Source organism: Lynx rufus, unplaced genomic scaffold (assembly GCF_022079265.1).
Source record: "Lynx rufus isolate CCGP_SWC_20201006 ecotype Redwood Valley unplaced genomic scaffold, mLynRuf1.p SCAF_11, whole genome shotgun sequence".
NCBI lineage: Eukaryota > Metazoa > Chordata > Mammalia > Carnivora > Felidae > Lynx > Lynx rufus.
The window spans coordinates 60,244,870-60,314,767 of NW_025814825.1; the positions used below are offsets into that span (position 1 = coordinate 60,244,870).

A 69,898-nucleotide genomic window follows, 5' to 3' on the forward strand; every position below is an offset into this window, starting at 1 on the left:
TTCTCTTTTTTTTTCTTAATGTTTATTTATTTTTGAAAGAGAGAGACGGGGGGTGGGGGGGGGGGACAGAGGTGAGCAGGGGAGGGGCAGAAAGAGAGGGAGGCACAGAATCCAAAGCAGGCTCCGGGCTCTGAGCTGTCAGCCCGGAGCTCAACGCGGGCTCGAACGCACAAACCGTGAGATCGTGACCTGAGCTGAAGTTAGACACTTACACGAAGGAGCCACCCAGGCTCAGTTTTTAAAAAGGCAAAATACCATGGAATACTTTTGAAAACTGTTCGGCAGTGTCATGTAAACTTAATGTATTAAACATAGCCCTACCGTGTGACCAAGCAAGTCCGCTCCTAAGCATTTACGTAAGAAAAACGAACGCATATGTCCACAAAGACTTGCATAAAAATGTGCATATAGCATCGCTAATTAGGAACAACACAAATGTGCTTCAATAGGTGAATAAGTAAACAGAGAGTGGTACTTTCATACACTAGTATATTAGTCAGCAAGAAACAGGGATGAACTGCTTGTGCCAGCAACAATCGGGATCCAGCCCCAGAACATTCTGCTGAGCCAAAGAAGCCAGACACAAGAGAGTAGGTATCACGTGAGTCCATTTATGTATATGAAATCCTAGAATGGACAAAAATAATCTATATTGACACGAAGCAGGTCAGTGGTTGCCTGAGGCTCCGAAAGGGAGGGTGATTGCAAAGAAATGGCTAGGAACTTTCTGGGGAAATGGAAATGCTCTCTCTCTGGATGGGGTGGTAGGGCCACGGGTGTGTGCATTTGACAAAACTTACTGAACCGTGCGCTTTCGATTGCTACATTTTTATGGCATGCAAATTATACTTCAGTCATGCTTTCAGTTTTTGTATTTATTTTGAGAGAGAGAGAGCATGAGTGGGGAAGAAGCTGAGAGTGAGGGAGAGAGAGAGAATCCCAAACAGCTGCCCGTGTGGAGCTTGACACGGGGCTTGATCTCATGAACCTCGAGATCATGACCTGAGCTGAAATCGAGAGTTGGACGTTTAACTGACTGAGCCACTCAGGCAGCCCTCAATAATGTTTTTATGTATGTATGTATGTATGTATTTATGTTTATTTATTTTGGGGAGAGAGAGAGAAGGAATGTGAGCGGGGGAGGGGCAGAGAGAGAGGGAGACACAATCCGAAGCAGGCTCCAGGCTCCGAGCTGTCAGCAAAGAGCCTGATGCCGGGCTCGAACTCGAGAACCGTGAGATCATGACCTGAGCCGGAGTCGGAAGTTCAACTGACTGAGCCACCCAGGAGCCCCTCAGTAATGTTTTTAACAAGGCGATATGGTATGGCATATTGAAGAGATCATGCCCCCGAGGTGACAGGACCTGACCTCCTCGGCTCCACAATTCTCTGGACCCACCGCGTGGCATAGGAACATGTTGCCTAACCCCTCAGAGCCCCACTTCTGCGTGCCTGCACACAGATGCTAAGGCTGTGCTGGGGAGGGTTAATTTGGGCTGCACCAAATAGAAACCTTAAGCAGGGGTGGCTCAGTCAGTGGCTCAGTTGGTTAAGCATTAGCCTTCAGCTCAGGTCATGATCTCACAGTCTGTGAGTTCGAGCCCCACGTCGGGCTCTGTGCTGACAGCTCAGAGCCTGGAGCCTGCTTCGGATTCTGTGTCTCCCTCTCTCTCTGCCCCTCCCCTGCTCACGCTCTGTCTCTCTCTGTCTCAAAAATAAATAAAAACATTAAAAGAAAAGAAAGAAACCTTAAGCAGATGTCCCAGAGACGTTCACACACTTCTGCTTAGACCTGGTTGCCTAAAATCCACTAGCATGGTCCTCCCTGCTGCAAGGAAGTCCTTCTCTCCAGGCAGCCAAGTGCCCTCCTAAACCAGGAGGAGGGGAGGGAATGCTGGAAGAGGCACCCAGGAGGCACCCAACAGCCTCTGCCCCAAATAGCTTTTCTTCCCAAATGATCTGAGGATCCAAGGACATCCACATACCTGTTCTGTGGAGCTCAGAGCACACGGTTACTGATACTGGTTATTAATGAGATATTACTGATTATTCCTTTTCTGAATGGAACGCGTTCTACGCAAAAGCTGTCACTTTAGAATTTCATCAAATAGCACCCTCGCCTACTGCCTTTGCACAAGACACCTTCAAGAGTCAGAGTTCCTGACGGGATCATCCAATTCCAAGTCTAGGCCTCACATGCAATAATTATTAAAATAATAATAAATATAAAATAATGATAACAACAGACATTAACGAGCTCATGAGCTCATATTGTGTTCCAGGTGCTGTGTGCTAAGTGCTTTATATTCATTTTCTTTTTTTTTTTATTTTAACGTTTATTTACCATTGAGAGACAGAGAGAGGCAGACTGTGAGCAGGGGAGGGGCAGAGAGAGAGAGGGAGACACAGAATCTGAAGCGGGCTCCAGGCTCTGAGCTGTCAGCACAGAGCCAGACGAGGGGCTCGAACCCACAAACCGAGAGACCATGACCTGAGCTGAAGTCAGACACTTAACCGACTGAGAAACCCAGGCACCCCAGCCTTATATTTATTTTCTTACTTAATTCTCTCCACACCACCTTGAACTTGTTCAGTAGAAATTTGCTGTGTTTCCGGCGTCCATCGTGGGAACCCGTACAGGGAATCCCGCCACTGCCTGGCTCTTGGAGGTGAAGGAAGAGACTCACTTCCGCTCTGGAAGCTGCAGAGAAACTTCCCGTCATGTGACCTGGGCTTGACCAATCAGGTGCTCCTGCTGGGACTTCTCGTCTTGGGAGGGAGTGGGGACTGTTGGTGGTTGTTCCCAGCAGAGGCTGGTGGCTGCGTCGGGGGAAACCCGTGCAGGCCGCCTCTACAACAGCAGAGCTCCCACTAGAAAGTGCTTGTGGCCACACTGTGTGCTCACAGCTGTCTAAACTCCTTTGGCTCCTGCTTTTTTCTGAGCCAGGTCTCCAGCCGCCCCCTCTCTTCTCGAATTGTCCCGCATCCTTCCAAAGAATTTCTCTCTGCCACTTCCCCTGGGCCCTGCCGGGAGCCTGTACCCGGCGGTGCTGGATGTCCGCTCTGTAAGCGAGTACAAGACTGGCCTCTGACTCCATACCGGAGCCCGGGCTCTCAAAGTCTGCGTGGAAAAGACTCCTTCGCTTTCTGTTCCCAGCCTCTCTCCCCTTCAGGGCTCCAGTCCAGTTCACCGGGTGGGGAAGAAGGGGACAGACGCCATGGCATTCTTTGCCTCTTTTCTCATTGTTCTTTCAAGTTAAATAAAATGGAAATAAAACCAAATTCTTGCTCTTCCCTCCGCCCCAAACGGAACACAACCAAAACCAAAAAGCACCAACTTCATCCACGTTAATTTACCAAAAAAGAGACCATAAGGTCACCATAAGGTTTAAAAATGAGCCAAATCCCAGGCGCCTGGGTGGCTCAGTCGGTTAAGCATCTGACTCTCAGTTTGGGCTCAGGTCACGATCTCACGGTGCGTGGGTTCAAGCCCCACATTGGGCTCTGTGCTGACAGTGCTTGGGATTCTCTCTCTCTACCTCTCTCTCTGCTCCTCCACCCCGAGTCTCTCTAACTCTCAAAATAGATTTTTAAAAAAACTTAAAGAATAAAAATGAGCGAAATCCCAAATACAGTTGCACGTTTACCAGGAGCCACCATGCCTACCAAAATAAAAATAAATATTCTGCACGCATGTAACTCCCTGCTGATATTGAGATGGAACCTGCACCCCCTATTTGAGTGAGCCGGCTGGTCTCGTCAGGGCCCGGCCAGTTTAGTTTATTCTTTACTGTCGGCTTTGCCACTAAATGAATTCCCTATGTGCTATTATTTGTTCAAATAAGCTTACTTGAATTTCTTTGACAATCATTTTGTCCTCAGATTTCAAAACAAATAGAAATCCACACCAACTCTTTTTTTTTTTTTTTCTGGAAAACTCACACTGATGCCAATTCCCAATAGAGACATAAAAGTATTTCTCTTCATCCTTATCAGCATCAAGCATTATCTTTCCCTTAGTTTTGCTAACTTACCAATAAAAAGGTATTTCGCTGATGTTTTCATTTGCATTTATTTGACTGATGGAGAGTATATCTGTTGTGTCTGTGACTCACCGATTACATTCTTGGCCTAGAGTTCTGTATCTGGTAAATATTTTTGTAACAATGTGTAAATGCTTTTTAAACATTGAGGATATTAATTCTTTATCCTGTTAAGGCCAGAAAGTTTTCTGATTGTTTTTCTATAGTCATAGGCATGTTGTGGTTGAATATTGACCTCATATATCTTTTCAGAAGGACTCAACTTCCAATTTGATAATCAAAAGAAATGCAAAATTCCTGGGCTTGCTATACAGACACTCAGTTTACAGAATCTCTTTCTTTCCTGAAGTAGGTACAGCCTTAATGGGCCATGGTTTCTTCTTCATAAACTTAAGTTCTGAACTAAAGGTGATCTTTTACGAAAGGCACATAACTCAGATATATATCCACGCGGGTTCTCCTTTTTTTCAGAACTTTCCATGTGCTCCCCTGTGGTTCCCATTTCCTCCCTCTCTACTCCCTCCAATGGCCTTTGATCTCACCTAAATTCCTTCCTCTCACCTTTGTCTCCACATTCCAGGAATGTTCTTCTCAGGAGTCTGCTAAGTATCTGCTGGCATTAAAACCAGAGGCGACCCTTGGAGTCAGACTGACCTGGTTCAAATCCTGAATTTGCTGCATATTTGCCTTCTGACCTCAGTTAAGGTGTCTGAGCTTCAGCTTCCTTGTCTGTAAAGCAGGGTTACTGTGAACTTTAGGATCAAGGTCAAGTTCAGCACAGGGCCTGGCACACAGGAACTCAGTAGGCAGCTCCCGTTATGACTGTGGCTTCCCGAGCTTATGTCCATCTCATTTCCTTTTCTTTTCTTTCCTTTATTTAAAAAAAAAAAAATATGTTTACTTATTTTTGAGAGAGAGAAAGAGAGAGTGTGTGAGTGAGCAAGAGACAGAAAGGGGGAGACACAGAATCGGAAGCAGGCTCCAGGCTCCGAGCTGTCAGCACAGAGCCCGACGTGGGGCTCAAACTCATGAACTTCGAGAGATCATGACCTGAGCTGAAGGCGGATGCGCAATGGACTGAGCCACCCAGACACCCCACCGTCTCGTATTTCAAGATTGCCTGTCCCGTTCCTCTGCCCCAGACCTATTACTCATTAGCTGGGTAACTCAGCAGGGCACCTGCTGGTACAATTCTTATACTATGCTATTAAAAGTGAAATTTTCTTGTATTATTTAATAATGATGTGTTTTTTTTGCTATTTTTAAATAATGGAAAAATGTGTGAACTGTGCTTCTCCTTATTGCCAGGTGCTCCATTACTGTAAATTGTAAAATAACATTTTAGTGAGTAATATTCCTTCTTCAGATCATACATCAAATATATGTCATCTTCATTGTTTAATTGACGCTTTATTCCCCCCATTAAGACACAAGCAGAAATAAATTTCACTTCCCCTCCTGTAGATGCAATTTCATTTCGATCACACGTGTCAGTGGGAGCAATAAAACATCAATTAAGCAATGAAATCGTGACAAATACATGGCATTTGATGTATAATTGCCCCCTCCAAGCTCGTTTTCCCCAAGGCCAAGGCTTCCTGGACCATTTATGCTCTGTGTTTCCCCCTCTGAAATCAAGCCTGGGCTTCCTACCCCGTTGCCCGCCCCCAGGATGGGTATCTTCCTTCAAAACATCCCACCCAGAAGGAGCTGAGCTGGTGGGGAATCTTATAATCACAGAGTTGTGGTCTTGTCATTCAGATCAGGAAACTGAGTCTCAGGGAGGCAAAAGCCTTGCAAGTCCTGTCTGGGGTCCCCTCTACCCCCACCTCCCTGGATCAGAGCTGGGGTTGGAACTCAAGCGAGCTCATTTCCGCTGCACTGATTCGTGACTGCAGGGCAGGGTAGGCCCCCAGGCAGAGGGAGGGAAACAGCCAGAGAAAGCCCAGAACGCATGGGCTTGGATCTCAGAGAAGGGAGGCTCCGTGGGAGATGCAGGGGGTGATGGGCACTTGGCTGAGGAGGCCCTCTCTCCACTCCAAGCCCCCTGAGGCTGGCTGACATTTTGCAACTGCGTGCCGGTCCCCTAGGTGCTGGGCTCCATGCAGACCCTGAAGACTGATGGCCCCTGGGCGGTTTGGCTCTCAGACATCCTGGGGACTGGTGTGGGGCTGTGCGCAGGGGAGAGCATGGGGTTTGGGGGGAGGATCCTCCCCGCCTGGGGGGAGTAGAGGGAGGGAGGGACACAATAACACAAAGTGAGGGCTCAGTAAAGAGCGTTCAACAGATTAAAAATATTTGAAGCGGGATTGCTTCACCCGGAGGAGCCCGCCTAATGCCTTGTCTGGAAGCAGCATAGGAGGGAATTTGCTCCCTGGCCCCTGGGCTGGGCAGGCAGAGAAGGTCAGCTCTGATGATCCCAAGAATGTTCAGTGTTTGGGCGGGGGGGTAGGGGGGGTGCCCTGCCACCTCTTGGAGCCCCCAGCGGTGGCCCCTGTTCTCAGCAAAGGTTGCCACGATTGGACGGGAGGTGGGGACTGGCGGAGGGAATGGAGGGGGTGTGAAATGCGACGCACCTGAAGTGCCGTTGAAGGGGGTGTTTAACTTCCACTCCCTGTTTCTGAAGAGTAATTTTCTGCAGAGACATGAAGAATAATAGGAGGAACTTGGCTCATTTTGGCAAATAGCTCCAATTTTCCCACATTCTCGGCCCCCTGTATCACCTGCCCCCACCTGTCTATTTGGGCCACTTAATGCTCTGGATTGGGACCTGATAGAGGCTGTTTGTTTGGCCCTGGCCCGGAGGCTAGACTTGTTTTCAGGACAGAAGTGGGAAGAAAAAAAACAATCTGGACATCTAAATCACAGCCAGGACTCATTACATAAATGATATATTTACACAATTGATCCCTTTTCTACTGGGTAATTAATTCGGCATCGGAACTCTTAACGATTTAATTGTCATATGTTTAAACTGAAATGGTTGCCACAAATTTGCCGAGACAAGGCACGGAACCGAGGAGATGGCCTTCTTTTGTCCTCAGAGTGGGGGTGGTTCCCCACTGCTTCAATACTGCTGCGAAAATGGGGGCAAGCCAGCGGATAGCCCCCAAAGGGCAAACGCGGAAGGATCGCCTCTGTCTTGGAGCGCGGGTCTTGCTGGATTAGGTTGTTTGAGGGACGGAAGGGCCTGGTGCAGAGGAAACCTAGATCGGGAAGCGAGAGACTGGGGTCCTAATTCCACCATGGAAGAGGTTGGTGCGGGTGCTCCGGCTGGGTCCCCAGACGGCCTTAGCTGCCCCTGCTTCTCTCTGCAAGCGCCTGTGACTGTTTGGGAGGCCTGCCTTGGGGCTACTGGAGCCACTTTGCCCAATGACAAGGCTGCTGCGGGTGAACACCTGGGACTTTGTGTCCCCCCCCCGGGTGGCCTTCCGGGGGAAGCAGGAACATGACAGGTGCAGCATGTCTGACTCTGACACAGGCACTCGGGGGCATACCTGACTCGTCAGGGCTCCCCCATGAGATCACAGTGAGCCCATCCGCTGCAGAACCTGGCCTGAAGTCGCACCTGACTCAGCCCCCTTGTCTTTCCTGCCTAGCTCTCCCCATCCCTACCCAGTCCCCCTTGGCAACTGCCAGAATCAAGCAAACCCCTACCTGAGGATCCACTTTGGGGGACCCCAATCTAGGGCAATCGCTATATAGCCGGGTGACCTTAGCAGGCCTCTTGCCTCTCTGGGCCTCAGAGCCATCACCTGTGAAGCAGAGAAAATAGTAACACTGATCCCACCTGTTATCAGGCTGGCATTTAGGGAGTCTGTGCCAGGAACCTTCCGTGAGGCACTTTCCACGCGTTCTCTCGTCTGATCCTCTCAGCGGCTCTAGGACGAAGATACTCATATTATCCGTATTTTACAGATGGGTAATTGGGGCGCAGAGCAGTTAAGCACTTAGTATTCCCCCAGCTGGTAAGTGGCAGGGACAGGACTCAAACCCAGGCGGTCCGGCTCCAGGGCACCCCCCCTTCGCCCTGTCCTCATGCACAGCCCAGCCCACCCAGCAGGGCCCGGTCCAGACAGGACGATGGGCGCAGTGGGTGCAGGGGCCCTGGATGCTCCCCCCAGCGCTTCATGTCGCCACAGTCCCCAGGAAGAGAGGGGAGCTTGTCCAGGTCACGGGCATGGCCGTGTCACTACTGCCTCTGTGCAGACCTCCCAGTCTCACCGGGGGAGGCAGAAGCATGCCTCCCCCCGCCAAATCCCGAAGCTTCTCCTGCCTCAAGAGGCTCCTGCATAGCTCGAAGACACCCTCCCCCCCATACACACACATACACACACACACACACACACACACACACATGAAACACACCGCAACCGGGACGCCTGGCTGGCTCAGTCGGCGGAACACGTGACTCTTGATCTTGGGGTCATGAGTTCGAGCCCCACGTTGGGTGTGGAGCCTCCTTTAAAAAAAAATTAAAGGGGCGCCTGGGTGGCGCAGTCGGTTAAGCGTCCGACTTCAGCCAGGTCACGATCTCGCGGTCCGTGAGTTCGAGCCCCGCGTCGGGCTCTGGGCTGATGGCTCGGAGCCTGGAGCCTGTTTCCGATTCTGTGTCTCCCTCTCTCTCTGCCCCTCCCCCGTTCATGCTCTGTCTCTCTCTGTCCCAAAAAATAAATAAACGTTGAAAAAAAAATTAAAAATTAAAAAACAAACAAACACCGGTGCAACATAACAGAGTGGTGGCTATGTCCTGACGTCACAACCAAGATTTGCTGAGAGAAAACCCTCGTGAGGTGTCTGCACCACCTGAGGCCTCTCGGCTGGGTCAGCCAAGGAGCCTTTGCTGGTTGCATCTGCTGAGACTCTCCCCGACCATCCAAACCCAGGCTGACCTCTCAGGTCTGACTTCCCACGCTTACAGCTCCACACTTACTCTCTGCCTGCCAGGGACACAGTGTGGCATAAATTTAAGAGCATGGGCTTAAAGTCAGATAAGATACATGAAGCATTTAGCATCACAACTGACTCCTCGTCTATAAACACGTGCTACAAATATCAGAGGGAGTTGTTGTTTTTTTTTTTAGTCATGCACACTTTAGTAAGAATCAGTCAAATTCTTTCCAAATTGACAGGTGAGAATAAGTTCTCAAGCTAGCCTAAGCAGAAAAGGGACATTTAGTGTAAGGATACACAGAGCCTAAAGATGGAAATGCAGCCAGGCCTCAGGAAGTGGGTGCAACCAGCGACAAGAAAGTCATCAGGGATAGAGCCAGCTCGTCTCTGCCGGGCAACTGCTTGCTTCTCTTTCTCCAGACCTACTTCCTTCACTTGGTCGTGCATGTGGCGAGAAAAACGTGTCCAAATACTTCCAGTCAGTGGGCGTGGCCGTGTGTCACAAACTTGGCTACTGGGAATGCAGGGAGGGGAGGGAAGGGAAGGGAAGGGGCAATCTCTGGGCCAGGAGGTGTCTCAATAACCTGACATCCATCGCATGCCAGGAGTGAGAGTAGAAGGCCGTGGGGACAGGGGAAGGCAGCAGGGCTCTGTGGATAAAATGCTGGGCTTGGAATTCGTGTCTCAGTCCCACCCCTCCCAGCTTTGGGGTCCTGGGCACGTTGGGCAGCTTCTGTTTCCTCAGGCGTAATCTTGCAGGTGGGAGAGAATTGAACCCGATAACATTCATCCAACATGTGCCTAGCCAGCGCCTGCCCTGGAATGGATACCCAGGACATTTTGATGAGAGGGTGACGGAGAAAAATGTCACTCCCGCGAAAGGGTTGAACCCTGATCTCTGGGCTTAATCTCTAGGTTTGACAATCTGGAAATTAAATCTGCAGTTAAAGTCAAATTATGTGGGAGGCTATACGCCAGCATTATCAAATAAGAAATTGCTCTATGGTAGTATTTTTACGGTCGGCCGTCAAGAAAATTCATATTGTTATCCTGCTTATTTTTTTCAGTCTCAAGTCTTATTTACTTCATTTACTAGTCTCTCTCCCCCACCAGAGTGTGAACCCTGGGAGATCAGATCTCTCTTTTGTCCTATTCATCCCTGACTCCCCGGAGCACAGGCTGGCACCTGGCACGGAGAAAGTATTCAAGAAATAGTAATCTGTTTAAAAATTGTTTTATTTACTTTAATGGGGATTTTTGAGAGGGGGGAGGGGCAGAAAGAGGGAGACACAGAATCCGAAGCAGGCTCCAGGCTCCGAGCTGTCAGCACAGAGCCCGACGCGGGGCTCGAACTCGCGAACAGTGAGATCATGACCTGAGCTGAAGACAGATGCTTACCAAATGAGCCACCCAGGCACCCCAATCAACCGCTCTTCATTATGTGAGCTGGCTGATGGAGCCTCCGTTTGGCTGAGAAACTTTACTTCAAGCTGAGTGTGCGATCGGGCTTGGTGCCTCACCAGAGCCTCGGCTCTGGTCTGTTTAATCTGGCGCCCAGCCTAAAAGAGAGGCAGCGGCCCCCGGGGAAATTCTCTTCAACTCTATGGCATAAGAGGGCAAGACTCATTGTACAAGTACATTTCAACCCCCTGCTTGCAACATGCCTGAAGCAAGTCAGATGGCCACGCCTGAAGTCAAGGGACAGGCAAGTACACGCATCATCATGAGGCCAAAGTAAATCCGGGGCCCCAGCTTGATATCCTCGGAGTAGGAGGAGCGACCCTCCTGTAGACAGGCTATTTTGAACATCAATTTCATATGCCCCTCCTCGAACCAGGTTTTCTTCTATGTTCCCCAAATGATGAGATTTCCTTGATTCTAAAGTAGATATGCTTTTATATTTAATATTTCTGAAATTGAGATAATGGACGACAATTACTGGGTATATTTATTGTAGTGATTTCATGCTTTTTCTTTTACCTAAATATCTTGTTACTAAACTGCTGGTGTACTTTGAGATTGATAGTGTGTAGAATCGTGGAAATTCAGGGGCGCCTGGGTGGCTCAGTCGGTTAAGTGTCCGACTTCAGCTCAGGTCACGATCTCGCGGTCCGTGAGTTCGAGCCCCGCGTCGGGCTCTGGGCTGATGGCTCAGAGCCTGGAGCCTGCTTCTGATTCTGTGTCTCCCTCTCTCTCTGACCCTCCCCAGTTCATGCTCTGTCTCTCTCTGTCCCAAAAATAAATAAACGTAAAAAAAATTTTTTTTTTGAAAAGAATCATGGAAATTCAGTAATTTATGACTGTCCTGCCAGACACGGCAATCTTGAGTGCGTTCAGCTCTTTCCTCTCCCCGACTTTGACTTGTAAGTAGTTATTGGGTTCCGTGACCCTGCCTTTTTGAAAAACTTCAAATCGAGCCCTTCCTTCCATCCCCATGGCCATCTCCCTGTTTGGACCCTCGTAATCTCTCTCCTGAACTGTAGGCGCAACTCCTGCCTGGTCTCCCAGCCACCAGACTCTGTTCCCACCCAGCCTCACTCTGATGCCAGGTTCATCTGTATGAACCACAGCTCTAATCCTGCCATGCTCTTGCTCCAACACCTTCTCTGGCTCCTCACTGCCACAAGAGTATCCCAGCTCCCCTGGCTGAGTGTTAGGATTCTCGTAACTCGGACCCAATCTGCCTTTACAGCTAACCCTCACTCCCACGGCTGCCCTGCTCACATGCCCTGCGGATGGGTCCACCCTCTCCTCTATCTGCAGGTCTCTGGGTCTCTGCACGTGCTGTCCTCTCTCCCTGGAATGCCCTCTACCCCCTCTCACCCCTGCTTGTTGAAATCCCGCCTCCTTTAAAGACCTGGTTTCCATACCACCTTCCTCTTCTCCCCTTCACCACAAGAACTTCTTTTTAAAAAAATTTTTTTTGGGGGGGTGCCTGGGTGGTGCAGTCGGTTAGGCGTCCGACTTCGGCTCAGGTCATGATCTCGCGGTCTGTGAGTTCGAGCCCCGCGTCGGGCTCTGTGCTGACATCTTGGAGCCTGGAGCCTGTTTCAGATTCTGTGTCTCCCTCTTTCTCTGCCCCTCCCCCGTTCATGCTGTGTCTCTCTCTGTCTCAAAAATAAATAAACGCTAAAAAAAATTAAAAATAAATAAAAATAAATAAAAAATTAAATAAAAGTTAAAAAAATTTTTTTAATGTTTTTAAACTGATCCCCCAAATAGGACTTCCCCCCAAATAGGACTTAGTCCCCCCAAAAAGGACTTCCTATTTGTGTCCCTTCCCGCCCAAATCCATCTGTCAAAGCCCTGACCCCCAAGGTGATGGCCTCTGGAGGCGGGGCCTCGGGGAGGTGACCAGGTCATTAGGGAGGAGCCCTCATGACTGGAACGAGTGCCCTCAGAAGGGGCACAACATGAGAGAGAAGATTTCCCTTTCTGCCACGTGAGGATACAACAGGGAGGCAGCCATCTGTAACCCAGGTCTCGCTAGACCCCGGCCATGCTGACACGGTGATCTCAAACTTCCGGCCTCCAGAACCGTGAGAGAGAAATATTTGCTAAGCTCCCCCCAGTCTACGGTATGTTTGTTCTAGCAGCCTGCATGGACTCGTACCCCCTGTCACCTCCCTCCTGCCCTCCGTCCACACTCCCAACATTTCGTCGGCCACCATCGACCGAGCCAGGTGCCACGCGGAGCACTCCTCACTCACAGTCTCGTGTCAGCCTCACAGCTGGCCAAGAAGTGGGCACTGTGGTGGCCGTCCTCCAGATGAGGAGACCAACGTGTCGGAGCAGCACACGGCTAGCCAAAATCCATGCAGCCCAGAAGCAGCCGGGTTGGGATCAGAGACAAGGCCTGCCTGGCTCTACATTCTAAAGCACTCCACTTCCCAAACGGATTCCCAGTTCCTGTCAGGCCCATTATAACCAAAACAAGAAGAGAGAACTTTCTTTTGTGACCTCAAGGGAAAAGTCTGAGCCCTGCGTGAAGACCTTTGGTTCAGCCTGGTGTCACTCTTAGCAGCTGAGGGCCCGGTGTTGACTTCTAATGAACGGATTTGCACCAGGGGACCAGGGAGGGTAAAGACTCAGCAAATTGCACGAGGAAGAGGAAAGCAAGTTGTCCACTTTTTCCCGAGACTTCGAATTTTTGTTTTGTTTTCTGAGAGGCAGTAATAAAGACCCCTGGCCACAGAGTCATGAGGAAGATGTGGAAGGTTGGGTGAGAAAGTGCTTTTCTATGTTTTTCTATTTTTTTTATTTTTACAGAGAGAGCACGAGTGGGGAGAGGGGCAGAGGGAGAGATGAGAGAGAGAGAGAGAGAGAGAGAGAGAGAGAGAGAGAGAGAGAATCTTAAGCAGACTCCATGCTCAGCTCAGAGCCTGATGCAGGGTTTGCAGGCCCATGACCTTGGGATCATGACCTGAGGTGAAATCAAGAGTCGGATATTCAACCAACTGAGCCACCCAGGTGCCCCAAAATGTGCTTTTTAAAGTGCAGCACATATGAAGCCTGGTCAGGGTGATCTGGAGATCTCTGGGTGCACCAGGAGCTCTGTGGTACCTCAACTCTGACCCTACCTGGATCCTTGCTTCCTTATTCCTGTGGACTGAATAGTGTCCTTCTCCCCCACCCCCAAAGTCATATGTTGAAGCCCCAGTCCCCAGTGTGATTATATTTGGAGATGGGGGCCTTTGGGCCCCTTAGAATGGAGCCCTCATAATGGACATGAGACCTCTCTCTTCCATGTGAGGACACAGCACGAAGGCAGCCTTCTGCCAACCAGAAAGAGGGCTCTTGATCTTGGTACTTTGACCTTGGCCTTCCCAGCTCTCTGTTCCTCCCTCCTCTGACAAATCCTTCAACTCATTCAAGCGACCTTTCCAGAACTTAAACCCAAGCACACCCTCTTGCTTCTGATTGAAAAATCCTTCCATCGCTCCCCATTGCCTACACCTTCAAGAGGCTGCCCTTAGTTCCTGAAAGCAGGAAAGCTGAGAAGGTGAGAGAGTTAATCAGTGAATAAGACAGATGTTCGAGTCTTCTGTAACCTAACCATGGAAGTGACATCCGTCCCCTTTGTTCTATTCTATTGGTTAGAATCAAGTTACTAGGCCCAGCCCATACTCAAGGGGAGGAGGGATCACTGGGTGCTGTGAGCTGAACTGTGGCCCCCAAAAAGACATGTTGGAGTCCTAATTCCGCGTACTTGTGAATGTGACCTCATTTGGAACTAAGGTCTTTGCAGATGTAAGATATGAGTCAAGTGAAACCAGATTATGTTGGGTTAGAGGAGGCCCCGATCCAATGACTGGGGTGCTAATAAGAAAGCCCTGTAAAGATCCGGGGACACACATAGAGGGAAGAACGGCCATGTAAGGACAGAGGCAGAAAGGGGAGTGATAAAGCTACAGGCCAAGGAATGACCAGGACCTCGAGATGCCACCAGACACCAGGAGAGAGGCATCCTTCCCTAGAACAGATTCTTCTCTAGAACCTCACAGCATGGTCCTGCCAACCCCCTGACTTCAGATGTATAGCCTCCAGAACTGTGAAAGAAGAGATTTCCATTATTTTAAGCCCCAACTCTGTTGCGCTCTGTTCCAGCAGCCGTAGCAGATGAGTACACGGCTAGAAGTCTGCCGATCCCAGGTGACAGAAACGGCAGATTCTTGAGCCCGTGACTCACCGCCGCCACCACCACCACCATGTGATTCTGTGGGTTTGGCGGAGTCTTGTTGATTTTGATTCAGGAAGTCAAGGGCCCACACAAGGGAAACAGCTTCTCTGGCCAGGTTTCAGCTTGTTCCTCTAGCCTCCTGTTTCCTCTGTCTCTTTGTCCTTCTCTCTGCTCTACCTGATAACGTCCTCATCAAGACTCTAGCTGAACACCTCCTCCAGGAAGCCTCCACTGACCATAGCATACCACCAGACTGAATTAATTTGTCAAAGCCCATCTAACCATACTCTCAGAATGTGCACACTTCTTTTTTTTTTAATTTCTTTTTAAAATTTATATCCAAGTTAGTTAGCATATAGAGCAACAATGATTTCAGGAGTAGATTCCTCAGTGCCCCTGACCCCTTTAGCCCATCCCGCTTCCCACACCCCCTCCAGTAACCCTCTGTTTGTTCTCCATATTTAAGAGTCTCTTCTGTTTTGTCCCCCTCCCTGTTTTTATATTATTTTTGTTTCCCTTCCCTCATGTTCATCTGTTTTGACTCTTAAAGTCCTCAGATGAGTGAAATCCTATGATTTTTGTCTTTCTCTGATTGACTAATTTCACTTAGCATAATACCCTCCGGTTCCATCCAGTTGCAAATGGCAAGATTTCATTCTTTTTGATTGCCGAGTAATACCCCATTGTGTATATATATATATATACCACATCTTCTTTATCCATTCATCCATCCATGGACATATGGGCTCTTGCCATACTTTGGCTATTGTTGATAGTGCTGCTATAAACACTGGGGTGCAGACTGTGTGCATTTCTTTTGTGCAGTACACTATCCTCAAAAAAAGCTGATTTTGTAAAACTTACAACTCTGCTGTGATCCTCCATTTTGCTCAGAATAAAGACAAATTCCTATCGAGGTCTCCAGAGTCCCGTGTGCTGCACTCCCACCTTTCCCATCTCTCCTGCTACATTCCCTTTGGTCGCACCTCCTTATAGCTCCTTCGACACACCAGACACCCTTCTGCCTTGAGACCTTAAGCACTTCCTTCTGCCTGGAACACTCAGCCTAATGCACCTCCTCAGAGTCTTTGCTTAAACCTCAGCTTCTTCTCATGCAGCCTCACTTGACCACCTGATTTGACGCTATAGCACCCCCCCAACCTCAGTGCTCTGTCCCCCTTTAAGTTTTACCTATTATATTTATCACCCCCTAATGTACCTTACCATTTACTTGCTCCCTCTGCCAGAATGTAAGCCTCCCAGGGAGGGCGGGGAACTTTGTGTTGCACGAGGAAGAGGAAAGCAAGGTGTCCACTTTCCCAAGACTTCGAATTTTTGGTTTGTTTTCTGAGAGGCAGTAATAAAGATTGCTGAGTAATACTCAGCCTTCCCTGAGGCATCTCCAGTGCCCAGAACAGAGTCTGGCACATATTAGGTGCTCAAGGTTTATGGGATACATTATGGCGATATTCTTGATATCTAGAAAGCCTTGCTTTGGAAATCCCAGTCTGTCTCAGCAGTGTATGAGAAAGCAAAAAAGAGTGTCTGTGTCCACAGTGGGGCTTAATGCACTTCAGGGATAGCAGCCCCCGCTGAGCAGAGGGGTGGAGAGCACAACAGTTCTCAAAGGAAGGGCTGGACCCTAGAGTGAAGACCCAGGGGTGAAGTCTAACAGCTTGTGAAGCCTTTTCTACAATGAGTTGCTCCTTTTTAAAAAAAAAATGTTTAATGTGTATTTATTTTGGAGAGAGAGAGACAGAGTGCGAGCAAGGAAGGGGCAGAGAGAGAGGGAGACACGGATTTTGAAGCAGGCTCCAGGCTCTGAGCCATCAGCACAGAGCCCGACGCAGGGCTCAAACTCACCAACTGCGAGGTCATGACCTGAGCCGGAGTCACAAGCTTAAGCGACTGAGCCACCCAGGTGCCCCTACAAAGAGTATCTTCTTCCAAGACTTGACGGGTGCCTTGCTTGCCTAACAGGGTGGTTTTGGTGCACCCCATTGTATTTCATATGGAGAGGCTGGGACACAGAGAAGTTCAGAGTCTCATCAGAGGTCAGAGCAAATTGGGGCACCTGGGTGGCTCAGTTGGTTAAGCGTCCGACTCTGGATTTCGATGCAGGTCACGATCTCACGGTTGGTGAGTTCGAGCCCCGAATGGGGCTCTGTGCCGATGGTGTGGAGCCTGCTTGGGATTCTCTCTCTCTCCCTCTCTCTCAGTATAAATTTTTAAAAAACTTAAAAAAAAAAGTCATAGTAAATTATTAGCCAGAGCCCAGAGGGTATCCAGACACTTACAAATGGTAAGATATGGGAGAGTAAAATGCAAAAAAAAAAAAAAAAAAAGCATTTGTTTTCCCCCAGTGAGAACAGGTGAGAGATTCTTTTTGGGAAGAAAGGCTTTTTTGAGAAGACAAAGAGGGAACCAGGAAGAGAACAGGCGTCAGGGATGGGAGAGCTAGCTGGCTCCTTGATAGTGAGTAAGACCTCCTCGGGGCAAGGCAACAATTCCTGGGGCATGGTTCCCTTGTAAGACTGCTAGCTTTCTTGGAGAAACCCTGTAAGAATGGATTTCTGGCCCGTTCCGGGCTCATCCGAAAAACTGAATAAAGAATAAGAACAGTAAGAGACACAGCTTATGTAGCACTTCCTGAATGCCTGCACGGTCCTTGTAACAATGCTCTGAGACTACCTTCCCTTTGTCACACCCCCTGTGCCTCAGTTTCCTCGTCTGTCAAACAGGGATAATAACAGCATCTTCCTCACCAGATTATAGTGCCTGGCATGTAGTGGGGACCCAAAAACTGCTAGCAGACATTACCTCCAGTAATTATCACCCTTAACTCTCAGGAAAGGGCTAGACCTCCGGCCCCTATAAGGAAATTCTGTTTTGACTCAGGATGCGTCTCAGAGTCACAATCAGGAGCCAAAGGGAGGGGTCTTTGGTAGCATTCCTGGCAGTGTTGGAACAGATGAGGGAACTTTCCAGGAAAGAGGGCCAAAGCACATGCTGGCTGGGGCACAGTTTCCCCAGGATCATAACTCCAAGCTATTATCCATTCTGCCTACAAATCAAGGACCTGCCGGTCAGAAGAGCTAAGTGCTCATGCGGCCAGCAGGATCCGTGCCCGTTCTGTGGGGAGACTCCGTGCCTGTGAGCTTGGCCGCCTTGGCGAAAGGCCTGAGCTGTCCCACCCCACTCCATGGGTAAGCAGGTGGGCTATCCTAGGAAACTGTTCCAAGGAGGACCCTTGGAGGAAAGCAGGTGAAGTTTTGAAGAATATGGAAATGTTCCCCTTGGGAGCTCAGTACTTACTGACTTCTAAGTGTGCATATGTATAGCTGTGCTTTGTATGTGTGGTGGGAGTGGGGGGAGGCAGGTGAGAACGCCATTCTAAACACTCTTTTGCCAGGCCTCATTCTTTTTTGTGAAAGTTGGGTGCTAATCATTAGCATTCTCCAGGCCCCTTCTGCCCTTGTCCCACTGGGCTGCAGAGACCCTGTTCTAAACGTTCACCCACCTTTGATCAGTCCGGGAAAGACCCCTTCAATAGTCCTATTGCTGGGGCTCTTTAGATGTTGTAAAACGTGTCATCAAAGGACCTCAGGTTCTCACTAAACTTTTTGAAAAATGCTATTGGATATGATCAGGCTACCGGAAGAACTATAATCAACTGGACAAATCCTCTGAAATGGGAACTATGAATTCATTCATGCACTCAGGCATTCAGATACGAACACAAGCGCTTACCGAACACCACTGGCCCTCCCAGGGGGTCACATCTAGCCTGCAGTCAGGATGGGCACCTCAGCGATCAGTTACTAGCAGGAACAGAAAATGGGCCCCAAAACAGGGGCAGGAAAGGAGGGAAGGAGGGTGGGATGAAGGTGAGACCACTTCTTATGGTGGCCGGGTAAAGATCAGGCGATTACACTCTCTGCTTTTTCAGGAATCCGGCGGGGGGGGGGGGGAGGGGGGGGGATGCTTTTGTTCTCTAGCCTTGGCCTGGAAGGGTTAGACGAGCGATGGCTTTTAAACGCTTTTCCTTTTCGCAGGGGCTGAGGTTTCTCCCGCCGAGCCTGCCGTTTGGCCTAGAGGATGTCCCATAGAGGGCGCTGTTCGCCTGCCATTGAATGGAGTCCTGCGCGCGAGTAAGCAGAGGCCACACCCCTCGCCAGGGAGCGAGTGAAGGGCTGTGTCCGCGCCAGCGGCCCCACATCCAAGAGCTTTCTGGAAGCGGAAAGGAAAGAAAGATTTACTCTCTGCAACAGGCTATTCAAGCCCAGCATTCCTGAAATTCAGAGTATGGGCCGAAGGTGCTGATACCCAAGAAACTCCTCTTTCCGGTGAACACACACACACACACACACACGCACACACACGCACACCCGAGCACCTGCGCGCCCCCTGGGAGGGAGACACCGGGAGAACTTGGGAGGACTAGAGGGAGTGAGGCTCCGGTAGCGGCCTCACTGAGTGCGGGGGCGGCTGTCCAGACTCTTCTCCTGCCAGCCTGGACCCCTTCCCATCTGGGTCTAGTCTTCAAGTTGCCATCAGCCAAGAGCCCACTCCCCCCCGCCAGAACTTCTCAGCGATGTCTGCCGGTCGCTTCTTTTTTTCCCCCGGGGGATGAGCAGCTTTTCTGTTCGTCTCAGTTTAAAGGCGGCTTCCGCGAGTCAGAACTTTAGCCAACTTTGCACGCGTTCGCTTCGGATAGGAGAGCTCCCACGACACTCGCGAGGACACGCAGGGGCCTCTCTGTCACAAGCTCCGCCGCGTGGCGGACCGATCCCAGCCCAGCCCACCCAACCTGCGTAGGCGCTGCGCGCAACGAGCTTTTTCTGCAGCTGGGGAAAAAGGGACTTCTGGGTGTCCGGCACCAGTTGGGTGACCTTGACCCAGTCTCTCCGGGAGCCCTGTTCCACCTGTAAAACCCAAGTGTGAGACCCACCCTGCTTGGCGGGCAATCAGGGCGGTGATTGCTTCCAAACTCAGATTTTGGAAGGTATGGCGTTTTGCATTCCATTAACGCTCCGTACCAACTCAAGGGAGTAATAATAATGAGAATAATGATTGTTTACGGAAGTACCATTTACAATGCTTCCAGGTTCCCAAAGCAAAAATTGGGTTCACTACGGTAGATGAATGTTTGCTGAAAGAAGCATTAAATGCGCCCATCGAGATTTGGGGGGCGGTGCGGGGTCTGAAGCCCCGGATCAGAAAATAATAATACAAACCCAGTTCTCAACCGCGGAACCAAAGCGGTTGCATCTGGCCAATGCATCTGCCAATAAGGCAATGGGGAAGTGAAGGGGCCATGAAAACACGTTGGGTGCATGAAAGCTCACGATGGTTGGAGGGGAGTGATGGCCACTTCGCCGCCTTTCTCTGACCAGAGAGCTGTCTCTCGGGAAGGGACCCCACAAGCAATTCTACTTTATTTGATGCTTAAATCTAGAGTCTTAAATGCCTGCCTTACAGGCTTCTTGTGCAACCTGGGGAGTTGCTTTTTAAACCGATGGAGTAGAGTGATCTTCCCCCAGCTGTCCCTCAGAGGCCCAGCGGGGTTCTCTAGGGACTCGGCGGTCCTGGGGGACACGCTGCGGTGCCGCTGCCACCGCCAGGGCTGAGCAAGGTGCGCCGCTGTGCCTTCGGTTCGCATTGCCGCTGTTAAGCGCCGGCGGGAGAGACTTCCCGGGAGAAAGTGCTGTCTTCTGGGCCCCGGGCCAGAGAAGAGGAGCGCCCTTCGGAGCGTAGCCGTAGGTGCCGCGACGCTGCTGCCCCAGTAGCCCCACCAAGTGACGCGCGGGTGTCGGCCCGTTTTGCGCGCACCCGCAGGTGCACAGACGCTCACACCCACTCCTGCTCCAGAGGAAAGGCTCGCTCTTCGGTTTCCCAGGGCCAAAGGCCAAGGCCACGCTGATTCCTGAGCCCGCTGATGCAGTCCAAGGACTTACACCCTGATTCCTTCCCTAACGATTAGACGGGAACCCAAATCCCCCTCTTCGTGGCCGCGCCCTTAGCAGGCTTTGGGGAGTATGCTGAGGCCGCCGGACCCCAAAGGGTAGGAAAGTGCTGACTTTGCCGAGGGCGGGAGGTCGTGTCCTGCCTCCCAGGTCGGGGCTGCGTGGCTCTCCAGCTGCGTGGGGGCGGCGGGACCCTGTCAAGCCCCTGGGGGAGGGGGGATCCGCAGCTGCGAGCGCGGATAACCCCGAGGTGACCCGGGCGGGCCGGGCCCGCCCCTTCCCCCTCCCGCAGGCCTGGCGGCTGGAAGCGGGTCCCCGAACTGCAGGGGGCAGAGGAAGGCTCGGGCTCCCGGCGCCTTGGCTGTCAGTGCGCTCCGGGCCGGGGGGCGCCGCCGGCTCTGCGTCCCTCGCTCGCCTCCTGCGCTCGCCCGAGCGCTCCGAGTGCCTCTTTAGCGGGAGCCAATATCCTTTTGTGCTAATAGGCTTGTCCTCATTTGCTGCCTAATTGGACTATATAAAGCCAATAACAGGCAGGCTCTTATAGCCCGAAGCCAAAGCGCCAAAATCCGAGCGAAGGCGAGGAGGGGGCGGTGGTGGAGGCGGCTGCGGGGCCCGGGCTCGGCTGCGCCTTCGCCTGCCTAATCCCATTTGCCATTGTACGCGCCCAATCGCCGTATACTCCCCGCATTTAACTTGGATGACATTTTGATTTCATCATTAGCATCCGGCGCCGGATTGACGCAGCCCCGAGCCGGGGACTGCTCCCGCCGCCTCCTCCCCGGGAGCTGCAGCCGCCGCCGAGCCGCCTCGCTCCCTCTGTGCCGCGGCTGGGCCGCTCCCCGCCCCTCAGCACCCCTCCCACATGCGAGCCCGCCCCGGCCGGGTCCTCACCCCGCCCTCCCGCCGCTGGATTTGCGCCTGGGGCGGCCCCCGACTTTGCGCCCCGTAGTTGAGTTCCGTTTATGGTCTGATTTCCGGCTGCCCGCCTGCTCGCCCGGCCGCCCGCCCGTCCCGATCCCTCCCTCCCCGGGACCCGGAGGAGAGGGGACCATGCCGGAGCCCGGGCCGGACGCCCCTGGCACGGCTAGCGCGCAGCCCCCGCCGCCGCCGCCCCCACCTCCCGCGCCCAAGGAGTCCCCGTTCTCCATCAAGAACCTGCTCAACGGAGACCACCACCGGCCACCCCCTAAGCCGCAGCCGCCCCCACGGACGCTCTTCGCGCCGGCCTCCGCCGCCGCCGCCGCGGCCGCCGCCGCCGCCGCTGCGGCCAAGGGGGCTCTGGAGGGCGCCGCGGGCTTCGCGCTCTCGCAGGTGGGCGACCTGGCTTTCCCCCGCTTTGAGATCCCGGCGCAGAGGTTTGCCCTGCCCGCGCACTACCTGGAGCGCTCCCCGGCCTGGTGGTACCCCTACACCCTGACCCCCGCCGGCGGCCACCTCTCGAGACCTGAAGGTACCGACCTCTCTTTGAACTTTCCTTGTCCTCCCTGCGCGCCAGTACCATCCCCGCCCCGCGCTGCCTCCCACCGCAACCCTGGGACCCCTGCACCCTCCAACCCGCTGTTTGGCCAACTTCCTCCGGCCCCGGGCTTGCACCTACCGCCCGCGCGCTCTGTTGCGCTGCCAGGGAATCCAGTCCCACTTGGTGAGAAAAGAGGTTGGAATTGGAGCCGGGGGCGCGGCGCTTCCCGGGACAAGTGGCCTGGGGTATGAACGCGGAGGCTTCAGCCGGCTGCGACTGGGGACAGGGCCTGGATGGAGGGAGTGAGCCGGTGGGGCCCAAGCCAGAGGAGAATCTCTCCGTGGGCCCCTGGCGGGGGAGCTGAGGGAAAGAAAGGAAGTGGCTGCGCCGCCACCGGGTCTGTCCGGGTCTGTCGCCTGCCCTCGGGAGGAAGGGGATCCCAGGGCGCGGAGCCCCTGCCCCGGCCCAGCCGGGAAGGAGGCCCATGGGAACGGAGAGGCCTCGAGGCCTGGGGCCCAGAGGCTACCGCGGATTGAGCCTGCGGCCCCCAGGCGCCAGGCCTCTCTGAAGGCTGTTTCGGTGTGCGTGTGCGCGCGTCCGTCTGTCTGTCTCTCCCCAGCTTCGGAGAAGGCCCTCCTGCGAGACTCCTCCCCCGCCTCGGGAACCGATCGCGACTCCCCGGAGCCACTGCTCAAGGCCGACCCCGACCACAAGGAGCTAGACTCCAAGAGCCCGGACGAGATCATTTTGGAGGAGAGCGACTCGGAGGAAGGCAAGAAGGAAGGCGAGGCCGCTCCGGGAGCGGCCGGGGCGAGCGTGGGGGCGGCGGCAGCGACGCCGGGCGCGGAGGACTGGAAGAAGGGCGCCGAGAGCCCCGAGAAGAAGCCCGCGTGCCGCAAAAAGAAGACGCGCACGGTCTTCTCGCGCAGCCAGGTCTTCCAGCTCGAGTCCACCTTCGACATGAAGCGCTACCTGAGCAGCTCGGAGCGCGCCGGCCTGGCCGCGTCGCTGCACCTCACCGAGACGCAGGTCAAGATCTGGTTCCAGAACCGCCGCAACAAGTGGAAGCGGCAGCTGGCGGCCGAGCTGGAGGCGGCCAACCTGAGCCACGCGGCGGCGCAGCGCATCGTGCGGGTGCCCATCCTCTACCACGAGAACTCGGCGGCCGACGGCGCGGCGGCCGCGGCCGCGGGGGCCCCGGTGCCCGTCAGCCAGCCGCTGCTCACCTTCCCGCACCCCGTATACTACTCGCACCCGGTGGTCTCGTCCGTGCCGCTGCTAAGGCCAGTCTGAGGCCCGACAGGGGAGGGGGAGGGAGCGCCCGGCCGCCTTCCCAGATCCCGGAGGAGACTGGGCCGGGCCGAGGGCGCCGAGACGTCCAGCGGCCTTCGGGAACCGGGGCTTGGGCGCGCGGCCCCGGCCTCCCCTCCCCCAATCGGTAGCGTTTTGTAAGTATTTGCAATGCATTTTCGTGCAATTCACCCCTAATGGATTTGAGGCGCTTCTCCTCTTGCTTTTGGTTTTGGTTATATTAAGAAAGAGCAGGAAAAAGACAAAATTCCCGGGTCGAAGATTTCGGCTGGCTGAAAGATGTAAAAGGTGCAGCACTTCTCCCCAAATTTGCATTGCGCTGTGGTTTTTTGGTTTTATTTTTAGAGAAATAAGCCCCAGAAACGTAACCCCCTTAGCTTCTTCTTCTTTTTTTTTTTTATATATAACTATTTTCAGAAGTCCAGAGAGAGAGAGAGAGAGAGAGAATTCAACTTGTGGTACTTTCATTCCTGGATTTCTGGGTGTGGTTCTTCCTCTCCACCTCCAGTTAGCCTCCCTAATTTTCAGAATCTGAGCAGCCTCTGGGAGGAACCCCGACTCAGGCCACTTTTCCAGCAGAGGTGTGTCACAGGTGACCTCTTTATCTGTCCCGCTTCGTGACTGAACGATTCTCTAAATGTTTAAAGGGAAAAGATAAGACAGGCCTCAAGCAGACTTCTGATTATTGAAACAGCTCCACATCTGGCCCGGTGTGAGTGGTCTTATTTATTAATAGCATTTATTTTGGGGATTTCATTTGTTGGTAAATTATTATTATTACTAGTATTGCTTTGTGCCCTGTTTCGAGAAAGTCCATCCAATATTTAAAAAAAAAAATCTGTCTTTTAGCCTCTCCCCCTACCTTTTTGTTCTGCTGTAACTGTTGTACTTTCGAGCTGTGCAATATTGTACAAAATTTCCTGAGAGCCCTGCCTCTTTCTCCAGGGAGAGAAGCAGACGTTTTCACTGTGTAATCTTGGACATTGGTTTAGGAGAAAATTAAGAAGGGGAAAGGGAGGGGAGGAAAGAAACAGAGATAGGTAGCAATGCTCAAAGGAGTGAGATACGCATACTGGAGCGCTTTAAGTGAAGGACAATCAACTTAGGAGAATTTTAACTTATTTGATATATGTACAGATTTCTTGTAAAGTTCACCCTCAATTCCACAGGGCTCCTGGCTCTGGCCCCCAATCTGTTTTCTTTTTGTCGGCTACACCTGTTGTTCTGCAATAGCTTGGTGTTCTCCCCGCCCTGCCCCCCATCTCCCTCGCCACTACCCGGGTTCAGTCCCTTTTTAAGAAAAAGAGAAAAAAAGCCCACAAAATATTGTTACATTTACTGTTGTCGTGAAATCGAATTAATTAAAAAGAAAAGAAAAGCGAAGCGTTTCGTGTCGCTAGAGTGTGTAAACTTCGGACGATTTTCCGCAGGGCAGGTGTCTCTGGAAGCCTTTTCTGCCTCGCTCTCTGGCTGCCTCTGCGCTCGCGGAGTCCGAGCTGGACGCACATCCCCGTAATCCAGGAGGCGGCAGAGACAGAGGCGGCTTTGTTCCCGACCAGGGCTGCGCTCTCCCCAGTGTTTTTCGAAGCCTGCAGAGCCCTGCGCTCAGAGGGTAACGCGGGGCGAGGACCTAGGCTTATCTAGTTTGAGAAATTGAGCGAAGCGGCCGCCGCCAGCTCCGAGATGGCTGATAAATTTCTGAACGCTGTGCTACAGCCTCGTGTTCCGTTCCCAGGCCACGGTCCCTTCAGAAGCCCCGAGATTCTGGGCAGGACATTCCTAGGCATTCGTCAGCGGGCCTGCAACGCGGTGGGCTCGGTTGCAGCCAGGGGCGGGGGGCCGGGGGGAGGAAAGAAGGGGGTGGACTTAGAATTTAGCTGTGGCCGAGGCGGGTCGCGAAGTCCAGCTGGGAGAGGCCGGATCGCGAGAGGGCCCTAGAGAAGGCGGCTGCCAGCTCCCGGACAGGGAGGCCTCCGCCAGCCTTGAGGAGCTGCGGCTCTCGGGGCGGCTCGGGTATGCGCGCGGTCCCGGTCGGGGAACAGAGACCACCCAACTGTGGCCGCGGCCACTGAAAGGACCTTGTCTCCTCCCGGCCAGACCCTTTTCTGTCCACGGGCGCCCGACACCTCAGCGGCGGCCTCTCTGGTCTTCTGCCCCCACCCCGGCCCATGCCAGAAAGCGCAGCGCTGGCGGTTCCCACGCGCTCGGTGCGCGGCCAGCGGAGGCGCGGCGCTCGGGGAGCCCCAGCGCAGCGCGTGTCTGCGGGCGGAAGCAGGTGCCTGCGCGCTCCTCGCCGACCGCGCGGCTGCCTGCCTTAGAGCTTGGGGTCCGTACGCCCGACTCCAGGCAGGGCAAGTCTGAAGCTGGGGAGCCAGAAGGGGGAGATGAAGAACCTGTAGACGGTCAAGATGCCGAAGAGCACACCGCCCGGCGCGTCCGCTGGGGAGCGCCTGCACGCGCTCGCATTCCCTCTCCCAGCGCTTTGCTGGGTTCTTCAAACCCAATCCACACAGTTGAGTCTGCTGTGGCTGAAATGTTGGGTGTCGTTTTCTACTGATGGGAAACTGCCCCCAAATAAACTGGCATGCGTATTTATGGCACAATTTTAGCCTGAACCTCAGTGAAGATAGATCTCCCTTTATTTCCCTGTGGTTTGGAATAAAAACGAGGGCATGTGTCGTAAATGAAAAATAAACAGAAATTCAGGGTCAAAATATGTTGTTCCTTGTGTTACCTGAAAACACAGTGATGCCTTTTACTGTTGGCAATACTAACTGTGGGACAGGCCAATAACAGCTCATTAAAAATAATGTTGCAATAGCAAACACATCCTTAGATTTTTACAGCCAGAACACGATGCTATCAAATGCCAAGAAAATACTTCTTTATTTGTGTTTGGATTCTAGAAAACGGTTCTTGACTGACCCAGTCTTTACCAAGTCGAGAAATAACTGGTTCCCCATATGCAGCGTTTATCCTTTGTCCTGCTCTCCCCGTCTCTCTCTCTCCCTCCTATGGGGAGCTCCGCTGCCCTGCACCCACGTGTTCCCACCCCCTCCCTCCCCCAGCCACCGTGCCTGCCCTAAGGGAGAAGGGTCATCTGGCCACCTCCAGGGACTGGCCGCTGTGTGAGCCTGAGGCTGGCCCAGGCGGGAAACTTCCACCTCCCTCCTGTCAAGTCGGAGTGGTGGTATTTCTCCCAATGCAAGAGAAAGAATTGTGCCAGAGTGTGGGGGCACCATGCATTGCTCTACACAGGAAGCATCCTCGGCTCTACTGCAGGGCTTTCTGAGGCCTTAGTGTCCCCAGAGTCCAAGAAAGCTCTTGGTGGGACTGTCACACCCCAAGAGCTTGTTGGGGTCATCTTCCCCTACAAAGAATGCCCCTCCCCACCCCTGCCTCCGCAGGGATTGCCGGGAGTTGCTGGAACCCCTCAGCAGAGGGGGGGGGTGTCTGAAGGAGCCACCGTGCATCTACCCAATTCCTCCAGGACATTCCATTGCAGGATGCCAGGGCAGCCCCTGTCCCCTACCCTAGGACACTGAACCAACACTCCGGATTTTATCCATTCAATCCCCCCCCCCATCGCAGAACCTAGCCTTCTCTCCACCTACCCTGACTTCAGACCCTTCCCTATCTGCACTCCCTGTCAGTCCTCAAATCAGTGCAAATGACACTGTCTTTCTGCATCACCCAAATAGACACACCAGCAAACCACACATAGGGGACACTCCCGTGTGATATAAACACTCGCCCCACACATGAACACATTAGATAGACCCTAATGAACACCATACCCAGGTGCTTGCGGTACACCCACCCACATATGTGTTCATCATCACAGCTATCGCTAACACACAAAGTCAGGCACACCTTGTTTGAGGGGACCCTGGGCAGCTGGTTTTCTCTACAGCCTCAGGCTAAGTAAGGCAAACTGGGTAGAATCCCTTGCTACATAAGGCAAGCCTGAAATCCTTCCAGCAGGAATGCCTCGTGCATTCCTCCTCTCCCATCTGGGACAAACTAGCGGAGCCTGCCAACACCCCACCACGGACTCCCATACTCCTATGGGCTGGGACCTAACTCGGAGCCGAGGTCCCCACAATGTGGGGCTCTGCCACTCTGAGCGCCCTCGATCGCCTCCGGGCCCTGGGAGACGGCACAGCCAGCGCGCAAGCTGTTTCTGTTGGCAACACAGATGTATTTCTTTTATTTGGTAGTAAATAGAGCGGGTGTGTGTACATCAAACAATAGCAGGACAGATATAAACTGCCCCCCCACCCGCCACTGGGCGCTCATTCTGAGCCGGGACGTCCTCCTGGCAGGCTCCCGGCACGCCAGAGCCGGAGGCCCCGCCGCGAGAACCCCAGAGCGCCGTCCTCTCCTCGCTCCCAGAGCGCGCGTCTTGGAGGGTAGAGCCCGAAGAAAGGAAGAGAAGGCAAGGTCGGTGAGATGTGCTTTCTCTTCTGCGGGCGGGCGCACGCTGGGCCAGCTAGGGCCTGGGCGATGGGAGCGGGGTCCGAGGGCTGCGCAGCCTTTGGCCTTTGGGAGCTTTGGCGAGGCCTCGCGTTGTTGGGCTCCCCAAGCCGGCGCGACGCGCCCTTGCGTGTGCGCGGGGCACCTCAACTTCCCTCGAGGGGCGCTGCGGGGTGCAGACTTAACTGCCCGCCTCCGAGACTCCATTTTGCCCCACCTCTCTCGGTTTTCCACGCCCCGCGGCCCGGTGACCCATCCAGAGGGCCTCTCCCCTTAGCTATCTAAAACCAGACTCTGCAAAGCAGCTAGGAAAAGATGCCTCCACTGGGTCGCCAAGATGGAGTCAGGGTGCAAGAACCCTGGGCTCCATAGAAATCCCCTCTTGGGATCCGGAGCGCAGCTGGGCAAGCTCGGGGGACTACTCCTGCCAGGGCGCGGACACGTGGCCCCGAGGAGGCAATCCGCCAGGCTCCTCCTCCAGGCTTCCCGCCCACTCTCTGCCCACCACCTCGCCCTGCCTGCCCGCTCTCCCAGGCTCCTGGGTGCGAGAGATCCGTGCGTCCCGGCGTACGCCTCTGGAAGTGTGCGCGCCAGGGTGCACGTGCCCCGGTCGAGGTGTGCCGGGCGGATGTTGACCCTTTGATCTATAAACAACTGGGGGTTGGATGGGTGACGAAAGAGAGGAAAAGGTCGCAAAAGATAGCTAGGCCGGCTGTACTTTGGAGCCCTGCCTGGTGCTCGGACCCGGATCTCGAGTTGAGATTTGGGTGCGCTCGTCCCGGAGTGTGAGCCCCTCCTGTGGAAGTACCCTAAAGGCTGCTCGGGTGGGGAGCGGCAGCTTCTGGAGAATCTGGTCTCAGACGGCAGCGCAGTCCTAGCTCTCCCCGGGGTCCATTTAACCGCCTGGGATTTCTTCCCACCCTTGTCGTGCCTCTACGATCCGGTAGACCTTCACGCAAGCGTCGGGCAGTTTCGGAGACCTGAGGCAAGGGATAGCTGGAGGCTGCGTGCCTCGTTGGAGAGTTCCCAGGAGGTGCACAAGGGTTGTACTCGCCCAAACCCTTCCTTGGTTGCTGCTCCAGACGAATCTGCCGGGAGAAACTGCCCACAATCTGGGTCCCTTCTGGGGTTCCAGAAGGATTCCTTCTGGCTGCGGTGGAAGAAGAGGAAAAAGAGCTGGGGTTGAGGTGTAGAGCGACCGAGCGAGCGCCCGGGAGAGCGCGTTGCGCCCATCACTTAGGAGCGGTCAGGTGGAGTCACCTGGTGTGCCTCACCCGAGCGCAAATGTCTTAAAGAAATAGAAAGAATCCCCTTCTCTCCTGAGCTCCTTCGCCGCCCTCGCCCCCCGTGGTGATGGAGTGCACGCATCAGATTTTCATCAAAGTTCTATTAAGTGAAACATAGGTTGCAGGGCACCCTTTGATTGAAACAGTTTAAATTTTAATTGTGTTTTTAATTTGACATATAGTTGCAGAAAGGAATGACACTGCGTCGCCAAGGGGCGGTCGATTTTCTTAATTTCTCCCAGAGGAATTGATGAGTCTATCAGGCCACTAGATTGGAAACCCATTAAAGCTCTCTGGTTAGGCTGTTAATTGGAACTTGATGGATGTGGGGGGGGGGCGGTGTCGGGGCTCGGCTATGCTGATCCAATCTTCATGACTTTCTGTTTTCCAATAAATTACACAATTCATTTTCCAGCCGCAGATTACATAAATTGTACACCTCTGGGGCTCTCTTTTTCAAATAGGGAGCCCTTTTCCCCAAAAGCCTATTGCGAGATGTCATTTGCACCAAAGAACGAACAGCAGAGGTCCTTGAATGAAAATCGAAACATAATCAACGTTTATACTTAGAAAATTTATTGAGATCATTTTCTCTGGTATTTCCTTATTTTAAAGTTTGGACGCGCCATATATCATAATCCAGTCCCGTAAAGGTGGGGGGGCAGACTGTGTTTAATATTTATCGAAGCTTGATTCCAAGATCAAACTTGTTTATGACTTCATCTGTCATTTCGGAGGGAGCCTTCTTCCACTATTACTCGGCTCAGCCAGCCTATTTCCCAACTGCTGCAGAGCAGAGAGGATCAATTTTTATTAGGCTCGGCAAGTTTGCTCTGGGCCGCTTTAATATTGAGCAGTGGCATAATCTGGAGACCTAAACTTTAAGCGTCCTTTCAATCTCGGAAAGTTTATCATTCCTTGGAACCCGGTTGTGTCTAATTCCTAGGGAGGGAGCGATCCCCAAAATGAGGAGGGGCCAGAGCCCAGAGTTTCCGCGGTTAATCTGAATGGAGCAGGGAGGGGCGGAGCTATCCCGAGACTCCGATGGGTGGGGTGGGAGGTGGTGCGGAGTTGAACGATTGCTACACTCGAGGGCAGAGAGAATGGGTGTCTGTGGGTGCTGGTTCCTGGAGCTAAGGGTTCCTGGGAGTGTGTTTTACAGCTGTGCTGGGCCCAGGAGAGGGCGTCTGGGCCTTTGAGCTCTGGGTGATGTCTCGGGGACCCCCGGATGCCCCAAAGGGATGGTGGGAAGATCTAGTCTTGGCCTTCCGGCCCCTACGGTGTGACTGCGGTCAGTGCACGGGGTGGGGGGGCGGAAGACAACGCAGGTGACCCGTTCAGAATAGCAGAGGAGAGCCTAGAGGAGAGTCCTTCGGGTAGCAGAGCTGGGAGTCCGCTGGTCTCCGCCACGGCCTCCCGGCCTCCGTCCTGCTGCCACCATCACTTCCTTGGCTAAGTGTAGAGTGTGAGTGTGCGCGCGCGCGTGTGTGCGCGCGCACTAGTCAGAGCTCAGAGAACGTTTGCTGCCTCAATGCGTGTGAACGCGTAACCGTTTATGCAAGCGCGTGCGTACAGCTCAGTGCGTGCGCACAGCTCAGTGCGTGCGCGTGAAGAAGTGCGGGGTGTGCAGGTGATAGAAGCTACGCAGGACTCAGTTGTAGCGCACCTCTGTGTAGACCAGACGGTCAATGCGAGAGAAAGTAGGGTGCAAGCAGAGTACCAGGCCAGATGGCTCCTTTTGACCTCCCAAATTAGCCTGGGGTGGGGGTGGAGGTGGGGGCAAAGTTGTGGGGTCGTGGGGCTGCGTGGTTTCCTAGTTTTGAGTCCTCAAACCAGGCTGCATGGGTCAGCTCACACCCCTCCCCACCTGAGCTCAGTCCCTCGCTGCTTCCGGTCTTGGAGTTGCATCTCTGAAGCCTACCCCAGAGCCCTGCCGCCACCTCTTAGGGTCCCTGCCCTGGCAGAGGCCAACCCCGTGGGCCCTTGACCCCGTGCTCTGAAGATAGCTGAGGTCCTCACGGACTCCATACCAACGTCTGCTCCACACCTCGCCCCCTCCCAAGGGCCTGGTATTGGCAGTGGAACAACCTTGAGCTTCAATCTTGGTTACTCTGCCTGGGCTGGTCACTTTTCCCCCCCGGGAGCCTCAGTTTCGCCGCCTGTACAATGGGGTTAAAGATCTGCACCACAGGTTGGCTATGAGGATTAACGTGAAGAATGATGGGAGGCTCCCGGCGTGTTCCAGGTTGCTGGCACCAGGTATTTACTAATTTGGAAGGGTCCAATCAACACCCGCCCCCCCCCCAACTCTGCTTTCTTCCCCAGAGAGTGGTGGGTTCTACTCCCTGGGCTGGCCAATTTCCCTTAGGGTAGCCTTGGCTAAGGCCAGGAGATAACGCCCACTCAGGGTGTTTGAGGAGGCAGAAAGGCCGCAGGCGGCTGAGAGTCGGCTGTGTCTTTCCAGGAACCTCCCCTCTGTCCCTCAGCCATGCGGGAGCGCGCGGGACAGGCCGCGACGTGGCCCTGGAGCTTGTGCCGCGGCCGCGCAGAGGACGCACAAATTGTATTTCAGCGCCGGGTCCTTCCGGGTTAATGAGCTGACACCATGATTAAAGCTGACCATTTGTAATGTGTCTCGACCCCGCCGCCGAGCCCTGAAGAGGTTAATGCGGTGACGGAGGCCGGCACCTGCCCCTCGCCGGCCTCCCGGGCCGTGGCGCACAGCCCCTAGCCCCCACCCCCTCGCCTGCCCCTGCTCGGCTGCTCCGCCGACTCCTAATCAATTAGCCCATTAACGAGCCCTTCGAGGAGTTAAGTAGCGAGAGGTTCTGCCACGGGTAGGGCTGCAGTCGGTAACTCACCGAGGCTAATGATATTATAAGCGCTTTACTCAATAACCCCGCGCGGCGCGGGCGAGGAGGGAACTGCACCGTCATGGTGCAGCGTCTGGACATTTGTGGGGACTGATTCCAGAGTCTCCTATCACCTTGGTGGCATTTGGGGGAATATCTTAGGGGCAGGGGGCTCCCAAGAGCTCTTGGTGGAGCGGTCCTGGGGTCGCAAACCGAGCTGGTGTTGCCTGAGTGCCTCGGGGCCTTACTTCACCTTCCTTTCCTCTCAGCTTGTGTAGACAACCGTGCCCCTGTAATGTTTTGCCTGCGCCTGGCTGCTTCGAGGTCCAATAACAGCTGATAGGGAATTAAAGGGGCAAGAACCAGGGCTCAGAGGTCGCCAGGAGGAGGGAAGGAAACACGGTTTATTGAGCACTTACCCCTCGCCGCCTCGGAGTTGGCCATGCAGACCTAACTGTAACTTCTTCCAGGTAGGCATTTCTTCCCCCAAGTTTAGGAAAGGAGGAAATCCAGGCTCAGAAGGTTTTAGTGTCATGTTCAAGGTCACCCAGATGAGATTTGAATGGACTTTGCCGAATTCTAAAATCATGACCCGTTCTCACCTCTTTCTCCTTTTCCCAGCATCAAAGCGCCTCTGTCTCTGCAGCAATTCTGTGACCTGCAATATTTGCCAAACAAACAAACAAACAAACCCAGAAACTTGTGAAATAGAGAGTGGGCTGTGGGCTATTCAGCAAAAGTTTACTGAGTCCCTACTATGAGCTCCTAGGTCTCCTGGGCTTTCTGCAGCTTTCCATCCCTATCTAAGGACATCCTCAAAACAGGAGAAAGGGGGAGAGGCTAATGAGAAGTTCATTTCCGCCAGGGAGGGCGGTGAGGCTCTGACTCGTCCTGGTTCGCAGTCTGTAAATGGTGGGGCCGGGACGTGAAGCAGGATGTGTTGCCACAAGATGTAGGTCTCTCCTCCACACCCCCAAGGATCTGCCGCAGGGGTGGGACCTGTAGGCTGGGATGGTCAGAAGTTGTCTGCCCCGGGCCTGCCAGTTAGGGTCCCAGGGAGGGCATCAGTTCGGAAGCGCATGCTCTTAACGCCCCCTCCCTCCCGCGCCGGGCGCAGCGGTCTGCGGGGCGCCGGCTCTGCCTGCCGGTCCGGGGCCGGAGGGGTGGGAGGGTAGGGAGGATCTTGGAGCAGCCTGTACCAGCTCCTCCGGCGGTGCGAGGACCGTCGCCTGAGGGAGGCGTCGGGCCGCTCCAGCTCGGAGCCCCGCGCTGCCCCTGCCCCTCAAGAGGGCCGGAGTCCGAGTGGTCAGAGTCGCCACAGCGGCCAGGAACCTGGGGCTGGAATCTATGCTGCTTTCTGCCCGGCTGTCCCTGGATGCACACAGCTGATGCCCGCCGGGTTCTCGGCGCGCTCCGGGGCGCACAGTCGCTGCGTGCCGGGCCTGGGCTTTTTGAAAATTTCCGGGGCCGCTCGGCGGCGCTGCGATTGGCCGCGTCGGGGTAACCTCTATGCAAATGAGGCCGCGCCACCTCCGCGCCGGCGGAGACCCCGCGAGCTGGCGGGCAAGGAAGGGGCATTCGCGCCGGGGCTGGGCGGGCGCACCCAGAGTCGGGCGGGCAAGGATCCCCGCGCAGCCATCCTGTGCCCGCGTGTCCCCCGCGCAAAGGGGACGCCTCACCAGCTTCGCCGCCCCCTCCCCCTGGCTCCCCTCCCCGCCCCTCCCCCCGCCTGCCTGCCTGCACCACCTTCCACCCAGATCGTCTCTAAAGGGAGTTCTTGGTTTCCTCCGATTTCTTATGAACCCAGGATGGGCAGCAAGGAAGATGCAGGCAAGGGGTGTCCGGCGGCCGGCGGCGTCTCCAGCTTCACCATTCAGTCCATCCTGGGCGGGGGCCCCTCCGAGGTGCCACGGGAGCCCGCCGGCTGGCCGGCCAGGAAGCGCAGCCTGTCCGTGTCCTCGGAGGAGGAGGAGCCGGACGACGGCTGGAAGGCACCTGCCTGCTTCTGCCCAGACCCGCACGGCCCCAAGGAGCCGGGCTCCAAGCATCACCCCCCCATCCCCTTTCCTTGCCTGGGTAAGGATCTCACGCCGCCGGGTCGGCCGCGAGCAAGCTCTAGGGGCGGGAAGCTGTGCCGGGGTCCAGGCCCCCTCTGGCCAGAGCCCCGGCCGCCCAGGGTCGAGGGAGGAGGGGAGGGGACGCGCGCGTTGTTGTCTCCTCCTCCCGGAGGGGGCCCGGGAGGTGACTGGGAACACAGACCTCGCGCGGCGCGGTCTTGGAGAAGGTTGGGTTGGAGGGAGAGTGTAGCACAGCGGGCTGGGTACAGGGCCGGCCGCACACACGGCTCTGCCCTCAACATCCCCCTCGTACATCGGTCGGATACTCTCCGAGCAAGAGGTCTGGAAGTCGGGTGCCAGCGGTCCGTCTGTCTCTACCGCAATCTCTTCCAGCGTCTTTTTTCTCCTCTCCCTCCCTCCCCGCCCCCCACCCTGGGCCTGATTACCACTCCAAGATGATTGACAATGGTGCCTTTCAGAGACGGTTCCTCTTTACAACATCTGACAGAGGGGAGCCCCGCGTTAGTCCTTAGCGTGATTTCCGAACAAACGGCCTGTGAAATGATGCCATACTATAAAGCTCGGGGAACTCTGCCAGCTCAGTTATTACAAGGCAAAATCACCTTTTAAAATGATGCTAATGTCCCCCTCCCCCCCCCACCGTCCAGACCTCCTCCCCCTGTTGCCACACGTCCTTTCACGAAGCTGGGGGCACCGAGACCCCAGACTCGAAGCGGCTGGATCCCTCTCCCGCTGCTTTCCAAGGCCAGGGTGCTGGGCTTCGGGTTCCGGCGAGAGGGAGAAGAGAAAGGGGTTGGGACCAAGGCTGCAGCCGCCGGCCGCACCCCCCGCCCCCATCACCACCCCCGCCCTCCCACCCCGGGTCCTGGCCAGAGCTGGGGCTTTCTGAGGCTCCCCAACTCCATGCCCTCCTGTCTGTTCTCACTCCCCAGGTACCCCCAAGGGCAGCGGAGGCGCGGGGCCCGCGAGCTCGGAGCGCACGCCTTTCCTCTCTCCTTCGCACCCGGACTTTAAGGAAGAGAAAGAGAGGCTCCTGCCCGCGGGCTCGCCGTCGCCAGGGCCCGAGCGGCCGCGGGACGGCGGCGCCGAGCGGCAGGCGGGCGCCGCCAAGAAGAAGACGCGCACGGTCTTCTCGCGCAGCCAGGTGTACCAGCTCGAGTCCACCTTCGACATGAAGCGCTACCTGAGCAGCTCGGAGCGCGCCTGCCTCGCCTCCAGCCTGCAGCTCACCGAGACCCAGGTCAAGACTTGGTTCCAGAACCGCCGCAACAAGTGGAAGCGGCAGCTCTCGGCCGAGCTGGAGGCGGCCAACATGGCGCACGCGTCGGCGCAGACTCTGGTGGGGATGCCGCTGGTGTTCCGGGACAGCTCGCTGCTGCGGGTGCCGGTGCCGCGCTCGCTCGCCTTCCCGGCGCCGCTCTACTACCCCGGCGGCAACCTCTCGGCCTTACCTCTCTACAACCTCTACAACAAGCTCGACTACTGAGCGGCCGCCGGCCCCGCGCCGCGCTCCCCGGGGCCCCGGCGCGGGGCGGGCTGCGGCCGGAAATATTAAGAAATACACCATGTGTATTCGTTATCTCTTATTTATGGCCTCTGCCCTACTTTTCGTTTCGAGCGTTTCGGGTATTTATCGGCCTTTTCTCCAGCCACATCGCCTGCTCTCGCCTCCCCACCCCCCCCGCCCCCCAAAACCAGTACGCTTTGAAAACCATGTCGGAGGGGATGTCCTCGGGTGGTGGTGGGAAAGGGGGTTTCGGCCAGATCGACAGTGACCGGTAGAAAAGAAATATCAGAAAAACGCCAACCAAGCCAGGTACACTCCTCACCCCATATAGACACCTGTATGTAGGTACATGCACACGCAGCCGGCCAAGCCAGCGGGGGGCTTTGGACAATGAGCTCAACGCCCCTTTTCGTTTCCCTCGTCCCGAGGATGGGTAGGGGCGAAAGGGGGAGATTTCAGATCTGTAAATATTTTTAAAGAGGAAAAAAAAATAAAACATTTTAAGCATCGTTGCCAACTTTGGTGAGATTGATTGCCCAGCGTGCTGACGCGCGGCTTTTCTTCGTTTTTGGTGGAAGCGTGCGACAGCAGAGGCCGGGTCTCCCCACGTGGAGGGTGGGACCGGGGTCAGGGGTTAAAGGTGGCGACCTTGGCGCCGCCGAGGCGGCACGTGGGCTGGAGCTGCACCCCCTTCCACTCCCTTGATGCCCAGAGTCCTGGCTCAGGCCACGGTGCACCTGGACGGGAATCCAGCTCCGGAGCCCGCGCGGAGAGGGACAAAGGCCGGGAGCCTCACTGCTGAAGCGCTGCCTCCCGGGACTCAGTATCTACCCAGCACTAGGAGCGCCTTGGGCTGGTCCGCAACAGGGCGCCCTGCGACGTCGTGCAACCCGTGCCGCGAGCCTCCTTCCGAGGGCGAAGGTCAGGTGGGGTGGCGCTGCCTGAACCAGGTAAAGAGCCCGCTTTGCTCGTCCCTTAGCCTGGCGCGACAGGCTTGCAGCCGCTCACAGTTCCGAAGCCGGTGGCACACTTGAGCGTCCCTCGCGGCGCGGGAACCGGGCGCCGAAAAGAGACGATTCGGCTGAGCAGGGATCTGAGGCTGGAGACTCGGCAAAGAAAGCGCGGGAGGCAGAGGCGCTTCCCCGCACTTTTCAAAAATTGTTGTTGTTTATAGTTTTCATTGTGCGTGGCTGAACGGCGGGGTCAAGGGCAAGCACTTGGCCGGTCGCGCTGAAAGGGATCGCGGCGCGCCGCCTGCACGCCCACAGGCTTTTGCGCCACGGGATGGGAGGGCGAGGCGCCCAGAGAATAGCAGCGCGAGCGGCATGTAAATCGCAGAGTTTTGCAATGTTTGACCGCAGCCGCCTGTTCCTTGTAAAACGTCGGAAAAGATGGCTGGACCTTAGAGGAGGAGGGTGGCTCGGTGTCACGTGGGGAGAACTCCCCGGCCCTCCAGCCTCTGGTCCTGAGGTCCTCTTAGTCGGTGCAAGGGTGCTGGAAGTGCGCAACGCGGAAGTAGGACCTCACCCTCTGGAAGGAAAACATTTGCGTGATAGACTGGTCTCTGAGCCGAGAGGCATCGAAATTCATCAGCGTTTTATGAAAATATAGGATACCTATTAACCGTCTATGTGACCCGCAGTATTCTGCCTGAAGTGCTGGGTCTCTTGTCCACATTTTGGGGTCATTGTTTTCCTCTCACCTAAGCTCTCATGAAAATTACAATCTTTTTCAAGATGACGTCAGAAGGATGTTATCCAAGAATACATCCGCCTATTCTAAGTTTGTTCTAGTCCGCTTATTTCATTTCAGCTTAAATACAGTAAATATTTACTGAGCCCTAGAACTTGCTGAGAACTCTGCTGACTATTGTATAGTCAGAGAGGGAAAACAAAAGAGACACTGGATCCGTTTTCTTCTAATTTATTTGGTCCATATATTTTATTTCCATGAAGTTTTTCTTTCCAGATGACCCCCTTTAAATTCTTCTTTTCCTTTAAAGTTGTTATTTGAATATTCCATGGAGAAATAACCCATTTTCTCCAGGAACTACTTGTATAGGAATATTCCATCCATATCATTATTGTCTGCATTTCAATAGATTATGTGTTCGTCAAGCAATGATGGTTTTAACAGCATTGGCTCACTATATCCTCCTTATGCTTACTACTCTTATAGGAAGTGGCTTTCTCTAGCCACTCTAGGCTCTTAATGGCAGTGATTTTGCCCTTAAAATATCAAGGATGACACTTTTCAAGTTTGTCGTATAGTGGATATTTCAATCTTTTTACTAATCCAGAAATTAGCCGTCCAAGGTGATCCAACAGTGTAATTAGTTTTTAGGAATTCCTCTCTCTTACAGGTAACTGATTGTTAATACACACACACACACACACACACACACACACACACACACACACACGACTTGAATTTGGATTTAAAATGTTCAAGACTCCATTGTGGCCAGATCTCCTATCTCGAGACTATCAATTCATTTGAATAATCAGCAAAATCATCAGCCTCCTTTCAGGCTGTAAACTGGATTTAAAAGATTGACGGTTCTTAAAACTCAAATAGAGTTCAGCTGCAACTGCCTGCCCAGAGGGACCTGAATCATACACACACTGTATAATGAAATACACTTAGATTTTATTAGCAGATAATTCATGTTCAGAATCTCGAAACTCTAATAGAATTAAATAAACAACTGGAAGAGGGAACCAAATAGAATTATTTGGAGATAAAATTATTTAGCCAAAGTTAGAATGGGGGCAAGGCACTGCATTTTAAAATTCTTAACCTCACCATTAACTTGTTGAGAGAGAACAGATAGAGAACCAAGTATGAGGACTGGTGAGGAGGGAGGGCAAGAATCTGTTCTTTTAGGAGTAATATCAGCACAGTGGGCAGAAGGGTGGTTACTGTGAGTGTGTTTATTGTGCTGAGAATCATAAAAAGAAGTGCACCTGAATAGGGTATGTGAATGTGTAAAGGCCAACAACATTTTTTTCTCTATTAGTGTACCTTAAAAGTTAAACACTTTAACTCCAACAATTTCCTTCCACTTCATAGAAAATCACACAAGAAAGTAAGTTTTTTTTGTGTGTGTCATAAAAGGCAGTGAAAAAGCGGTTGCAGTATGGATTAAAGTAAATATTGCCAGTGAGCTTTTGATATTCAAGAGTAATCGAGTCACAGCATTCTAGGTATAAATTAAGAATTACTTTTCTTTCATGGATATTATGTCAGTTACAGAAGCAACCTTCTTGATTCTCCTATTTCTGGAGGAGTCTAGAAACAGAAACTCTAGGGAGTTTTTGGGGTGGAGGTGGATGGGGAGAAGCTGTCATTGTAGCTGTTGTTTTCGGACTCTGCTGAAACACATGTCTAAAAGAGGCTTTTTAACTTTAATGCACTGCAGAGTAATTGTTTGTTTTCCAGTCTGTCCACCCTTCTGGACAGAGTCCCCCAAGAACAAGAACTGTGTGACTGATGCATCTTCCCAGAGTCCCTCACCAGGCCTGCTCAATAATTGTTTGCAAAATAGATGGAATGGAGGGATAAAGCCTAGTATAAATAAGGGTGAATTTCTGTGATATGGATAGATCTTAAGACAATGGGAAATGTGAGACCCTCGTTCACAGGTGGAAACTCCAGGAAAATGAGAACAAATCAGGGCAAAATAATGCAAATGCTTAGGGCAAATATTTCCTTCTCCACTCCAATTCTTGGTTAACTTCATGGCTATATGCATGTCCAGTGAAAGGGAGAATAATTTATTTCTATAGATGTATTGACCAAAATGGGATTTTTTTTTTTGTCTGAGAGACCGAGCCGGGGGGGGGGGGGGCTAAGGGTCAAACTGGAAAGAGCATCTATCCCACTTACTATCCAGAAAACCGGCAGGGCGTCGGCCCCAGGGAAACTACATTTCCCAGCGTGCCGCACACGGGCGGGAGAGAGCGTGAGCTCAGCCTTGGCGCGATGCTCTTTGGGAATTGTAGTTTCCACTCCATCCTCACGGGCCAGGGGGCTCAGCCTTGTGATAAAGGGAGACCACGTGATCGGAAAAACCGTGGTTTGCCTTTGAGCCGGAACAAGATGACTGGGTTGACCGACGCCGGGCCTCGGAGCGGACCAATTGGCGGCCTCGAATGAGACGTTGGCGTTTGAAATTAGCCAATTGCAGCCATGCGCTGGAGCTTCCTCTCCGCCTCTTTCGCCCAGCCCGCGAGTGCTCGGAGGGAAGCGAGGAGGTGGCGCGTCCGCGCGCGGCGGCCAAGTTGCTTCTGAAGGGAGCCCAAGGTAGCGGGGCGAGGCCACTGGGCGCAGGGACGGACCCGTCGGGGACTCCCCAGGTCCGGAGCTGCCAGAGCCGTCCGCAGGGAGCTCGTTTCGCTTCCATCGCTCTTTATTTTCGGAGCGTCTGGGGCGCTAGGCCCGGCGGAGGGGCCGGGTTGCGGGAGCCCGCGGCGGGCTATGCTGGGGGCTGGAATTAGGGGTGCGCCGGTAGGGGTCGGGCCGGTTGGGGCGCTGAGCGGGGGCGGCGGGGGAGGAGCGGGTGAGTCCCGACTGCGGTGGGCGCGCACGCTCCGCGCAGGCGCAGACGCCCGGTAGCCTACGTTCGCTAGTTCCCTCCCCGGTGAGACAGCCCCTTGCCGGGAAGGCACCCCTTCACCGTGACCCCCCCGCCCCCCTCCCCCCAGTGCTCGGCCAGCCCAGCACCCCGTCCTGGACCTTTGGGGACTGACTGGTCGCTTGTTCCGTAGATGACCGGTTCTAACGAGTTCAAACTGAACCAGCCACCCGAGGACGGCATCTCCTCGGTGAAGTTCAGCCCCAACACGTCCCAGTTCCTGCTGGTCTCCTCCTGGGACACGTCGGTGCGCCTCTACGATGTGCCGGCCAACTCCATGCGGCTCAAGTACCAGCACACCGGCGCCGTCCTGGACTGTGCCTTCTACGTACGTGTTCTCAGTTCGCGCACCTGCCCTCTTTGTTTTCGGGAATCCTGTGTTCATAGCGTCCTTCTAACAGCATTGGGTAGAAGCTTTTGTCCGTAGGCATTCGGGTAGCTCTTAACGTTTTCCTGAACACCCGTCTTGAGCCAAATACCGTTTTTTACTTTAACTTTTGGCGTTGGGGTTATGTAGAAGTCGGAAACTCGGTCTCCTTTCCAGTGGGGTAACCCTGCAAACTTTTTGGATACATGACACTTGTATTTGAAATTTGCCACCAGACGGTAACATTTGGTTGCCTTATAAAAAGGAAGGTTGTTTTTGTTTTTGTTTTTGTTTTTTCCCCACTAGGAGATAGAAATGAAATGCCTGTTTTCCTCTCAGCCAATGTGCTGAAACAGTTCTCCTTAGTTTGCTGATGTAGTTTTTGCTTTCTTTTGTGAGCTTGGGGTTGTGTGTGTGTGTGTGTGTGTATGTATGTGAGAGAGAGAGCTCACATCCTGAACATAAAGTGAACAGATGGCTGTAGGAACCGGAATTTTGAAACACTGTGTAAATGTCCATAATAACTTTTAAATGTCTTGAAACTTTTATTTTGTAGGATCCAACGCATGCTTGGAGTGGGGGGTTAGACCATCAATTGAAAATGCATGATTTGAACACGGATCAAGGTAATATGGCCACATTTCTACCAGTTTATTGTTTTCTCAGCTCAGGTACTAAAGTGTAAATGTTTATTTAGGAAAAGTGGCTTCTGAATGCTTAGTTCCCAAGTTGTTTAGGTACAAGTAAAAGTGGCTTAAATTTGGGACTTTTTTAAAAATGATAACTGTAAGTTACTGATCACAAAATACCATGCATTTACTTTCTCAGTAAATTGAGTTCCATTAGGATCTCCATTCTAAGTCTTTACATGAAGTTGCCCTTAAGGATATGACTTTAACCTGTCCTCAGAAGTGGACTGGATTCCACAGTAGTCTCCTGTACATTGGGATTTTCCAGGAAAGTGGTGATGTTTGAGTGTTCTTTGTTCTGAAGCTATTTTGGTTCAGACTGAAGGAAAATAGGTTTTTAAAAACTAGATGTAAAAATAGCCAGTCATCTCCAGCTTCTATATTAATTCCACTTGTGTGATTATTTAGCCTAGAATATGCCTGAGTTGCATTTATTGAATGAGTAATAAAATAACACATTTTCTTATAGTTAATTTCAGAAATTAACTGAATAAATTAAGAAATTAATTAAGGTGCAGATAGGAAATGACTTACTCAATTTTTTATGGTAACTTCGGAGCAGAGCAGAAGTGCAATGGAACTTAAATGCACAGAGCTCTTGGAGCATTAAAAAAATGTCTTTTTTGTATATGCTTCTATTAGGTAGAGTTGTACTTGAAGCAGTTGGCGAGGTACAAAGATATGACTACATGAGGGTGAGCTGGACAGTGGGAGGATGGAAAGAGGATGGGCACAATATTGAGTCAAAAAAACCCAAACAACTCAGAAGAGGATATTTCATGAAAGTCCCTTTGTCATGTAACTTAGAACTGCAGATGTTTGGTTTTGTTTGTTAGCAGCTTATTCCACACAGTAAGTTAGCTTGCAGGTTTGGGTCCTCTTTGTTGGAAAACTTCGGAGAAAAAACACACTGAAATACAAAGATTTTTGATATGGAGACTATAATTAAGGGAATTAGCTGTTTATTTGCAGGAGGTCATTGCCGAACTTCATGAGGAATTTTTTTGTGTGTGTCAGTGATATGTTTTTAAATAGGTGGTTTTTCTGTTTGAGGATCAGGACCACATAATCTTTGTTGTGTCCTTAGCATGTGGTATAGATTTTGGCACATACTAGACATTTAGCAGATGTTAGTTGAATGAATGAATGAGATTGGGTGAAGAGTTGAAATTGAAAGGAAGGAAATTGTGTATTGGAAACTTGATCCACCATTTGAAAGCCAGGGGACTCATCCTGAGACTCTCTGCCTTCCTTATCCCCTAGCTTTCAGATGCTACTGTTACCACGTAAATAAGTTTCTTACAAATATTAATCTAATGCAGCAAGTTTTATCCAGTTCCAGAAGACCAGAGTTTTCTACTCATTCATTCATTCATTCAGCAAATATTTGAGTACCTCCATGTACCGGAACCTGCAGTAGATAAAGTCAGAACTGTAGAGTTTGACAAGGTTTCTGATTTTTTAAGGAATCTAGAATCAAGTGAGGAAAATAACAGCTATGCCACCCATTTAATGCAATGTGAAATTCAAGTCAGCCTTTGGTATGTGTCATGCCAGTGAATCAAACTATGCATTGTAAGGTGAACAGAGGAATGGATGACTGTAGTCATGGAGACATTTTTCTGTGTGCGGACGTTTTCATCGAGTTGGTGGAAGCGGATTCATTACAGTTTAATGAATGTTTCCTTCTATTCACTTGAGGAATCTTTGTTCAGGAGAGGTAGTAAAGGTGGGTGATTTTTTTTTTTTTCTTTTTCTCCCCCCCACTGTAGAAAATCTTGTTGGAACCCATGATGCCCCTATCAGATGTGTTGAATACTGTCCAGAAGTGAATGTGATGGTTACAGGGAGCTGGGATCAGACGGTTAAATTGTGGGATCCCAGAACTCCTTGTAATGCAGGGACCTTCTCTCAGCCTGAAAAGGTAGGCTCTTTCCATTCATAACAGGAATTTTAGTCTCACGGGTGATTTGACTTGGTACACGTTTGCTGAAGGTGGTGTTGAACTTGAAGGTTAACTACCAGTTGATGAGGAGCGCCTGGCTGGCTCAGTGAGTAGAGCAGGCGACTCTTAATCTCAGGGTCGTGAGTTCAAACCCCATGCTGGGCATATAGAATACTTAATTGAGTCTGTTTTACAACACAGATGTTTTGAGCAAAAGGAAATGAATTTTGGTGTGTGGGTTAACTTTTTTTTTTTTTCCTGTTGTCCTCTTTGTGCTAGATGGCACTAGTAAATAAACCCACTGCTGTGTATTATTAATGCTTTAAATCCCAGGACTGAGAAGCAACTCCGTGCCTTTTCAGAGAAGTCATTTAACAGAGACCGTTGGATTGCCTTACATTGGGTTTGACATGCCCAAACCAGGGAGTAGGATGGAGTGTCACTCATTTTCACTTAGGACCCGAGGTTTCATTTGAGCGGACTGTTAAGAGGGTGAAATGGGTTATCACTTGAGGTGAGAAAGGTGTCCTGCATTCCTTGGTTTTTGCCATTTGTGTATTTATTTTTATTATTGATAGATGTAGTTTGAAGGCTGTACTGAGGGAAGCTTTTTAAAACTGAAACTCTGTGTATTCTAACCTTTTCATCTGGACAATGAAAGTAATTGAGCATTCTTGCTGTATCCTCATCAGCCTTTATCAGGTGGTAGTTGATTTTAAAGATTGATTGTTTTAGCAGTTTAAAGGTATCCTTCACTTGAATCTATTTCCTTAGTGTAAATATACTATTCAGTTCCTGCTAGCCATCATTATATACTGTAGTGCATCCAAAGAGCCATTATTTTTGTCACATCACAGTCGAATCTACTCCTGGCAAGACCTTTGTTCAGAATAAAATAATTGCATTGTTTCTAGTTTTGATTTATGGTTGTATGTAACATGTTAAGAGCTGTGATAAATTGCAGACAGAATATCGTATAATGGACAGCCACACTGAATCAAGCTGCTTATTGGTTCAGCAAGGTTCATTATGTCACTTTTTTTAATACTTTCTTTGATAAATGTATAGACCTAGTCAGTGGCATGACAGTGGTTTCACTTGATTTACGATCAGTGGGGATAGAAAGCCCTATTAGAAGCTTGTGTGTCACCTGTATAGTAAAGATTTAAGATAAAATTCCCAGTCTGATCGTGCTAGTATAAATCGATCTCTTTCTGGATTCTGTGTTGTTTAAGTTTGGCGTTTCACATGTCTTAGGTTAATTTCTGGTTTTCTGCAAATGTGTTTTTTGAAGAAACTGGTAAAGCTTTACATCTTTCTTATTTAAATGTGCTTAACTAAATCTACTGTGTTTGGAATCTTTCTAATTCCTCGTAATTTCCCTTAGATTAGTTGGTTGAATTTGAAGGCCAGATTGTGGAGATGATTTGATAATTGTTAAACCTAACTTGGTATTTTTGGTTGGTGGTATGCAGTTAACACACTGGTGGCTACTAACCTTGTGTTTTAACCACTGAACGTTAAAGAGGTGTCTTACGTTGCAGGGCCTGGGTTCTCTTCATTTTTTAATAGTGTTTCTTCAGGTTTTAAAATACTAAATCAGGTTCAATTAGAGTTGCTTATTAGTTGAAAGTAATAACCAGAGTACAATTATATATCTAAAGTCTAGATTTAAAAAAATTATTTAACGTGATCAGGAAAATACATTGTGCCGCCTTTTTCATCAGTTTGCTATCTGTTTGGTCCCCAAATAGCGTGTTTGAAAATAAACCACTTGAAATGCTTGCTTGCAGGAAATTCTGTAACTTGTTATAAAGGAATTTTTTGCGAAAGTCGTTGTAATACTGCAAAAAGGGCATGATGGGGGCGGGGGATAGATGCTTTTAGGGGAGAAAATGCTTTTTAAATTTTCACTAATGATGAACTTTGTCTTGAGTGTTTAGTATGACATCAGGGCACAAGAATGTGCTTTGTCACATGCCAGACCACTGTCCTCGTCTTTTGAGTTCATATGCCACAAAAAGTAACTAAGCAGCTAATTAACGATGGCTTCGTCATTCTTCTTAGAAAGGCCTAATTTTATTCAGTGTGACAGCTGAGAAAAATCAAGATTTTTAGAGTCAAACATGAAATCTTTTTTCAAAAGGTGGTCATAGAAAAATAACTTTGATTGAAAATGATTATCTTATGAAAAGTTAGATGCCCATGGAGAGGTTTCTTGAATTGTTTTATGGCTTTATTGTTTCCTTTTTGAGTAGTTTTTACAGTTTTATACTGTCACTAAATGAAACAAGGAGACTGGAAAAATTGTTAAATAATTTGTTTTATCACCAAGAGAATTAAATCTTCCAAAGTGTTTTTGCAGAGTTAGAATGTACATAATACAATACTTCGCTAAGTACTAAGAATATATTGGGTTGAAGATTTTGTGCAAATTACTTGGTTTGTAAAGCTGTAATATTTAGAATTTAATACCGGTGTTTGAGAACCTGATCGGCTAACTTTTTTATGGTTTTATGATTAGTGGACTTTTGGGGGACCAAATATCATTTTCTGGCAAATAGGTGGATTTTAGTGAGTTTTGGTCTTTCTTGAAAGGTGTATACCCTCTCAGTGTCTGGAGACCGGCTGATTGTGGGCACTGCAGGCCGCAGGGTGTTGGTGTGGGACTTGCGGAACATGGGCTACGTACAGCAGCGCCGGGAGTCCAGCCTCAAGTACCAGACCCGCTGCATACGGGCTTTTCCCAACAAGCAGGTGCGCACCTGTCCCCCCCCCCCCCCCCCTTCAGTTTGAAAATAGGAGGATCTCACTGGTCATTGCCTTTTAAAGCTTCGCTTCTCTTTTGTTTGTAATCAGTTAGTGGTTTAGAATTTGCTGTTACGTTTTCAGCAGCCTTGTGTTACAGAGTAGTGTGTTAACCCAGTTTCAGAGAAGATCTTGACCTTCAGAGAAATCATATCATCTACCATGGTTGGAACAGAGGTCTTCTGATTCCTTGGTCCAGGATGCTTGACAGGTATACGGTAATCCAAGAGGGTTTTGCAGACATTTCCATTCACCAAACCCATGAATTCGGACTTAGGTCTGGAAACTCAGGATTATGGAATTGGCTTTTCTCTCTCTTTTTTTTTTTTGGCCTCTTTGTAACCCTAACACGAATGGAGTTCTTTAGCAGGTCTGACAGCAGCACTTGGATTTAAAAAAAAAAAAAAAAAAAAAAGCCACTGAAGTTAGAGAGGCCATGCTCTTTACATAACGACTTACTCTTGATATACAGGTTCTCCTCCCTTGTCATCACTGCTAAACAAGACTGCCCTGTTTATTACTGAGCCCCTTCTCCCCTCAGATCCTGAAAGTTTGAAGGAGAATTGGTGGTGTGGTCAGCTGCTGTAAGAATTTTACAAGAGGAAAAGTCATTAAAAACGGCAGTTATCTTTGGAATCTTCTGCTGTCCTTTCATGGTTGAGGAGCTGAATGCAGTTATGCTGGTTATTCTCTTGGCCCTTTATCTCAAAAGGCTAGTGCCTCAAATGGTGATCACTGTTCTTTTTCTCAGGAAATTGTAAATTTCCATTGAAGATAAGGAATGGCAGTTATGTGAAACTTTTCTAGATCTAAGCATGTGATTAAAATATCCTTGCATTTATCAATCTCATTTTTAGGTCACATCTAAAACTTTGTTAGGCTATCTCTAGTGGGTCATGGAAGTTTCAGATTTCACTGATTTTTTTTTTTTTCTCCCTAAGTAGTTCTTCAGGAATAATTTGTTTTCATACCTTGAAGAACTAAAAAAAAAAAATCAAATACAGACTCCTTATTTATCTTATGTTTCAGTTTCTTTGACATACTGTCGTTTCAAGGAAAGGTGAGAAAAGGTTTGAAATGGTAACCCACTTTTGAACATTATTGAAAATCTGTCGTTTATGTGTGAGCTCAGCTTGCTGTAGTTCAATGCAAGGGGCAGGATGACTGAGATGGAAGGCTGGCATTCTAGCTCATTTGGATCTTTGATCCCCCCACTGGAGGAATCCCCCTTCTTACAGTTGCTGGAGGTAGAGAGGCCCAGGGCATAGCAAATTATTTCCAACTGATGGAACACATTTGAGCCCCATTTGAGCCCCCTCTGGACAGGACGAATAAATGATACTGAAGCCCTTTAGGATTCTTGTCTATATTTTAAAAAGTTACTAGATGTGATAGCTTTATTGTTCTTTTTCTATAGAACAGGTATTCATGTTCTTTAAGTTCTGGAATGGTCATAGCTTTGTTGGTACAGCTTAAAACCTACACCTGGTTAAAACCTGGCTGTACTTACCTTTCATTTCTGAAATAACCGTCTTTAGCACAGGTTGAATTTGGGAATCAGTGCTTTGTTTTGGGAAGCTGGAGTCACCAGTTTTGTCCTTCTTTGCTTCCCTCTTGGCAGGGTTATGTATTAAGCTCCATTGAAGGTCGAGTGGCAGTTGAGTACTTGGACCCGAGCCCTGAAGTGCAGAAGAAGAAGTATGCCTTCAAGTGTCACAGACTAAAGGAGAATAACATTGAGCAGATTTACCCGGTCAATGCCATTTCCTTTCACAACATCCATAATACATTTGCTACAGGTACGGGATGGCAGGTGAACCTGCATCGCATCACTGAGATAACAGATTTTGCTGTAATTGAACATGAGGCATTTATACTTAGGCAGAGTTTAAAAAAAAATTGTGCTTGCTTTTTCTGATATTTAGGGAGCAGAAATTCTATGTGATCCTCTGTGGGGAAAATGTAACGCATGTGACCTTAAAAATCAACCGTTAAAGGTCCTGGTTTTTTTTTTTTTTTTTTTTTTTTCTCCTCTGTGTCTGCTTTTTAAGAACCCTTTTACCTCTTTTGAAATGACTTCTAGGCGGCTCTGATGGATTTGTCAACATTTGGGATCCATTTAACAAAAAGCGATTGTGCCAGTTCCATCGGTACCCCACCAGCATCGCATCGCTTGCCTTCAGTAATGATGGGACCACGCTCGCAATAGCATCATCGTATATGTATGAAATGGATGACACGGAACATCCTGAAGATGGTATCTTCATTCGCCAAGTGACAGATGCCGAAACAAAACCCAAGTGAGTATGCTTCACCTGTATTTGAGCCTTTTCTTGCATTCAACCCAGGATTTATTAATTTTTCTAAATTCACGAATAGCATTGTTGATGCCTGCTCGATATTACAGCTGACTGTAGGGTTGGAGTTGATTTTATCTTGTTCTCCCAAGCTTTCAATATCCGTAGGTTGATAGACGTCTGATGGATAAAATTGTGCCCAGTTGTTTGGTAGAGAAGAATGTCAAACTCTCATTCTTCTTGAATAGGCACTATTATTTGAATCTCTGGAGTTATTACTAGCACATTGCTTCAAAATTAAGTTGAGGAATTCAAGAATAATTTATTTTAGCGAATCTGTTTAAGATATTTGAGAATTTGAACCACCAAAAATCTTTCCTCTCCACCGAGGTTGTTCCTTTAATATTTACACAAAGTGAATGACCTTCAGGTCTTACTGGAAACCCAGAATAATACGGCCTTGCCTGGAATAGCAGATTTCCGTAGTTTTGAAATTTTCATAGCTGTCTTTGGCTCTTGGTTGTAACTGTTGACAGAGAGGAACAATTGACATTTTTTTTTTGGTACCAACAGGGCAAAGCTCTTTACTTAATTACCTGTACCAGGCCTAAGGGAAAACTGATACTTAGGCGCTTGTTAAACCGTAAAATACCTGCCCCCGCGGGTCTTTGTCCCTGTTCTCTGTCCCTCTCTACCCAGGCCTCAGTAAATATAGAATGACTGAATGTTTTCAAGATTCTTCTACTTTTCTGAGTTAAAATGGTTTAACACCCTTGCTAAATTGGTTGAGTCCCAGAGAAGGGGCAGAGTGTTAAATATTTCATATGATGCATATTTTTACAGATTTGACTTTAGAAAAGACTTAGTATGTGAAGCCTGTTGGATAAAGGGCTGTGTTTGCATTTAATCTCTCACTTTTGTGTTTCTTGTCCTGGCCGGCCATTTTGATCTCATGCTGTTCTTTTTTTCTTTTGAACTTGTAGGTCACCATGTACTTGACAAGATTTCATTTACTTAAGTGCCATGTTGATGATAATAAAACAATTCGTACTGCCTAATGGTGGATTTATTACTAATAACAAAGAAACCAGGGAAATATATTAATCTTAATATTATAAGAACCTGAAAATAATGGAAAAGTGGTTTTTATTGATTTTTTTTTTTTTTTCTTTTAAACCGAACACTCTTAAGTGCATGAGACGGTTGATGGTTTGCTGCATTAAAGGTATTCGGGCAAACAAAATTGGAGGGCAGTGATTGCACTTTTGAGAGTCAGTTTTGACCTTGATAATTTTTGTTTCCACTGTGGAAATAACATGTTTGTAAATAAACACAGGTAATAAAAACCCCTTTGCATTCTTTCTGGACCTTAAATGGTGGAGGAAAAGGCTCTTGAGCCATTTGTTTCTTTTGCTGGTTGTAGTTGCTAATTCTAAAGCTGCTTCAGACTGCCTCATGAGGAGGTTAATCTACAATTAAACAGTATTTCCTCTTGGCCGTCCATTATTTTCCGAAGCAGATGGTTCATCGTTTCCTGGGCTGTTCAACAAAGCGAGGTTAAGGTTAGACTCCTGGGAATCAGCTAGTTTTCAATCTTATTAGGGTGCAGAAGGAAAACTAATAAGAAAACCTCCTAACTTCATTTTGTGACTGTAAACAATTATTTATTAGCAAACAATTGATCCCAGAAGGGCAAATTGTTTGAGTCAGTAATGAGCTGAGAAAAGACAGAGCATATCTGTGTATTTGGAAAAATAATTGTAACGTAATTGCAGTACATTTAGACAGGCATCTATTTGGACCTGTTTCTATCTCTAAATGAATTTTTGGAAACATTAATGAGGTTTACATATTTCTCTGACATTTATATAGTTCTCATGTCCATTTCAGTTGCCCAGCCGCTGGTGATTAAGGTTAAAAAGAAAAAAAATTATAGTGAGAATGAGATTCACTTTAATGTAATGCCCTGAAGCAGAACACGAACTTGGCTTGGCCTGTTCTAGCTGGTTCCAGATAGTATTTCTGTTGTCAAACTTTTGGTGTTTCATATGTATTCTTTGCACATGTACGTTTTTGAATGGGACTTGGACGTCTACTGAAATTGATCCATGACGTGTTTTTTAAAAAATTCTTTTGATAACAGAGAAAGGTCTTATTTTTAAGTGTTTCAGTGGAAACTTAGTGCAAGTCTGAACCCATCTTTTGAAATGTATTTTCTTCATTGCAGGTCCACGTAATCATCTCGTGAAAGTGGTTTCTCTGAAAGCTTTGTTTTGCTTCCTACAAATGCATACTTATCCCCTAAGGGATGCGTTATAGTCATTGTGGACACCTTATTTAGTATGTGGATTTCCCAGTTTTCTGTCTTAAAACAACTTGTCTGTGTGCCCTTTCATGCTGACTTTGTGTAGGGTGAGGAGTCTTTGTGTCCTCGTGCGGTGGTCTGAAGAATTGTCCCCACCCCAGCAAGCCCCGTGGTTGTTTATGAGCAGCTTGAGCTCTTTTTTGTAAAATAATCTAAACCTGTTATTTCCGTGCTGCCTAATAAATCAGAGATTCAGAACCCTTAAATGTTGGATGTTTTTAAACGTTGGTAATTAATGTAATTTACTTCATAAAAAGGCTTCTGTAAAGCAAAACTCCCTCCATCAAGGGCCTGGTGGGGATGACATTGTACCTTTAAGTCCACACTGCCTCGTTTAATTATGCCTATTCTGGTGTACGTTGGGGATTCAGTCCTGGCTAAAGTGATCTGTTGGAGTTGTGCCATTTCCCTGGTGCCCTCTTCTGGATCGGCGGGGCCCCTGAGCCGACTGGGCTGTGTCACAGGGGGGGCACGGACCGTGCACGGCTGACGGGCGCCCTTTGGCGTGGCGCTCTCCTGGTGCTGGTGCGGGAGGGCACATGGTGGCCCATACATCCCTGGGCTGGCGCGGTCCCCGTACGCGCGCACGCAGAGCCAGATGACAGACCCGGCTGTACTTCTCCATCAGATGCTAAATCAAAGTGAAACCCTTGGGATGGTCAATAATGTAACAGCCAGAGACTAACTGACGGTTCTTTAGTGTGATTATGTGCTTTTTAGAGTCATAACCACTTGGTCGCGGACAGAGCAGAAATTTAAACCATTGTTTAACTGAAAGAGAATTAATACGGTATTGTCAGAGGTGACTGAAATTAAAGCAACGTTTGGGACCTGTTTCAAGTAGGTGGTGTGGGAGAGCTTTTTTTGGTACTTCTGTGTGGATGTCCTCTCCTCTCTCCTGAAACTCGTCTCAGCCTGAATGTGTCTCCTTGCCTCCCCGTTTGCCTGCTTATGATGACAGCTGCTTCCCCCCCCAGATGACCCAGTGTAATTCCTTAGTGTTTTCAGTGATTTCCCTTCTCCACGGTCTCGTCATGGTTTTTAAGTTTCTCTTCTTTTTTTTTTTTTTTTAAAGTGTATTTGTTTATTTTGAGAAAAGAGAGTGTGTGTGCACAAGCTGGGGAGGGGCAGAGAGAGAAGGAGCGAGAGAATCCCCAGCAGGCTCTGCACAGAGCTTGACCTGGGGCTCGATCCCACGAACCGGGAGATCATGGCCTGAGCCGCACGCAGTCAGGTGTCGGGCGCTCAACCGACTGAGCCACCCAGGTGCCCCAATTCCGATGATTCTTTGTGCTGCCGCTCTCCCACTGTCTTAAAAGGGTCTTCCGCCCATCTGGGGGCGTGCAGCAGCCTTCGGTCTCTGTCCTAAGTTCTCCCGTCTTGTGGAGCAGTGACTTTCAGACCTTTTAGCTGTGATCCCAGGAGGAAATCTATTTGAACCGCAGTCCGGAACACAGAGGTCGATACAGTATGTGTAACAGACACACGTTTCATAAACTTGCCTTTGTGCCTGGGACGCATCTGCTTGTCTTTTTTCTTTTTCTAAAGAAATGCTGGTTACGGCCCCTTGAACTGTGTGTGTAACAAATGCCTTGCCACCTCTAATTTGAAAAAGCTGCTCTATACCACTCAAGACTTTAAACACACTTGCTTTTTTTCTCATGCTGTGCTTGGGATTGTCAAGTGCTCCCCGTTGCTCATAGACGTCCCTGCGTCACTTTACGGGAAGGTGTGTGTCCGAGGCCCGCAGATCACCAGGAAGCCACTGCTGACTGTCCCGGTGCTCGCAGAAGAAGGGGGCTGACCGCTGGGGACTCTGACAAGTGGATGGAGATGTGGTGGCAGCGACACCTGCTTCTGAGTTCTGTGTAGAAACTTAGGGGTACCTCAGCTCCTCCTCTGTTCTGGGGAAAATCCTGGCCCTGTTGGAAGGACCGAGGCCAGACTACACACTTGGCCTCTGGCATTCAAGCCCTTTATTGTTTTGCGTTTGTTATCTGTTAAATGTGTTTCCCAAGGTGTTTTGCTGTCCATTAATCTCTTCAGTGAAAAAGGATTGTGTGGTCAAATACGACTAGATTTCTTCTCCAGGGGCGGAAGCTCAATGCACATTATCCTGTTAAGAGCTTGGAGAACTCCAGCAACGAAGACGTGCCTGTTAACTTTGTTAAACCTAGTTTTCCCAAATTTCTTTGCCCCTGAGCCTCTGTTCTTTCCCCTCGTCCCTTGTTCCCACACCCCCTTCCCCATCCCCCCAACACTGTACATTTTACCGTTCCCCAGGAAAAAGATCAGGATTTTGTACTCCGTGCTGGGCTGTTTGCTTTACTGTTACTCAGATACACGTGCTGACTGCCAGATTTCACAGCGTTGCTCAGACTTTTCCCTTTTCTGAATTGCTCTTTGAGTTTTCATTTGAATCCTTCTGTAAGGTCCTGTTCGAGATCCCTTTTTCCATGAAACCCTCGTCACTGCAGCTCGCGAGAGTATATTCCTCGAAGCTTGCGGGAAGCACCTCCTGTCTCTATACCTTTAGCATATGCTGCCTGGCGTTGTACCTGTTTTGTGTGTCTGCACCTTACCTCACCTGTTACGTTCCATCAGAAGTGGGGAGCACACGGTTTTGTATGCTCTGGCACATGAGCGCTGCACCACTTCGGTGTTGTTGAATGATCGGGGTGATCTCTTTTTCAGAATAATTTTCAGTGTAATTTTGGAATAGCCCTTTGGTGTCCAGTGCGCTGGACATGTGATCTTTAGCTTTGTTAATTCAATAAGCACTTGACAACTGGTACAGACTTAACGTTTATGGTAGACAAATTTGGATAACTGCATGCAAAAAACGAATTGTACTATCACCTGGTCCTACAATAGGAGATGACAGTTTGGTTACTCAGAATATCCATCCTTCAGAATTTTCTGTGCATATCTTCCTTTAAATAAGCGTTTTTGTTAACCACATCAACTGAAAATGCCTGGGTGAACAAAGTGTTTGGAGATTTTCTTTGAGATGGTTTGATTTATGGTACGTGCCATGAGTCTTTGTGACATTTACTTTGAGGAGGCGTCCTAGGCGTGCTTTGAAGTCGTCGGTGGCTGGTCAGCCTCTAGAGCATTTGAAGCCTGGGTGCGAGCGATCTTACGGCGGTGGCCGAGAGGAGTCTGGCCCTGGCAAACTCAAGACACGGATTTCAAATCTGCACCCCCAAGTGTCATATTGGGCAGGTGTTCCAAATGGCTGGTGACAGTTGGTAAATGAGCTGCTTCTCACATGGCCTCAGTCTTTCGGCTTTTCCAGAGAGGCTGCAGGTGCCTGCATCTAAGATGCTCCTGAGCGATACGGCGGTGGAGGGCTTTGGCATATATCATTTGATAAAACTTGGGTCATATAGAAGAACCCTGCTTTATACACTTAAATGGGGGAAATTTTCTCATAGTTTGTGTCTTGCCTTATTTTTAATTGCCACCTAGTAGGAATATTGAACAAATATTTAATGCCTGCTGTATGCCAGGCACTGCTATGTGTCGAGGCTCCGGTGGGAAGTAGGATAAAGTACCTGCTCTTGCTGGGTTTCCAGTCTGGGGCAGGGATTGTGGCGGGCAGTGATGAGCACGCAGGCAATTCTGGCTGGCAAGTGCTGTGACGCCATAGTGTGACCAAGTTTTGCTTTCAAGCACTTGGCTGACCTTTGGTCCTCACATCTATCCTGTTAGTGAAGGGGGCAGTTAGGTTTGGTGATTGCTCTTAAACCTGAACTCATTAATAACGCGGACACTGTAACAGCCTGGGCACCAGGAAGAGCAGTGTGGACAGAGAGCCCCTGTTCAAGAACTTTCTGGTTAGTACTTTAAAGAGGAAAGAGTGTTGCGAGCTCCTGTAGTCTTAGAGCCCCCTCACCTGTTTGGCCTGTTATTCCTCCAGAATTGTGCCTGCTTGTTTTTTTTTGGGAAGTGTGATGAGACAGCTTGAGTCCAGCCTTCGAACCTGACTGAATCCTCACTTTTCTGCTTGACCCCTTGAGTAACAGTGGTCAGGTCAATTTCTTCCTTTCTTTTCCTTTTTTTTTTTTTAATGTTTGTTCATTTTTGAGAGAGACTGAGCATGAGGTGGGGAGGGGCAGAGAGAGACACACAGAATCTGAAGCAGGCTCCAGGCTCTGGGCTGGGCTCATGAACTGTGAGATCATGACCTGAGCCAAAGTCGGACCCTCAGCGGACTGAGCCACCCAGGTGCCCCTGTGGTCAGGTAATCTCTGAGCCAGAAAATGGAGAAAACACCTAATTCATGGAGTTACAAATGAGTATATAGCAGAAAGTTTGCCTGACAGTGTCCATGAATAGCAAATCCCTGGCTCTCCTTGGATAAAAAAATACTCAATTCATGGCTCTCACGTCTTAATAATTGACTTAAGTTTTTTTTTTTTTTCATTTTAATATACTAATGTAGTTCTCAGGTTATCTATAAGATTCCTAGTTCTTGTGTGTGTGTGTGTGTGTGTGTGTGTGCATAGTAAGGATTTTATATTGGTTTTGCTTTTAGTTTTTTATTTTGTATTATTTTTTAAAATATAATTTATTGTCAAATTGGCTAACATACAGTGTGTACAGCGTGCTCTTGGTTTTGGGGGTAGATTCCCGTGGTTCATCGGTTACATACAACACCCAGTGCTCATCCCAACAAGTGCCCCCCTCAATACCCATCCCTCAGTTTCCCCTCTCCCCCACCCCCCCCATCAACCCTCAGTTCTCTGTATTTAAGAGTCTCTTATGGTTTGCCTCCCTCCCTCTCTGTTTGTAACTATTTTCTCCCCTTCCCTCCCCCCCCATAGTCTTCTGTTAAGTTTCTCAAGATCCACATATGAGTGAAAACATACGATATCTGTCTTTCTCTGATGACTTATTTTACTTAGCATGATACTTTCCAGTTCCATCCACGTTGCTGCAAATGGCCAGATTTCATTCTTTCCCACTGCCAAGGAGTATTCCATTGTATATATAAACCACATCTTCTTTACCCATTCGTCAGTTGATGGACATTTAGGCTCTTTCCATAATTTGGCGATTGTTGAAAGTGCTGCTGTAAACATTGGGGTACACGTGCCCCTATGCATCAGCACTCCTGTATCCCTTGGGTAAATTCCTAGCAGTGCTATTGCTGGGTCATAGGGTCGTTCTGTTTTTAATTTTTTGAAGACCCCCCACACTGTTTTCCAGAGCGGATGCACCAGTTTGCATTCCCACCAACAGTGCAAGAGGGTTCCCGTTTCTCCACATCCTCTCCAGCATCTGTAGTCTCCTGAGTTGTTCATTTTAGTCACTCTGACCGGCGTGAGGTGGTATCTCAGTGTGGCCTTGATTTGTATTTCCCTGATGATGAGTGACGTTGAGCAAGATTCCTAGTTCTTAAGTTTGTCAGTATATGTATCTTTTTAAAAACATTGACAAGCTTTTTCAAGCCTTCAGAAATACTCAGAATCACACAAGTCTACCATCCGGATTTTGCCACGTTAATATTGCCATATTTACTTAATTGCTTATCTTTAAAATAAAGCTTTGCACACACTTGAGGCCTCATCTGTAGCCCTCTCTCACCGCATTCCCATTTTCCATTCTTCTAAGTGTACTCACTTAATGCCTTCATGCTCCTGTGGTAATGCTCCTGTTTTTAAAAGGTGCAGAGACGGTATACTGTTTCTATCCCGGAATGAGCCCAACCCTATTCTACATCAAGTGGTTACTATGTAGAAGGAAAGGGACAAAGACAGGATCATTCGTAGGGAAACAGCTGAGCCAGGTTATACAGTGGAGTGCCTGAGCTAAGTGCCCACTTTCTCCTATGAGTGAGATCAGCCACCATCTTTCACCTGGGAAAGAACTTATTTAAGCTGTTAGGCCTACTTCTAGCACTTTCCTTAAAACAATGGCACCTGACTGGCCATATTGCTTTGGAACTAGCGCAAGGAGGAACGAAAGCTGCTTAGCCCGCTGCCCCCAAACGCCCGTCGGCCTGGTAGCACAAGGGCACTTTTCCCCTGAGAAGAGGCGCGTTGCAACAATGCTTTCGTTTTCGAAGGATAGCCACAGAACTTGTGGGGTTGTGGGGCGTTGGCTTCTTAGCTGGGAAGAATTTTGTATCCCGATGGAAAGAAATCTGCAGGTAAAGACTAGACTGTGCTGTGACTGACTGGGCAGAGAGTGGTCATTGAGAGAATACAACACAAGTTAGCTTGGCCGTTTAGTGTAACTCAGGGTTTGGCAGCTGGCTTTCAGAACTTATTTTCAATGAAAAGCAATTGGTTTTATTTTGTTGTTTTGCTTTCCTTGAATACACCGCTGGGGGAATGACTTTCTGGATCCCCTGACTTGAATAGAGACGTGGCAAGAGAGATGTTTTGCCTTCCTTCGCTTTAATGTAGCAGGGCGTTGGACCAGAGTACGTGAAGGCTCATTTCCAGTGGTTTATTTCATTAGCTAATTTCCCAAGAAGTATTCTTTGACCTCTGACCATCCTAGCCAACACACCCGAAGACGCCGTACAAATTAGACCTACTGGTCTCAGAAGCGCCGAACTTTGCTTTTCCAATGTTGTAATGAAGTACCTTTCATCCCGTTTATAGGACTCTGTTACAGGCTATTGCAGTAATTTAAAATCTATGTACCTAGACTCCTGACCTTGTTATAACATCACTTTATAATTCTCAAAATACTTGGCTCTCGAAGATTTTCTTAGTACCAGCCATGTATTCTTAAAGAGCCCAGACGATTTGTCTTTGGTGTTTTATTAGCCATATCCCCTCAGCCGGTAAGGCCTAACATTCTTATTGAATCACCTGACAAAAATCACTCAATTCTTTCATTATTTCACAGCTTAACATGGCAGTCCGTTATTAGCATTCTCCATTTACAGAAATACCCTTGGTCAGAACAATGGCAGTGTGCACCTTCAGGCTTCGGATGTGGAAGCAGCTCTGTGGCCGGGTTCACTCTTAGTTCACCCAGATTGCTGGCGATATCATGGAGAAGCACAGCCTCCCGGATGTGACTGACGTAGCTGGTCCTACACGTGGAGGACAAGTGTGTTAACACGTAGGCTCTCAGCACGTTGCCCTTTGTTGCTCTAGTCCGGCAGGTGAACGTTGACCTCAGCTCCTAGCGGAAGCCTAGAATGGGTACTGTTCGTTGAGAGCTCGGTCCTTCCTTGGCGGCTCGGCTTTCTGCTTGTCACAAGCACGCGTACTGGTCAATGCTGGACTTCACCTTTGCAGTAATATGTACTATTTCAAAACATCCTGTGCTTGTGCTGTCCATCATTATCCAGGATTTGCTTTATTTTTATTTCATTTTTTTAAAGGTTTATTATTTAAAAAAAATTTTTATTAAAAATTGTTTTGAATGTTTTTTGTTTAGTTTTGAGAGAGAGCGAGCGGGGGAGGGGCAGAGAGAGAGGGAGATGCAGAATCTGAAGTGGCTCCAGGCTCTGAGATGTTAGCACAGAGCCCAAAACAGGGTTTGAACTCACAAACTGCAAGATCATGTCCTGAGCCAGAGTTGGAGGCTTGACCGACTGAACCACTCAGGCGCTGCTAAAGGTTTATTTAATTTTGAGAGAGGGAGAGGGAGAGAGAGCGCACATGGGGGAGGGGTAAAGAGAGAGGGGGGACAGAGGATCTGAAGCAGGCTTGGTGTTGACAGCAACCAGCCAGATGTGGGGCTCGAACTCCTGAATCGTGAGATCGTGACCTGAGCCGGAGTTGAAGTTGGCTGCCCAACTGAGCCACCCAGGTGCTCTTACTTTTATTTTTTAAAAAAATGTCTATTTACTTAGAATACACACACGTGTGCATGCGAGCGAGGGAGGGGCAGAGAGGAAGAGAGAATCCCAAGCAGGCTCTGTGCTCTCAATGCAGAGCTGGATGTGGGACTCGAACTCACAAACCGTGAAATGACCTGAGCCGAGATCACTAGTGGGACGCTTAACCAACTGGGCCACCCAGGCACCCCCGGAGGTTACTTTTGACTCAGATCTGAAGCTGTTGAAGAGGAAGAGAAATATCACTCAGTTGGACTCACAGAGAATTTGTGGTAAGTCAACAGGAGAAAAAGCAAATGAGATCAGAGGAAATATACTGAACTCTTGAAAGGTGGATTCTTCGTGGCGATTAACACATTATTGGTAATAGTAGTAGTAATTTGATTGCATCAAACAGGGCTACTGCCTGGAAACACTTGGTAGCCATCTCTGTTACTGAGGCTGGGCATGTTTAATATTTCTAAAGAAACACTTTTTGGGTGAAAATAGTGAAACAGTTTGATTTACTCCAGACCTCTCAGCTGGTGAGTGGGGACTAACCGTGGGAAACTTGCAGAGACTAACTTCTTGGGATTCATTGGGAAACAGTAGGACTAACCTGAAATTTAAATTGGGCTCTGTAAGCAAAATTTTAATTTGGCCACCAAGTGACTATTTTAGAAAAGGTAAAAACCAGAAGGGAAGATGATTTCTATTTCCTTTTGGACAGTGTTTAGATCTCTCTCAGCAAATTTCTTGGTTGACTTCATCTTTTTAAGGGTTTTTCCTTGACTAGAGCTTCTTAGTGGAGAAGAAAAAATAAAATTAGGGAAAGTTATTTTTAATTCTTGTTGCCTTGAGCACCTAATTGTAGATTTGGAGTTAAAGAGACAAAAATGCCTGTAAAAGGTTCTGTTTTGGCAACTTGGGAGACGAACCTGGCAAGAGAGAGAAGTGGACACGTTGGAAGGGGCGACCATGTACCAGAGCCTATGCCTATAATATTTGTGGGTGGAATTGTCATTACTTTTGGCAGAAGGGGATTCCTCTTTGTTTTTCTTAGCCCTCCAGAAATAACAAAGGTCAGGAACTAGAAACTGAAGAAATCAGTTTGAAACAAGCCGCCTTCAACCTCTGTCAGAACTTGCTGAGCGAGGGGTACCCAAAGCCTTGGACATCTGGAGAACAGAGATCTGAAAAGCTTCTGAAGGCCTGGCCTCTTACTGAATGTTGAAGGCCTTACAGAAAACATGAAGTCGTGGCCATTTTTCTCATGGAACTGTCCATTACTGCCAAGTGCTTGCTGGAAAGAATAACAGGGGTCTTTCACAAGAGCCTCCTCATCCTCAGAGATCAGAAGCCTGTGCCAGGCTGAATGATTCATGGCACAGGATTCAAGGTCTCTTGGCTACTGCTTAGGGCTAATCTCGCAGATCTGTAATTCAGGGGTCACAGTCCTCCACTTTTCTTTTTTTCTCCCTCTGTTCCTCTCTTACTTCTCTTTTTCCCTTCCCTTCAATCCACGGGCAGATCATAAAACGCATTTGTGGGGCACCTGCGTGGCTCAGTCGGTTATGTGACTCTTGATTTCAGCTCAGGTCATGATCTCACGGTTCATGAGATTGAGCCCCATGTCACGGTCTGCGCTGACAGCGTGGCCTGCTTGGGATTTCTCTTCCCCTCTCTCTGCCCCTCCCCTGCTCGTTCGTGCTCTCTCTCAAAATAAGTAAGATTAAAAACAAAAAGCGGCAGTTGTGTAAAAGTTGGCTTAGGAAAGTAAGGCCATTGGTGGATTTCTGAAATAGGTGCTCAAGACCCCACTGTGCCATTTGGTCCAGGCGCTGGTGGGTGGCAATGGACAGCCCAGTGTATGCCCATGAGACCAAGTGTTGGATCCAGTCTGGCATATGTGATGCCATGAAATAACTGGGCTATTTGAGGGAACCGTGAAATAGCACATTTTATCTTCAGTGCACGAAAACACAAAGAACAACATGCATCGTGGAAGGATTCTTCCAGGCATTCGCTTAGGAGATACTCTCATCCCTGCCTCTCTGCATGGCTCACATAGAACAGAACATGCTTCTGGCCCACTCAGCTGGGTGCCCTGGGGTGCCGGGGGCACCTGAGGCTGTAGCTTTTTCTCTGGCTCTCTCAGGCTCCTCTCCATGCTGGCATGGCCTAACACGCTGTCCCTTTGCCTTTGGAAGGCAGGGGTTCTCAGCTTCTACAAATACGGACTTGTAATGTTTCTTAAATGTTTGAGTAGCTTGAAAGTTAAAAACCGAAATGATTTACCTCTACCTGCTCAGAGCCCTTAAATGATTTTATCCATCTTTCCTAAATGACACTGGATCATTTTTTTCCTTGCATAGTGTTACCTCTCAAATCAATGAGGATGATGTTGTTATTACTATTTTTTTTAACAAATATATATTTTTAAGGGGCGCCTGGGTGGCGCAGTCGGTTAAGCGTCCGACTTCAGCCAGGTCACGATCTCGCGGTCCGTGAGTTCGAGCCCCGCGTCGGGCTCTGGGCTGATGGCTCGGAGCCTGGAGCCTGTTTCTGATTCTGTGTCTCCCTCTCTCTCCGCCCCTCCCCTGTTCATGCTCTGTCTCTCTCTGTCCCCCCCCCCAAAAAAAAAAAAAGTTGAAAAACAAATATATATTTTTAAATGTTTATTTTTGAGAGAGAGGGGCACAGAGGATCCAAAGTGGGCTCTGCACTGACAGCACAGAGCCTGACATGGGGCTTGAACTCATGAATCGAGACATCATGACCTGAGCTGAAGTCGGACGCTCAACCGACTTAGCCACCCAAGCGCCCTGAGGGTGATATTATTAACCCCCCAAGTCAACAAGAAATTAATGTCCTCCGGGTCATACAGCTACTGTCTGTAGGACCAGGATTCATACCTGGCCTCACTCTGGAGCCTGAGCACTTAACCCACTACACCATTTTGTTTCTCTGTATCTAAATAGTTGATGATGACGTGTATTATTTCCCTTTCATTCATTTGTTCATTCACTCATTCATTCATTTTCTATATATTTATTGACCCATACTAAGTTCCAGATTGCTAGGTAGTGAGTTCTTTTGGGATGAGGACTGTGTCTTGATTTTTATGTTTTCTATAGTGCCTGGACTAGAGTAGGTGCTCAGTAAATACATGTATGCTGCATGAAAGACTGCCTGAAAGGGTGGATGTCGTTGGATGGTACAAGAGTTTGCTTGACCCATCTAAGAGTTTCTAGTTTCCTCCATAGGGCATGAGTTCTTTAAACCCAGGGTGTAACACTTGATAGAAGTGTTTATTACTATGTTTGGGATCTAGTGGGGGAAGCCATGGGCACTCACTTTGCTGTAGGTTAAGGGAGACACATGGAGGATGTTTTAGGTGATCCACTGATAAGTCAGGCCCCAAATTACCCCCAGACAGGTTCTTCAGTCTCCCTCCTCCCTCCTTACCTCCTCTCCCTCTCGTCTGTCTGCCAGTCTGTCTCTCATACACATGTATAACCTTTTTTTGAAGTTTTAATCTTCAAGGCCTTGCTCCTGCCACCTCCTGTAAGAAGCCTTCCCAGATTTCTCACATCACATTGATCTCACCTCTTCCCGTATTCCCCAAAGCATGTTTCCTTGTACTTTTCAAAGTCCAGTTTATTTCTGTTTCAGAGTATATTTTGTGCACGAGTAGTCTCTTGTCTCTTGTACTGGCTAATGAGCCCCTAGAGGTCAGGAACCCCACTGGTTCACAGCTCCCCATCACCAAACATAGTGCTTTGCGTGAAGTAGGACGCAGTCAATACGGAATTAGATTGAAATTTGTCAAGACATGTTTTCTAAATGCCAGTCGTCCTGGTACTAGGTGCTGTGAGGGCCTTTAGAAGTAACAGCACAGCCCCTAACCTCAAGGGGTTTGAAAAAAAAAAGAAGATAATCTTCAAAATGAATGAGTAAAATGAATGCCCCTCCCTCAACAATGGCCAGAGAAGAATGGATATTGATTTCATAAAACTGACTAGATGATTTCTTGCCAGATTATAACATGAGCTGGATATGTTCTTTAGGTTTTTACCCCACACTTAAAGCACCCGGATTTTTTCCTTTTGCGTCATTTCCATTTCAGTGCCCTTTGTAAAACACCTGGTTGTGACATGTTTCTTGGGAGATCATGCTCGAAGACCTTGAGTTACCTCTGACCATATTTCAATCATGGCTTTAATCACATCCTCAGCCAGTTGAATTATTTAGAATCTTTTTGAGATTACATTTTTTATTCCTAATTATATGACAAAGATATATACCATGAAATATTTATCACGTAATTATGATTAAAATGTACAGTCTCCCCAAAGATATGAATAATAACGTTAAGTATTCTATATTTAATTAAAGGAGTCTGGTGGACTAGGCTGGGTTGCCTTGCTTAAGCTGAGAACTACGTTTCCCAGCATCCCCTTGCCTGTATGGTTCCGGGTTAAAGTTGGCCCAAAGAGGAATGTACACAGACCAGAAACATGGCCATTATTCTTCAAGGTTTGTTGGCTGTCGGGTGCAGAGATGGATGGCTGCAGAAGTGTGTAATGGGTGCCCTGCTTATCCTTGCCGTCTTCTCATCTGCATCCAGCGTTTCTTCTTGACCCGAAGCCCCGAAGCCCTGATGCCCAGCTAGAGCCTAAGACCCACCACCAGTTGTGTGGCTGCAGACCCACAGGACAGCAGCTACGCAGAGGCCTTTGTCCAGCTCCCCTTTGTGGTCCCTTTTGTAGCTGGACATGCCTGCCCTCTCTGATTGACAGGTGACTGCTGATCTTCCAGCACCCGTTTGGATCTTCATACCCCTCTCCCAGCTCCTCTCCTAACTGTATCTATACAGTCAGATTCCTACAAGAAAGTCCCGTTCCATTTTCTCGTGGGGTCTCTGCTCTCCGCCTGAACCCTGACTAACACAAGAAGTAAGAGAATTAGAAGCAAGTGTGAAATCTTTTTTTCGAAAGGGCTCTCATTCTTTCAAAGCCTCTTGCTTTTAAAGTTGTTAAGGGCAAGTGTTTAGTGGTGGACAAAAGTGCTAAAACCTTTTTGCCTTGCTTCCATGGTCTCTGGGACATAATGAGATGTCCTTTTTTATATGAAGATGACCCTTCTGACTCCCTACCGTTTGTGAAGGTGGGTGCATGCTGATCAGACAAGTTTGGATTTGTGAAAGCTCATAAAAGAGAATAGACACTCACGTGTTTATGTCTATCCTTCATCCTTTCCTTCTCATATGACCTCTTACGCTTTTAGGACCAGTGGCGGGGATTTTAGGTTTTAGCGAGACTAGGAATACAGCAAACCCATAGCCTTAACCTCACTCGGGAACATGCCTTAATGCTGCTAAGCCCACTGGCCACCAAAGTATTCCCTTTGTGGGTCACTGTTTTTGTTTTCCTAACATTTTCATCCACCCGCCCTCCTGCTTATTCATCCATCCATCTATCCATCCATGCATGCATTCATCCGTCTGTCCATCCATCCCCGATCTTCACACTGCTGAATGACCTGCCTTGGACATAGCATTGGGTTTAGAAGGATGGGCTCTGCAGTAGACCTGTCAGGTTTGAATGCAGATGCTAGAACTCACTAACTATGAGTAACTATGGTTGCTAAATAACTTGAGTTGTGTGTCCTTAATCTATGTGGTGATAACAGCCTAGGGATTAGATGAGCTAATGGGTGTAAAGTGATTCGCACCCGTATATGGCATATTGATAGTACACATTGTCAACTGCTGTTATTTTTTCCAGCCTTATTGATATGTAACTATTATTAGTCAATTATATGGATCACATATACTCATTGTCTTCAAGGAGCTTACAGTTTACTGGGGTGGGGCAGGGGCAGACACCTGAGCCAGCAAAGTGGCCTGAGGCTAAGAGGAAGGAGGCACGAATTAGGTATTTTTTTCTTAAGCCTAGAGATATCGGAAGTATAGGTAGATGAGCAGTATGGGGATATGTACGAATTTAAACATATAGTCATAATCATTGTTAGAAAAAGTCTCTCAAATTATCACCTCCCCAACATATCTTCTGCACAATTGCTTTTTCAGTCCTGGACCAAGTCCCCTTCCTTAGGATGGTGTCTAAAGGCGCAGCACTATATGCACCGCCTCCCCCTCCTCCCTGGCACAGGTAAATGGGCTTGAGAAGGTTACTTGACCTAAGAGCATCAGATTTTCTGATTGGAGATAGGGTGGCGACCGTAGACTTCCATTGTCCTGCTCAGGGAAGAGGAGTCCGGTCAACTGGAATTCATTCCTGGGGCCCTGACCAGACTGGGCCAGTGGTGGTGGGCTCTGAAGCTGGCTGGAGCCTCTTGTTCGTTTGATGGCTGGGAAAAAGCCCCTTCTGGTGCACGTGCAAGCGGGCAAGTGAGTTGGGGAGAAAGAGGCAGAGATGTACGTTGAGGAGCAGAACCATGGAGCCCCTGAGAAATGGAGATCTGGCTTCCGTTGAGACATTGGGTCTAGGTGTATTTTTTTGCAGTGGCATCTAGGCTGTGTCTGCTGTTGCATTTCTTGGTTTTCTTGTTGGGGTCTCTGGGATGAAGTTCCACAGGCCACATGTAGGCCTTTTTTTCCTGTCCTGCAGTGTAGTTATGAATCGGTTGACTATTGATTGCCAGATGTCTGCTATTACGTTTCAAAATTGGGAGCTTTATTTTTGGAGCTTCAGACCCTATCCAGCTGTCCTGTGAGTTTGTAAGGTAGTCCAGTCCTGAGCCTTCAGCATTTAACGTGTGCCACAATCCAAAGGGAAGCGGTTGGGTGCCTGCTATCCATAGTCTCCACTGAGGAAAGAGCGTTGTCAATAACTGGGAAGCGCAGCAAGGTCATGTGAGAACTGCAGTGTGGCGGATCGAAATCCTTCCTCTTCAGAGGAGCTCCCGTTTTCTGAAGTGCGTGGGAGCTAACTTGGTGAGCACAGCAGAGCTTCAACTTAAATTTTACAAGAGAGAAAATTGGAACAGTAGAAAAAGATCTTGAAGTCTTAGGGCTTACTGACTCGGAAACTCTAAACAGACTGCCTGTGACTCAAATCCTGGCTTTGCAAATGACTAGCTGTGTGATCCTGGGTAAGTTTCCTAGGTCCCAGGCTTCAGCTGCCTCATCCGCAAAGGTGGTCGTTAGGAGAATGAAATGAAAATGTAGGAAAATTACCTAGCCTAGTGCCTGAAATATAGTGAGAACTATATTTGCTATATATGCTAATTTGTTACATAATGTATGATAATGATAATATTATGTTACACTGGCTGTTAGATTGAATGCATACGCTTTTTGTTTTTGTTTTTTTATTTTACTTTTTAAATTTACATCCAAATTAGTTAGCGTATAGTGCAACAATGATTTCAGGAGTAGATTCCTTAATGCCCCTTACCCATTTAGCCCATCCCCCCTCCCACCTCCCCTCTCGTAACCCTCAGTTTGGTCTCCATATTTGTGAGTCTCTTATGCTTTGTCCCCCTCCCTGTTTTTATATTAGTTTTGTTTCTTTTCCCTTAAGTTCATCTCTTTTGTCTCTTAAAGTCCTCATATGAGTGAAATCATATGATATTTGTCTTTCTATGACTGGCTAATTTCATTTAGCATAATAATACCCTCCAGTTCCATCCACATAGTTGCAAATGGCAAGATTTCATTCTTTTTGATTGCCGAGTAATACTCCATTGTATATAGATACCACATCTTCTTTATCCATTCATCCATTGATGGACATTTTTGGCTCTTTCCATACTTTGGCTATTGTTGATAGTGCTGCTATGAACATGGGGGTGCATGTGTCCCTTCGAAACAGCACACCTGTATCCCGTGGATAAATGCCTAGTAGTGCCATTGCTGGGTCGTCGGGTGGTTCTATTTTTAGTTTTTTGAGGAACCTCCGTACTGTTTTCCAGAGTGGCTGCACCAGCTTGCATTCCAAGCATATATATGTTTTGAAGGTGATCTTTGACCAACAAAGCCAAAAATAAATTTCATTCATTCATTCATTCATTCATTCATTCATTTGTTTGTTTATGGTCTACAGGAGTATCATTCTGTGGTGTTAGACTCTCATGGGACTCAATAATCTAGTAGTCTTTCTGACCCACAAGGACTTTTATTTCAGGGAGTGCATTTTATAACTACAGCCCTCCCCCCCCCCCCAACCCCTGCCCTATTCCCCAGTCTTTTTTTTTTTTTTAATTTTTTTTTTCAACGTTTATTTATTTTTGGGACAGAGAGAGACAGAGCATGAACGGGGGAGGGGCAGAGAGAGAGGAAGACACAGAATCGGAAACAGGCTCCAGGCTCTGAGCCATCAGCCCAGAGCCCGATGCGGGGCTCGAACCCACGGACCGCGAGATCGTGACCTGGCTGAAGTCAGATGCTTAAACGACTGCGCCACCCAGGCGCCCCTTCCCCAGTCTTTTGTAAACAAATTGAGCTCTAAAGTCTGAGCTGTTACTGGGGGAGCAGCAGCCCTCTTCCACAGATGCCTGCCGTGCTGTCTGTTGCAATTAAAATCTCTCTGACCGCAGTGCAATGCTGCTGCGCACCCCGTAGAATGGCAGTTATAAAAGACCCAGAAAATAACAAGTGTTGATGAGGATGCGGAGAAGTCGGAGCCCTCGTGCACTACTAGTAGAATGGACAATGTGCAGCCTCTGCGAAAAACAGTATGGTTCGTTCCTCAAAAAATGAAATCTAGCATTATCACGTGGTCTGGCAAACTGATTTCGGGGTATCCACCCAAAAGAGTTGGGAGCAGAGACTTGAAGACACATTTGTACGCTTCTGTTCACAGCAGCCAGAAGGTGGAAGCGGCTAAGCGTCCATCAGTGGGTGAAAGGATAAATAGAATGTGGTCAGTTCACACAATGGAATACTATTCAGTCTCGAAAAGGAAGGAGGTTCTGACATTGCTCAACATGGATGAAGCTTGAAGACTTATCCTAAGAGAAATATACCAGGCACAGAAGGACAAGTGCTCTGTGACTCTACTTAATGTGAAGCACCTCGACTGGTCAGATACACAGAGACAAAGTAGAATGGCGGCTGCCTGGGCTGGGTGGAGGGGGAATTTGGGATCTGCTGTTTAACGGAAGCTGAATTTGGGAAGATGAAAAGAGTTCTGGAGATGCTGGTGATGATTGCACAACTACGGGAAAATGTACTTACTGCCACTGCCCTGTATGCTTACAGATGGCTAAAATAGTAAATTTTATGTGTGTTTTACCACAATCACACCCCACACACAAGTCTTTGTTGAGTGCCCAGCGCACAGTCTGAATAAACGCTGCCTGTTAGAAAATGAAAAAGGCCCTTTGGGTGTGCATGAGACCAGAGGTAGTGTCTGAGTAGAGGTTGGCTGATTTCACAACCACCTGAATTCACCCCGTTGTACTGAGAGCAAGAAAACACAGCTTCTAGATTGAACAGGAGGAAAAAAAAGAATTTCCACTCTTGCTGGATTTCTACTTGAAGTTTTCTCGAAGCTGGTAGGGTGTAGCCTCTCTGGCCTGGAGTTGGGGTGCTCTGGTGCTGCTGGGTGGCAGTGCTTTCTCTCCATTCTAGAATGTGCTGTCCCTGTGTGCTCTGGGATTCCTTTTCCGCACAGATCTTGTCCAGTTGTACCATGCAGTTTATTGTTCGTCCTGAAAAACAAAGTGGCTAGCTTTCCATTTTTCTAGTCTCTGAAACAATGTAAAATAAGGATTACGTGGTCCTTAAAGATTTGGTGAAAGCTGCCTAGAAAATCATCTGGACCTTGTCGGTTTTAAGTGTTCGGCGTGGGGGGGGGGGGGCGGAGACTTGATTAGCAATTCAGTTTGATTTCTTCAGTTTTCTGTTTCTTCTTGTGTCAGTTTTGGTTATATTTACACACACACTTTGTTTCATGTACATTTCCACATTTATCATTTGCAGCCTTCTCTTAGGATTTGTAAAAAATCTTTACTGCCTATTTTATTATTCCTCATATTGGTTGTGACTTCTATTGACTGGTCCTGATTGGAGATTCTCTGTTTCATTCCTGCCTCTCACCAAAGAACATTTTTGGTTTCGTTGCTCCTGCCCGCTGCTGCTCTCCTCTTCCATTAATTTCTCCTTTCTTCTATCTTCTGTAGGTTTTCTCCCTGGTCCTCCTTCTTGCTCCTTGAGTTGAACACAGAGCTCACTAATAAGCAGTCTTTCTGATTGTAAAATAAATTAACATAAAGCTGTATTCTATTTACTGTTAAGTACAATCTTGGCTAGATCTCACCAGTTTTGAAAGGAGTTATTTCATAGTTTTTTGTTCCACATACTTTATCATTTCCACTGAGACTTCCTCTTCTAGTCATGACTTATTTAGATGTATGTTTTAAATTCCAAACATGTGGGCTATTTGTTGATTTATTAGTTAATGACAGTGTAGTCAAGGAGAGTGGTCTGAATGATACCAGGTTTTGTGATTTGTTAGGTTTTCCACTGTGACACAAATTGGTTTTATAAATGACTCATGTACATCTGCAAAGAATGTTCTGTTTGTCAGGTGCAGAGTTCAGTTTTTATATTTATTAGATTGTTAATTTTGTTGTTCGAATTTGTTATGTTCTTATTAAATTTTGAACCACTTTAGCTATCAATTTCCTGATGTGTTAAGCTCTCCCACTAAGTTGATTTGTCAGGTTCTGCTTGTAATTCTGTTTTTGCTTTTGTGTAATTTTTTTCTTTATATATTTTTATATATTTTACAAATTACATTATTTTGAGGCTCTGTTATTATGTATGTACAAGTTTATAATTCTTATATTTTCTAGGTGGATTTTTTTCCCTTTGATTATTATAAAGCATGGCTCTTCATGTGAATACATTTTTTTTTTCCTTTAAGCATTATCTGATGTAAGATTACTCTGTGGGCTTATTTTGGCTAGTATTTGCATGGGATATATATTTATATTTCAGTATTTTCAGCCTTGTGGGTTTTATGTACGTCCATTGTAAGCATCATAAACTGAATAAATAAAAAATGCAAATACAGGGTTACCTGGGTGGCTCCCGTCAGTTAAGCATCAGACTTCGGCTCAGGTCATGATCTCACAGTTTGTGAGTTCGAGCCCTGCGTCGGGCTCTGTGCTGACAGCTCGGAGCCTGGAGCCTGCTTTGGATTCTGTGTCGTCTTCTCTCCTCTCTCGCTGCCCCTTCCCCACTCACACTTTGTCTCTCTCTCAAAAATAAATAAAACATTAAAAAAATTTTAAAAATGTTAGAAAACTACAAATGCAATCTTATAATTTCAGGCTTTTAATTGATGAGCTTAATCCATTTAGATGTTTATATGATCATAGATTAAGCTCGTCAATTAAAAGATTGAAATTATGATTGCATTTATAGGAGTTCATTCCCACAGTTTCTATTATTTGATTGATTATTTTTATTTACCA

The 69,898-nt window shown here is 49.0% G+C and overlaps 3 protein-coding genes across 4 annotated transcripts; all 3 read left to right on the forward strand.

Moving 5' to 3' along the window:
• Positions 1 to 21,632: 21,632 nt before the first annotated feature.
• HMX3 (H6 family homeobox 3) lies at positions 21,633 to 23,334 on the forward strand. Its single transcript, XM_047072750.1, has 2 exons — positions 21,633 to 22,032; positions 22,661 to 23,334. Exons 1-2 carry the CDS (start codon positions 21,633 to 21,635, stop codon positions 23,332 to 23,334), a joined length of 1,074 nt encoding a protein of 357 aa, XP_046928706.1.
• Positions 23,335 to 33,774: 10,440 nt separating this feature from the next.
• Positions 33,775 to 35,530, forward strand: HMX2 (H6 family homeobox 2). The gene is made up of 2 exons (XM_047072751.1): positions 33,775 to 34,042; positions 34,977 to 35,530. The coding sequence occupies exons 1-2, from the start codon at positions 33,775 to 33,777 to the stop codon at positions 35,528 to 35,530; spliced, it is 822 nt and encodes a 273-aa protein (XP_046928707.1).
• A 4,241-nt stretch (positions 35,531 to 39,771) lies between these two features.
• Positions 39,772 to 50,864, forward strand: BUB3 (BUB3 mitotic checkpoint protein). 2 transcript variants are annotated; one of them, XM_047073568.1, is made up of 8 exons: positions 39,772 to 39,856; positions 40,321 to 40,515; positions 41,111 to 41,180; positions 43,016 to 43,167; positions 45,787 to 45,945; positions 47,618 to 47,795; positions 48,080 to 48,296; positions 49,277 to 50,864. In XM_047073568.1, the coding sequence occupies exons 2-8, from the start codon at positions 40,321 to 40,323 to the stop codon at positions 49,290 to 49,292; spliced, it is 987 nt and encodes a 328-aa protein (XP_046929524.1). In that variant the 5' UTR covers positions 39,772 to 39,856; the 3' UTR covers positions 49,293 to 50,864. The 2 variants fall into 2 exon arrangements, with proteins under 2 accessions (XP_046929524.1, XP_046929525.1); XM_047073569.1 differs by having other exon boundaries at positions 50,521 to 50,864.
• The last annotated feature ends 19,034 nt before the right edge of the window (positions 50,865 to 69,898 follow it).

Excerpts from the sequence above, each read along its gene's own strand:
- HMX3 (XM_047072750.1), top strand. The coding sequence starts at position 21,633 with ATGCCGGAGCCCGGGCCGGACGCCCCTGGCACGGCTAGCGCGCAGCCC. Across the intron at positions 22,033-22,660 it reads CCACCTCTCGAGACCTGAAG|CTTCGGAGAAGGCCCTCCTG; the intron begins GTACCGACCTCT and ends GTCTCTCCCCAG.
- HMX2 (XM_047072751.1), top strand. The coding sequence starts at position 33,775 with ATGGGCAGCAAGGAAGATGCAGGCAAGGGGTGTCCGGCGGCCGGCGGC. Across the intron at positions 34,043-34,976 it reads CATCCCCTTTCCTTGCCTGG|GTACCCCCAAGGGCAGCGGA; the intron begins GTAAGGATCTCA and ends CTCACTCCCCAG.
- BUB3 (XM_047073568.1), top strand. The coding sequence starts at position 40,321 with ATGACCGGTTCTAACGAGTTCAAACTGAACCAGCCACCCGAGGACGGC. Across the intron at positions 41,181-43,015 it reads TGATTTGAACACGGATCAAG|AAAATCTTGTTGGAACCCAT; the intron begins GTAATATGGCCA and ends CCCCCACTGTAG. Across the intron at positions 45,946-47,617 it reads GGGCTTTTCCCAACAAGCAG|GGTTATGTATTAAGCTCCAT; the intron begins GTGCGCACCTGT and ends CCCTCTTGGCAG.